Source organism: Osmerus eperlanus, chromosome 21, assembly GCF_963692335.1.
Source record: "Osmerus eperlanus chromosome 21, fOsmEpe2.1, whole genome shotgun sequence".
Taxonomy (NCBI): Eukaryota; Metazoa; Chordata; class Actinopteri; order Osmeriformes; family Osmeridae; genus Osmerus; species Osmerus eperlanus.
In genome coordinates, this window is record NC_085038.1 from 1,835,692 (window position 1) to 1,890,869 (window position 55,178).

General features: G+C 49.0%; 1 protein-coding gene across 1 annotated transcript; it reads left to right on the top strand.

The window, feature by feature from the left end:
- The first annotated feature begins 3,149 nt into the window (after positions 1-3,149).
- On the top strand, positions 3,150-19,805 carry LOC134007840 (MAM domain-containing glycosylphosphatidylinositol anchor protein 1-like). Its single transcript, XM_062447555.1, has 4 exons — positions 3,150-3,153; positions 3,703-3,833; positions 10,540-10,648; positions 15,079-19,805. The coding sequence occupies exons 1-4, from the start codon at positions 3,150-3,152 to the stop codon at positions 15,171-15,173; spliced, it is 339 nt and encodes a 112-aa protein (XP_062303539.1). The 3' UTR covers positions 15,174-19,805.
- The last annotated feature ends 35,373 nt before the right edge of the window (positions 19,806-55,178 follow it).

Consider the following 55,178-nt stretch of genomic DNA (forward strand, 5'->3'; position numbering starts at 1 on the left):
CCTGCCCCCCTGCAACCTGCCCCCCTATAACCTGCCCCCTACAACCTGCCCCCCTGCAACCTGCCCCCCTGCAACCTGCCCCCCTACTACATGCCCCTACAACCTGCCCCCCTATAACCTGCCCCCTACAACCTGCCCCCCTGCAACCTGCCCCCCTGCAACCTGCCCCCTGCAACCTGCCCCCCTGCAACATGCCCCCTGCAACATGCCCCCTATAACCTGCCCCCTACAACCTGCCCCCCTATAACCTGCCCCCTACAACCTGCCCCCCTGCAACCTGCCCCTACAACCTGCCCCCCTATAACCTGCCCCTACAACCTGCCCCCCCTGCAACCTAGCCCCCTACTACATGCCCCCTACAACCTGCACCCCCTACAACCTGCCCCCCTGCAACATGCCCCCCTGCAACCTGCCCCCTACTACATGCCCCCTACAACCTGCCCCTTACAACCTGCCCCCCTGCAACTGCCCCCCTGCAACCTGCCCCCTACTACATGCCCCCTACAACCTGCCCCCCTACAACCTGCCCCCCTGCAACATGCCCCCCTGCAACCTGCCCCCTACTACATGCCCCCTACAACCTGCCCCCCTACAACCTGCCCCCCTGCAACATGCCCCCCTGCAACCTGCCCCCTACTACATGCCCCCTACAACCTGCCCACCCTACAAACCTGCCCCCTACAACCTGGCCCCCCCTGCAACATGCCCCCCTGCAACATGCCCCCTACAACCTGCCCCCTACAACCTGCCCCCCTGCAACCTGCCCCCCTGAAACATGCCACCTACTACATGCCCCCTACAACCTGCCCCCCTATAACTTGCCCCCTACAACCTGCCCCCTACAACCTGCCCCCCTATAACTTGCCCCCTACAACCTGCCCCCCTATAACTTGCCCCTAAAACCTGCCCCCCTGAAACCTGCCCCCTGCAACATGCCCCCTACAACCTGCCCCCCTATAACCTGCCCCTTACACCTGCCCCCTACTACCTGCCCCCTGCAACCTGCCCCCTGTCCTCTTCCTCTCACTCACCTAGTCAGACCTACTCTGGATCGACTGCCTGGACTGATTCATTAGCCTGCTAGGTCATTTCCTGTGTAGCCAACAAAACCAATAATAACAACCAGACTCTTGAAACACACACACACATGCAGGCACATGTACTGACACACACACACCACACATGCAGGCACATGTACTGACACACACACACACACACACACACATGCAGGCACATGTACTGACACACACACACAAACACACACACACTTTCTTCTTTGCGTTACACAAGAACTCAACTGCAGTCACAGTGTGTGTGTGTGTGGTTGGTTTAAGAGGACTGGTGGTTGTTAATGCTCCAATTAAGAGCTCACAGAGGTGCATTAGGGAGACGAACGACCATGAGGAAGCCTCACGCTGCACAAGCGCTCCGAGATAAGCCTTTGTGTGCTTCAAGACAACAGAGTTTTATCAAGTCTTTTTTGTCTTTGGAGAGGGCTCGGCTGTTATCGATCTACAGTGTTCCAGAACGTGGAGCCCACTGGGTTTAAGAAGACGTAAACTTGTGAGCCTCTTGATGTTTGTCTGGTAGCTTCTCCTCCGAGCTTGCTCTGTCTGAACTGCTGACATGCTGAGCGAGCGGCTCAGGCTGAATGATCACACCTCGGCCCCTGGATCTGTCCCAAGACATGTCCTTCATACGTCTCCCTCATCACCTCGTTTGTCTCTCCCTCCCTCCATCCCTCTCTCACCTCCCTCCAGTCGCCTCTCTCTCTCTCCCCTCCCTCCATCCCTCTCTCTCCCCTCCCTCCATCCCTATCTCCCTCCCTCCATCCCTCTCTCTCACCTCCCTCCATCCCTCTCTCTCTCTCACCTCCCTCCATCCCTCTCATCTCTCTCTCCCCTCCCTCCATCCATCCCTCTCTCTCTCTCTCTCACCTCCCTCATCCCTCTCTCTCTCTCTCTCCCCTCCTCCATCCATCCATCCCTCTCTCTCTCTCACCTCCCTCCATCCCTCTCTCTCTCTCCCCTCCCTCCCCTCCATCCCTCTCTCTCTCTCTCTCTCTCCCATCCCTCCATCTCTCTCTCTCTCTCTCTCTCTCTCTCTCTCCCTCTCTCTCTCTCTTAGCCTGGCTCTTCCTCCCACTCTCTATGGGTGTGCGTGTGCACACGCGTGTGTGTGTGTGTACAAACATGCATGTGTACATGCATGGGGGGAGTCAGGTGGCTGAAGCGGTTAGGGAATCAGGCTAGTAATCAAAAAGGTTGCCGGTTCGATTCTTGGCTGTGCAAAAAATGTGCAAGACACTTCACCCTACTTGGCTCGGGGGAATGTCCCTTTACTTACTGTAAGTCGCTCTGGATAAGTCATAAAAATGACTAAATGTAAATGTACCCTCCACATTCAGAACCTGTCTCACTAGGGGTCGGCTAAGGGAACACGGGCATCCTTCTATCCCTCTATCTCTTCATCCTTCAATCATTCCATCCTTCCAGCCTTCGATTTCTCCCTCTCTTCATCCCTCCATCCTTTGATCCTTCGATCCCTCTGGCAGCCCATCTCTCCATCCATCATCCCTCCACCCTCCTTCACCCCTTCATCTTCACATCCCACCAGTGCCCTCACAGCATGAATCAATGAAACCCACATCAGAGGGAAGGAAGGAGGGATGGAGAGAATGATGGAGGGATAGAAGGAGGGATAGAGGGAAGGAGAGAATGATGGAGGGATGGAAGGAGGGATAGAGGGAAGGAGAGAATGATGGAGGGATAGAAGGAGGGATAGAGGGAAGGAGAGAATGATGGAGGGATGGAAGGAGGGATAGAGGGAAGGAGAGAATGATGGAGGGATGGAAGGAGGGATAGAGGGAAGGAAGGAGGGATGGAGAGATTGATGGAGGGATAGAAGGAGGAATAGAGGGAAGGAAGGAGGGATGGAGAGATTGATGGAGGGATAGAAGGAAGGAGAGAATGATGGAGGGATAGAGCGAAGGAAGGAAGGATGGAGAGATTGATGGAGGGATGGAAGGAGGGATAGAGCGAAGGAAGGAAGGATGGAGAGATTGATGGAGGGATAGAGGGAAGGAAGGAGGGAAGGAGAGAGGTTAATAGATGGACCCTAAGTGAGGATCTGGATTGTTCTAGGTCAACATGCGTACGCTGAAATTGATTTCTGACAGAAAATAAACGACATGATGTTAAAATGAACTATATTCCCGTACTCGTAGTTCCTTGTCCTGACACAACCTGCTCTGCTGCTCCCCTCATCCCTCTGAACAAGAAGCTTCCATGTCCAACGCCCAGAGCACAAATCTTTGTGTCTGCACCCGGCTGAGATTTGAGTCTAAATTATAGATTTGGTTTCTCTAAAGTACAAAGTCAGAGTAATAACTTAATTCCTGATTCAGGCAAGGCTGTGTCTAACCAGCCGCCCTGTTCCTCCCCTCTGCAGTACAGCATGTAGCGTTGACAGGATATGACACGCCCCCCCCTCCTTCCTCTGCAGTACAGCATGTAGCGTAGGCAGGATGTGACACGTCTCATACACAGCACAACAAATCAGGCCAGCTACACATGGTTCAAACCATACACTGTTCGGTCAATCCCAAGAGGGTCAAATACTATCTGTCTGTGTGTGCGTGTGTGTGTTACTGCATGTCTTCACCCTTGTTCCCGTGCGTGTGTGTCCGTGTGTGTGTGACAGGCACTCTGAACGCGCTGCTCCGTGTGAAGGGCATCGCGTCGGTGGACAGTGTGCTGTGGAGCCTGACTGGAGACCAGGGGGCAGACTGGAGACAGGCCAACATCATCATCAACCCCAGAGGACCCTTCCAGGTAACCACGGAGACAGGCCGCCGCACGGCAACCGTGGGGGGGGGGGGTTCTACTTCTGGATGAGGGGGGGGACGACGACGACAACTTTGTTTCTGACTTATTTCCATGGATCAGGTGTGTGTGTGTGTCCAGGGCTACATAGCTGACTCAGAGAGGGCTGAGTAGAGGTCTGTGTTTATTACCCCAGGTCTTCCTGCCTGTGCTGAGTTGACTAGGCTGCAGAGTGTGTGTGTGTGTGTGTGCCACTTTTCCCTCACCCTCCAAGGAATGATGTGTGAAAGAGAGGAGTGTGTGTGTGTGTGTCACAAAACTTCCCACAGTAAAAGCATTAAGCTCAACACTCTCAGCCCAGCAGCATGGAGGTGAGTCATGTGGGTCACACCCAGCCAGGGAGTCACACACGACTCTGACTCTGACTCCAGATGGGTCTCTCCACACAGGGTGAACTGTCTGTCTAGTGATCCACTCTCTCACTTAAGTGTGCGTGCTGTTAGCTGTGCTGTTAGCTGTGCTGTTAGCTGTGCTGTTAGCTGTGCTGTTAGCCTCGACCCGAGTCTGAACTGTAACTACAGTACACAATCTGCTGACATCCCTGTGATTCACTCTGAGTTTGACTCAGTGTGAACTGCAGGGTCCAACTAGCTTTCTCCCACACACACACACAGACACACACACACAGACACACACAGACACAGACAGACACACACACACAGACACACATGCACACACACACAGACACGCACGCAAACGCCTTCTGTTCTTGTTTATAGTTAATCCGAGTAACTGGCTAACCAAACGAGCGCCTGTCTTTCTATTGAAAAGAATGAAGTCTGCCCTACTTAAAGAAACTCAGACTAGTGTGAAATCCCAGGCAGTTCTCTCACCACAAACCCACCAGGGTTCCGGGAGCCCTCGGGGGCCGGGCACGCACCTGACGTCCAGGGGAGGAGCCCTCGGGGCCAGGCACGCACCTGACGTCCAGGGGAGGAGCCCTCGGGGCCAGGCACGCACCTGACGTCCAGGGGTTTCTGAGGAGATGATCCATGAGCAAGCTCCGTGAGAGGCTGTCCATGTGACCACAGAGATGTTTGTCAAAGGGTAGCTAGCAGCCTGGCTCGGTCTGGTCCGATGCTCTTCCATGTTTACTAATAGGAGCAGACCAGGGAGTCACACCATCAATCATGGAAAGACTGATAAATGATTGATGCTGTACACAGCCTCTGTAGCTCTTGGAACATGCTCGGCTGTGCTGCCTGGCTGCTGGATGAAAGGCTGCTGAACACAGACATGAAGAGGAGGTCGTGTCCCTCTCTCTCTGCCGCTCGGACGGGCAGGAAGTTCATGTTGACGGAGGGCCCGCTTGGGAACTCTCTCCCCCCGTTGTCTTCCAGCTCCGTATCTCACCCCTCACCTCTACCCCTGTCCCACTGCTCCTAACCCAGTTCTCTCTCTTTTTATTCTCCTCTCTTGTTCTCTCTCTCTCTCTCTCTCCCCTTTACATCTCTCCTTTGCCTCTTTTCCTCCTTCCTTATCCTCCAGCCCCTTCTTCCCCCCCCCCCCCCCTCCCAAACACACACACACACACCGGTCACCCATCCCTGCACGTGGAGCAGCCTCACACACAGGTGCTGGTGAGTTGAGAGGTTATGAATGGTGATAATAGAGTTAAGGAGACAGCTACAGAGACAGAGTCTCGAGTGCTCGTTAATAAAGCAGCACTTCCTTTCAGATCTCCTTAAATATTCATCCCTTTATCCCTTCACCCTGTCTTTTTGACAAAGGCGCGTGGCGGGGAGCGCCTGGGACACGGGCAGGGAGGAGGAGGGGCGCGTGGCGTCTCCCGCAGATTACTGTCGTCTTCTCCGGCACCACTCGCCTACTGGGTTGTCGTGGTTTCCCCCTCCTGCCCCTGTTTGAAATAGTTCTTAAACTGGCTCTGGTCCTCAGATCGCATTCAACTGGGCTCCACAGTACCTCTACTTCTCCTCTCTGTCCCATCCACACCCACTGAGGTGCAAATAGAGACTGAATAATGCAAAGACACAGCCTCAATCCCTGAAACAGCGAGTGGGGAAATGCTGATATGAACGGCTGAGTAATTGCTCACTCCGTCTACGTCTGTCTGTTCACTGTCTGGCGCGTATCAGACTCCCTGCAGATCACTGGACCTGGAGCCAAGGCAGGAAGGAGGGAGAGATTATCCTTCTCTCCATTCCTCCACCCTTCCTTCTCTCCATCTCTCCTTTGCTCCATCCTTCCTTCTCTTCTCCATCTCTCCTTTCCTTCATCCTTCCCTCTCTCCGTTCCTCCATCCGTCCTTCCCTCTCTCGCCCCCCTCTCCTTCTCTTGCCCGTCCTAGTCCTGTTTCCTCTCCGATCGATGTTGACGACGAGCCGGACCCTCCTTCACCCCATCACACTGACGCTGTCGTTTCCCTCCCTGCGCTCTCTCATTTGATTGGCCCTTCTCACTCCCTCCTTCCTCATCGATCCGTGTGTTCCGTGTACAGTAAGTGGACATGGTGTGAGTTAAGGGCTTGTTCCCACAACGGTCAAGTGGAGAGGTTTCAATTATATCCAGTGTTAGCCCAGGCTATGTATTGCACCATCAGCCTGTATTGAATTAGGCTGGGCTTAGACTGAGGGCTGTTAAACCAGCGGGATGTCTCAGAGACTCTGTGTGAGACACTGTCTGTCTCGAGTGAACTGTTACTGACAGCCCAGTAAAAGCCCTCGATTCTTCGATGAGAGGGAGGTAGGGAAAGAAAGATAGTGATTGGGAGAGAGAGATACTGATGGAGAGGTAGAAAGAGAGAGAGATACTGATGGAGAGGTAGAAAGAGAGAGAGATACTGATGGAGAGGTAGAAAGAGAGAGAGAGATACTGATGGAGAGAGGTAGAAAGAGAGAGAGATACTGATGGAGAGAGGTAGAAAGAGAGAGAGATACTGATGGAGAGAGGTAGAAAGAGAGAGAGATACTGATGGAGAGAGGTAGAAAGACAGAGAGATACTGATGGAGAGGTAGAAAGAGAGAGAGATACTGATGGAGAGCTAGAAAGAGAGAGAGATACTGATGGAGAGGTAGAAAGAGAGAGAGATACTGATGGAGAGAGGGAGAGAGAGGTAGAAAGAGAGAGAGATACTGATGGAGAGAGATGTAGAAAGAGAGAGAGATACTGATGGAGAGAGAGATAGAAAGAGAGAGAGATACTGATGGAGAGAGAGGTAGAAAGAGAGAGAGAGATACTGATGGAGAGAGAGAGGTAGAAAGAGAGAGAGATACTGATGGAGAGAGAGATAGAAAGAGAGAGGCTGAGAGCAAGACAGAACACTTGGGTTGATAGTCTCCAGTTCTCACATCCTCCGCACTTGAACCCCACAGTAAAAAGATCAAGGATTGCTTCAGATTTTCTAATCTTTTCCACCACTACAAGACGTGTGACTAAAAGCTTTTCCTAACCACGTCGAAGTACAGTGACTCCTTCTGTAGGTTTATTTTGTCTAATTTCCAGTCAAGTCGAAAATGTATATTGTTTTCAGCCGAGTAATCGCCTGGGCCTTCTTCAGCACCACCACAGGTCATCCTTGTTCGTGGAACAATTTAACATCAGCATATCTTTACTGCAGCAGAAAATTAGCACCAGCCAGGAACTAAACATGATCGTGCCTCTGTGCTACACAGATGCTTTCACACATTCCAGACGAACAACATTTTTTAACAGGTAAACTTGACCGCGTTCAGATGGTAACCATAGCGACGCGTGAAGATGCTGTGCGACACACCGACAGAGAGGTTGAAGCGAAAGATCAGGCCGGATGGGTTGCCAACGTTGTCGCGAACCCCCTACTGCCGCACCCAAAGGCCATCTGTGTTCCTCCTGGCTCTGCAGGGCCTGGGGGTTTGTTTGAAAACAGGGCAACCCACACTTCTCTCACACCACACACTGCATGTATTTCCCTCTCTCTCTTCCTCTCTCTTCCTCCCGCTCTCTCTCTCTCTTCCTCTCTCTCTTCCTCTCTCTGTTCCTCTCTCTCGTCCTCCCGCTCTCTCTCTCTCTTCCTCTCTCTCACTCTCTCTCTCTCTCTCTCTCTTCCTCCCTCTCTCTTCCTCCTGCTCTCTCTCTCTTCCTCTCTCTCTCTCTCTTCCTCTCTCTCTTCCTCCCGCTCTCTCTTCCTCCCGCTCTCTCTCCCTCTCTCTCTCTCTCTCTCTCTCTCTCTCTCTCTCTCTCTCTCTCTCTCTCTCTCTCTCTCTCTCTCTCTCCTCTCTCTTCCTCTCTCTCTCTTCCTCCCGCTCTCTCTCTCTTCCTCTCTCTCTTCCTCCCGCTCTCTCTTCCTCTCTCTCTCTCTCTCTCTCTCTCTCTCTCTCTCTCTCTCTCTCTCTCTCTCTCTTCCTCTCTCTCTTCCTCTCTCTCACTCTCTCTCTCTCACACACACACTTCAAAGGTGTTTCCCCTCTGGCATATTTTCTGCAGGTCTGCAGATCAATGCTTACATTAAAGGTTACAAGCCTTGGCAAAACACCATGTTAGCGACCTTCCTCACCACTGCTTTACACCCTGTCATACTGGAGCTGCCCTCATCTCAAATCACTTTCCAGAGAGAGAGTGTGTGTGTGTCAGGAGGGGGGGAGGTGTATGTGAAAATTGTGTGTGTGTGTGTGTGTCTATGTGCGCATGTGTGTTTGAGGCGGGGAGAGAGTGAAAGTGTGTGTGTTACTCAGAAAGTGAGATGTAGAGGGTATTTCTAACCGTACACAGTAGCCGGAGACCTGCTCATTTTCAAATCAAATAAAAATGTATTTGTATAGACCTTTTTACAAGCAATGTCACAGAGGGCTTCACATACGCCCATAGAACTGCCCCTCAGCCAACCTAAACCCTCAAGGAAGACAAGAAAAAACTCCCGTAAAAACTCACTAGAGGAGAAAAACCTAATCTTCATTCTGGCTGTGAGGTGGACCGAACGGCTCCTCTGTTCTGAACGCTGTTCCGGAGATTGCGTGTATGTCAGGCACTTCTCTTGATATCATCCGCTCAACTGATGCTGGCTGTGCCTCTCCTTGTCTCCACTCTCTGTGTGCAGACACTCTCACAGTTATTTTACCCTTGAATAATGGTGCAACACAATAATATACCAACCTCATTTGGTGCTTTGTCACGAATATAGATGGTCTATTTTATTCACCAGACCTTGGGACTCTGGTCTCGTTCTTTTGCTTGCCTTTATTGTGGGTCTTCCTTTGTGTTTGTGTGTGTGACTGCGTGTGTGTGTGTGTGACTGTGTGTGCGTGATTGTTCCTAGAAGTCAGACCTCCACAGTCCTCTTGTCGCCTTCCTGTTCATTCTCCTCACGGACTACAGGGCGCTCAGAATCAAACAAACCTCCACTAACAAACCAGCACACTTGTGAAGTCTATCCAGGCTCACCTCCCTCCATCCCTCCTTCCCTCTATTCCTCCCTCCATCCCTCTATCCCTCCATTCCTCCGTTGCTGTCAAGCCTCTCTTCTTCCCTTTATTTATTCAAACAAGTCCCTCGTTCGGGGATCAAATTAGTGAGCCGGAGAGGAGCACAAGCTCTGGTGTTTGTCTCTGCCTTTGTGTTTAATTGGAGAGAGAGATGAGGGAGAGCAGGCAGGGAGAGAGAGAGATAGAGAGAGAGAGGAGGGAATGAGAGTGTGAAGGACAGAAAGAGAGAAAGACCGAGAGAGAGGCAGAGAGAGACAGAGAGATGGACAGTCCTAGTTATCTGAGGTCAAACATAAACTGCTTTTTACTTAGGAACACCACACCTTGTGCTTCTCTAATTGGGACCCCTTGACCTGTGCCATCCCAATTCTGATATGCAATGAATATGTGATGGGATGAAGGCGCACACACAGGTACACACACACACACACAGGTACACACACATTCAACAGCTCAGGTGGTTAGATTGTTAGGTTCAGCATAGGAAAGACAACAACATATCCCACTGAATCCACTTAAAGACGGCATGGATTCAGCCAGGAAGTTGTTATCGTAAACTCTGTCTCTCCATTTAATTCATTTCCATTTCAATTAAGAATACATTAGCCTGTTGTCTGAGGCAACAGGAAAAAAGAAAGTGTGCTGCTGTTTCGGCTGGTTTGTTTGTGCGGCGAGTCGCTCCTTGGTAGAATGTGCTCTGTGCTTGATTAGCTCTGTGGGATGGGGCATGGGCTTCTCTTTCCTGGGTAATTAAGCTGTCAATCAAAAGCAAATGGTTTGGGGTAAAAAAAGGGAGAGTGGGACCCAGTTCACGCACACACACACACATACACACACACACACACACACACACACACACACACACACAGGTGGCTATTACATTCTGTGTCAAGCACTTCCCCACTCACTACTTTGAAAGAGTTTGTTTTGGTGACTTTTCAGCCAAACGCTTTGCTTAGAACGGCGAGAATCCACACAGTTGGACCCTGCGATGATGCCTGTAACATTTGTTAGTCTCAAGCCATGAAGTTGTTGCTTTTAGTCGTTGCCTGTGAGAGAATTCAGAGTGTTGGAGGGTATATTTTCTGTCTACCGCAGGCGGTGTTGGAGGGTATATTTCCTGTCTACCGCAGGCGGTGTTGGAGGGTATATTTCCTGTCTACCGCAGGTGGTGTTGGAGGGTATATTTCCTGTCTACCGCAGGTGGTGTTTGAGGGTATATTTCCTGTTTACCGCAGGTGGTGTTTGAGGGTATTCGGGGATCGGGCTACGAAGGGGACATCGCCATCGATGACGTGTCAGTCAGCAAAGGGAAGTGCAAACTGGAGAACCCTCTGGCTAACACAGGTATGTCCAGTATATGTGAGTGTGTGTGTGCTTGTGTTTGTGCGTGAGACGGGAATGTTCTGTACAGAATTTTTGTGTGGGGGCTAAGTTCTGGCGCTGGTTCCTCCCGGCTCAGAGACAGCTGAGGGCTGTATGCCAGCTCTGAGAGCGCCCGGGCCTCTGTCCAGATGCCCCCCCATCACCCCCCACCCCCACATCCTCCCCTCCACCCCCCACATCCTCCCCTCCACCCCAGCGGTATCAGAGTACTAAATCCCAGCATCTCTCCTACCACCATACCGGCCCTCTGTGCCAGCTTGCATCCCTCCTGTCGCCAGTAGGGGGTCCCCAGACCCCTGCCCCCAGCCCCCAGCCAAGCTGCCCCCCTTCCAACACCTTTGTAAGTCGCTCTGGATAAAATCGTCTGCTAAATGACTAAATGTAAAATGTAATGTAAATCGGGTGTCAGAGAATAACGTAAACAAGTATTTGAGCACACGAAAGCGCCAATGCCACAATGCTTTTACTGTGCGTCCTTCCTCATGCACAATCTGCTTTTCAAACTCTCTGAAGTCTGTCAGGCGTTTATGCGAGTCACGTTGTTCATTTGTAAATCTCGAACCTTTAAGGCAAATTGCTGTGCGGTGCTAACCTACATTATTAACTCGTAGCCCACAGTGCACAGAGCCCTGGTAGCTATCACCATCACTCATTCTCGTCAAAACGCAATGCAAAAATTCACCACAGAAAGGGAAAAAAACCCAACAACAAACTGCTAAATTATTAACAAGCAGTCTGTGTCTCCCAAACCAGCACGTTGAAGACACCAGAGAGACTGAGGAAGGCAGTGTGGGGGGGTGGGGGAGGCGGGCGTAGCTGGGTGGGAGCGAGACTCGGGCCGATGGCGGGGGAGAAGGCGGTGGATGGCTGGATGGGGGATCCTGGGCTAGATGATGAATAATGGATGAGGGTTGTAAACAGGAAGCAGAACGCTCTGCGCTGCTGGCAGGCTGCTCCGTAGGACAGCCGGAACAGATGGGTAATTACTGCCGGGTACGGCAGCGCAGGAGCCGAGGACAGTCACATCTGTCTGGCTGTGCCCAGCCGGGGCCGCACCCAGCCCGGGCCGCACCCAGCCCGGGCCGCACCCAGCCCGGGTCGCACCCAGCCGGGGCCGCACCCAGCCGGGGCCAAGCCAGCCCGGGCCGCACCCAGCCCGGGCCGCACCCAGCCCGGGCCGCACCCAGCCCGGGCCGCACCCAGCCGGGCGGAGGGGCCAGGGTGTTTTGTTAATCCCTGCTACTCTCATCCTCACCCCTCAGCCATTAATGGATGATGATGAGGGCCTAAGCGGAATGAGGGTACTCCTTCTGGAAGCCCTGCTGGCTGTGATGAGGGGAGACCTACAGTAGGGAGAGATTAGCCTGATGAAGAGGTTGGTTGTGCTGTTAGATGACGTGGGAGATGGTGGATGCCACACTGACAGGTTCAGGTTTAGTTGAATTCAGATGTACAACAGCGTACGTAGCACATGAAAGAAGCCGAATGAATGTATCCCCTGGAGGGTGTGTGTGTGTGTGTATGTGTTTTATGTGTGTGTGTGTGTATTTGTGTGTGTGTGTGCAAGCATGTGTGTCTGTGTGTGTGTGTAAATCTGTTTATTCACGTGCCAGCAAGCGTGTGCATCCTGTGGGTGGTCTGCCTTCCCATGAGCCTCTCTGCTTCCTGCTCCTCTCTCAGGATGGGATAGTGATCATGCCTAGTAGTATTACCAAGCTGATACATCACCTGTGCACACACACACACACACTTGCATGCACACATACATACACACATATACTCACATGCACACACACAAACTCGTATGCACACACACGCACACACACATCCTGAGGTAGGTTAGCTGTTTGGTAGCAGGGGACTGGGAGATCATGTGGCTTCCCTAAAATGAATGATGATTGGCTCTGACATGTTTTGTGAAACTCCACACTCATAAATCACTGGACTGACTGGAACCTGGCTCAGGGGCTGAAATGTTTGTGTGCGTGTGTGCATTGCATGTTAGTGTGTTTGTGTGTATGTTAGTGTGTGTGTCTATGTGTCTGTGGGTGTGTGTGTGTGTGCATGCGTGCCTGCTTCTACGAAGGTACTGTAGTTGTGTGACTTGTTTCTCAGCATGAACATGCCTCTCTCTCCCCTGGACTTCTCTCCATCTCCTTCCGCTGTTACTAGTTTGTCCTGCTACTATTCTGATAGCGTGCGTGAGAGAGTTAGAAAGCAAGAGTTGGAGAGAGAGAGAGAGAGGGAGAAATGGAGAACGAAAATGAAAGAGAGAAAGTAGTTAGATTGTTTGTGAGAGAGAGAGAGAGAGAGAGAGAGAGAGAGAGAGAGAGAGAGAGAGAGAGAGAGAGAGAGAGAGAGAGAGAGTGTACTACCCTGTGTGTGTATAGATTGGATGATTTTCCAATGGCCCCCTTCCAATTCCAGATCCACACACCCTGCATGTGCATCTCATATCCTCCCCCTCCTCTCCTCCGGACATCACAGGTACACAGCTGGCACTGCTGCTGAAGCTAATTCAGCCTGGACCCTGACTGGGAACAGCATCCAACCGCAATACACTTCCTCCTTCTCCTCCCCCCTGTCTCTCTCTCCACCCTCCACATGCACTCCTTCTCCACCTGCCAGCCAGCCACCCCCTCCACCTCCTCCACCTCCTCCTTCTCTACGTACCCCTCCTCCTTCTCTACGTACCCCTCCTCCTCCTCCACCTCCTCCTTCTCTACCTACCCCTCCTCCTCCTCCTCCACCTCCTCCTTCTCTACCTACCCCTCCTCCTCCACCTCCTCCTTCTCTACCTCCCCCTCCTCCTCCTCCTTCTCTACCTCCACCCCCTCCTCCTCCTTCTCTACCTCCACCCCCTCCTCCTCCTTCTCTACCTCCCCCTCCTCCTCCACCTCCTCCTTCTCTACGTACCCCTCCTCTTCCTCCACCTCCTCCTTCTCTACCTACCCCTCCTCCTCCTTCTCTACCTCCACCCCCTCCTCCTCCTCCACCTCCTCCTCCTAACAGCATGACAGACTCTTCATCCACAACTCCCACACAGCACAGAGCTCATTCCCAAACTTGCTCTCACCTCCTTCAGAAGACCTTGGGCATGGCCGATGCCAGGCACTTAACTACGGCTCCATACTAGGGCGGAGAATCAAAAGCTTTATTATGAATCTATTGATTTTCTGCCAGCAGTAGAAACCACTGTTATAAATTCATATTGATCTAATATATACAATACCTGCCCTTATTTATGAAACTCATTCCAGAGGCAGCTTGCATGCCTAATGTACTGTTGACTTTGTGAGATGCAAGTGAGTACAGGCATGGTGTGTGTGTGTGTGCACTCACGTGTGTGTGCATGTGTGCGTGTGTGTGTGTGTGACAGCACGCATCCTAAAACAATCTGAAACTACCAACAGTTCATTTGAGATGTTCACAAACCAGCAGCTCCCAGCCAGGGTTGTTCAACATGAAGGGCTGAAAAATGCTGTTTGGAGACACGCATGTTGTCCAGCCGAGCAGGCCGGCGGGCGCTTTGATGAACAGCCGGGCGGTTTGATGACGACATCAATCGGAGCGCACGCTCACAAGGAGACCTCCAGGTTCCTCTGCCATCCAGAACGCGTCCTCTGTGGAGCTGCCTCGGGGGGGATTCAAAGCTTCTCGCCCAAGTGACCCGAGAGCTTGTCACCATGTCATCTGAGTAGTGTGACCCGAGAGCTTGTCACCATGTCATCTGAGTAGTGTGACCCGAGAGCTTGTCACCATGTCATCTGAGTAGTGTGACCCGAGAGCTTGTCACCATGTCATCTGAGTAGTGTGACCCGAGAGCTTGTCACCATGTCATCTGAGTAGTGTGACCCGAGAGCTTGTCACCATGTCATCTGAGTAGTGTGACCCGAGAGCTTGTCACCATGTCATCTGAGTAGTGTGACCCGAGAGCTTGTCACCATGTCATCTGAGTAGTGTGACCCGAGAGCTTGTCACCATGTCATCTGAGTAGTGTGACCCGAGAGCTTGTCACCATGTCATCTGAGTAGTGTGACCCGAGAGCTTGTCACCATGTCATCTGAGTAGTGTGACGTAGCTCACAGCTGTTCCTCACAGCTGGAACCCTCAGTACACTGGTGTGTTACAGTACCAGAGGCTGCAGCTGCTTTCACATCTCAGAGGAGCGGATTGGACAGGCTCATTCGTATTCGGCGCACGTTCTGTATTTTATCCAGCACAAGCTTGCAAACATGGCGTATTTGCATAATTGTGTTGTGTTTGTATTAGAATCGACAGGGCTGTACGTGTGTGTGTTGCACTGCAAGACTGCCAAACTACCATTTTGTGAGCTCGAATTTGTGGGGCGCCATGACTGATCTCGTGTATTTTTTGTTGGTCTTCCACAGTTCTGATTGGTGGAGCCCCAGCGCAGCGCTGTCTCCCATTGGGCAGCATGTTGCTGCTGGTTCTCTGCTCCCGCCTCCTGCTGCTCTACAGATGATGAGCGTCTCCCTGAAGACTCCCTCAGTCTGCAGAGACACTGCCCCAACTCCACATCTGCTCTCCTCGCCCTTCCCTGGCTTCACCTTCCCTTCCCACACTTCCTCGTTTTCCCCGTCCAGCGCCATTTTGTTTTACTGCGACCCATCCCTCATGTATTCACGTCACTCCAACTGCAAGTATATCTGTGTCTGTTGCATGTGTATCGCTTGACTTATCTCGCCAGCGCTGCACATTTAACACAGTTAACTGTTTTCCTTCAGTCTTCATAACCAAGCAAGGGTTGACTTGACCTTGGTCATCCCACCACCATCCAGCATGTCACCCCCATCCTACTAACCCCAAACCATCCATCCCTGTACATCCCCCCTTCTCTCACACGCCCTATACTCTTCCTTCACCCCCCCCCCCTCATCTCCACTCACCATAACCCCCCCCCCCCCCCCCTTCACCCCAGGCACACCAAAGTGTCAAACTCTCTACCAAAGAAGACGCAAGAACCAGAGGAAGCGAGGATTGAGGGAGGATTGAGGAGGGGAAGGGGTGATGGAAAGAACCCCTTTTGTTCGTGGAAAGCCGCTCCATTTGGGCCAGGGAACTGCTGAACGACAGCAGAGATAAAGAAGGATGGAAATGATGGAGGGAAGATTTCGAGACAGAACAACGAGGCGGGAAAATGAGAAGGAGTTCCTTGTGGCCTCGCCTCTGACTGGGGCGACAGACGTCCTGTGTTGGGCTGGGCAATACATGTACATTTATCTATATATGATATATTACAAAGTTTAAACAAACACTTAGACACACAGTGACATCACAGGAAATGACTAAATGAAATTAAAGAAGCACAAGTTTATACAATCTCTCTTTTTACGGGGGGGTTTTCCTCTCTGTGTTGTGTTCAATTTTGTCCTGGGTTGAAAAATTCAAGGATTGATATAGCTCAGCAAAAGAGAACCGTGTTTATATTTATGGTTACTGTAGGTTGAGGTCGTATTTGGTGACTTAACCGCTACAGTGCGTCATGTCTCAACGGAAGACTTGTTGGAAAGGTGGCAGTGCTGTTCCATCCTGCCGCTACCCTCCCCCCACCACCAACTCGTGGGAATCGGTTACCCACCCACCTTCCCCACCCTTCACCACCACCCTCAACTGCCCTGCCTCCTCAGTCGATACACACCCACTGACGCGCTCTTCATGCGCTGCTACAGACAATCCCCTCTCCCTCTGGGGCTTGCTCCAGACAGTTCAGCAGGATGACCTTGAGAGAGAGCACACTTCCTGTTTACCCTCCCTCAGACAGGAAGGAAGTCGGGACAGGAGACCGGGATGAGACAGCCACGACTACGAGGACAGGAAGTGCCCTGCTGAGGTGCTGCAGGCTGAGGTGCTGCAGGCTGAGGTGCTGCAGGCTGAGGTGCTGCAGGCTGAGGTGCTGCAGGCTGAGGTGCTGCAGGCTGAGGTGCTGCAGGTTAGGAGCTGCAGGTGGACCAGGACATGGAGGGGTGGAGGAAGGAGGACGAGGAACGCTCCCGCTCCCGAGCGTCGAACGGAGGGATTCAACTCCAGAGGGTTTCTGAACATGAATGTTGTCTCTATTGTTTGACCTCTCAGTAGGATGGCTGGGCTGGGAGTGGAGGCTGCTCACCTGGGCTGGTGTACCGTGTGACAGGGTCAGATCATGTAGTTTGAATGTATGTCCCAGAACGTTCGTCTTACTGTTTCAACCCAGCACTGAGGTGTTCATTGACTCAATGCAATATAATACACAATCAAAGAACATCGTCACTAGCAAAGACACAATTGGCCTTAATCTCAAGATTAATACAACGCATCCATCGCTTGATCAAGCGTCTTAAAAAAAACTGCTGTATGCATGAGCGAGGGTTTGGTCAGTGATCCTCTGTGTAACTCCACTCTTGTCTAATCCAGTAAAGGGGGTGTACAGATCTCCATAACAGAGCCTGCAACTTGGAACTCTGCCTCTGCAGTTTAACTCGACCACTTTCACCCTCCAGTGAAAAAGCGGTTTCATCAACCAGTTCACGTGGTCTGAGCTCCTGCTTCGTCTGTGTGTGTTTGAAGACCAACTCCAACCTCGTTCACTCACCTTGGACCAGGAAGTGACCAGGATAGGCCCTGTGGGACCCTCATCCCCTCCTTGCTTGCGCCTGCTTGTAAACTTTGTTTGCTCATCGTGCTCCCATGATGTCACATGATGTCAAATGATGTCACAGGCATCCGCAATGAATGTCTGGTATGTTCCCCACCCAAATGTTCAGATGTCTGACAATCTGGGACACAGAGCAACCGAGTCCATTCCAATAAGTTCTTCTTAACGTAACGATGGCAAAGCTGCACTCGTGTAACCAACGCCTAACTGTCACCTGCATTCGTCCTATACACACACTCTGTGTGTGTGTGTGTGTGCCGTCTCCTGTCGCTCCCCTGCAGTGCTGTGTTGGTTATGCATTCAGTGAGTCAGTGTTCAGCGGTGATGACTGTGCTGTGCTAAGAACCACAACTCATACCTGTATACCCATATTTAGAGTGTAACCATGTTTAGATTTCATTATAGGCTGGAGAAATACTTAGTACCAATGCCTGACCTAGGACAGATTTAAGTTACAGTCAACGTGGCATGGGAAAATAGTATTCCACATATATATACACTTATATAAAAGACCAAAAACCGCTGCAATTGCTGCATTGTCAGTATATTTGATCACATCATGTTTGAGAGTTCGGACTGAATTAAGTGTAAACAGTACGACATGGAACAATGCACTTCTGTCCTACGTCAGGTACTGGAAAACAAATAAACATTGCCTTTTCCCTTTTTGTGAGTCATACCCATTTAAGATAGTTATGTAATAGCTAAGCATGTCCTTAGCAGTGTACATCTGACATACGATATAATTAGAACATTGAGGAGGCAAGCCGCCGGTTTAAGTGTCGTTTTTACTGGAGGAACCTAAATCAGAGAAGGCTGAAGCCTGTAAGGAAGTATACGCTACGTGTGAGATGACCTACATCTGTAGGGGAGTTAATCACTGCTAGCACTAATAACCGTCATGGACCTACCACCAAACACCCCTTAGTGGTGATTTAGTAGTATGACCCACTTTTCATAAAGTGCTCAGTGTATAATGATACAATGACAGCATGTCATGACATATGTCACAGGCACCTCTTAACACAGTGGAGTTGTCTCGTGAAAACCATTGGTTCTCACTGTTCCTTGATTGCCTTCCCTGAACTGATGGCTTACAAGGACAGTAAGACGTGGAAATGGTTTGCTAGTTAGTTAGTGCTAACGTTTGAAAGGGCATGACACGTGAGAGTTGTACAGTTGTATTGCTGTACGGTCAAAGGGCCTCTTTTTTGACCAAACCCAAGGTCTGAACAAAACAGACTAGTTCTCAATGTTTTTAAAACACCTGCGGTTCTCTTCTCACTCCAATATGATTGATTGGAAGAACTTAGCCTTGACAACATCCACATATTCAGAATGGCATCTGTATTCATCCACCAAATTAATTAAATGCCACAATGGTCTGATAGATTACACTCTCCAATGTATGCCAAGAAATGCCTAACATGTTTTTGTAATGACAAATCAGTACGTAGGTCTTTGGCCACTTTGAATCGATTCACTCCATGTACGTTGCAGACTGTGGCTATGCAGAAGGGTGTGGAATTATCAAACTCATGCATCTTCGCGTAAAATGATTGTACATCTCGTTGTCTGTACGCCGTTGAATTCCATTCCACTACTGCAACGCAATTTGTCTATACTTCATGGGTCTAAATCAAGTCATTAAGGAGTAGCTATTCTGTGTCGTTTCTGGGTTGAACATATGGCTCTTGAACTGTGTACAGTACGTCAATTCTTGAGATTCAGATCCTGTCGATGTTTCGTTGAATTGTCTCTGGAATGCCCACAGAAGGAATCCGTGTTGGTTTCACATGTCCTCAACTGCTCTGGACTCATCTAACATTCATCTCTGCAGGTCCTTGTCAGACAAGTTCAGGATATCCATCCAACGGCCAATATTCATCCACCTCAGCCCAGTTTCTCCTCAGTGAGGTACAGAGTCTAAACCCCTCTGCTGGGTATGCCAGTACTCACACATCATTACATGCAGTACATCTTCTCCAGGTTAGGTCCACACCAATCAGTCATGACACTCAGCCCTTCTCTGCTGTTACACAAATGCACACACCTACACACACGCACACACTAACCTAATACTGTACATGAAGTGGACTCACACACAAACTACATACATATTTATATACACGTACACACAAACACACACACTCGGTACACAAACTGGCATTTGTATGAAGGTTAACAGACACAGCGGATCTGACTGACTGACTGTTGAGTTTTGTACGGACTTGCCTACACCATCAGTCAAGCTGCTATGGAGGAGCGATGTGATCAGAAAGCAGTCAGTGCAGGTGTAGAACGTCCCCCACACCTGAGAGGGAGAGAGAGAAGGGGAGAGAGAGAGAGATGGAGAGAAGAGTATAAAGTTAGCAGTGCCGGCTGTTGTATATTCTGTCATGATGTAATGAAATATTTTAGAGGAAAAATATATTTGAAATATGACTCTGAAATGTATAAATAAATAATCATGAAAGGAATCAAAGTGAGTTCTCTTGTTTTTGTGTGTAATTTGTTTTGCTATTCTGCGTTGTATCTTACAACCACCGTGACACGATCAGTTACAAAGACGTGTATGGGGTGTAGTATGCAGAATTTAATGAACTTCCAACAAACCAGGATCCTCCAGCTATAGTGTTGCCTTGTGCTCTGAAATCAGAGCTCGCTCACACCAGGAGAAAAAAGAACCAAGTTGCACCTGGCACAGGAAACCGAAAACAATTACATTCTTTGAGCAATTAGCGAGAGCAAATCATTTTCTAAAAAGGCTCGTGTTCCACACAAATAGGACAAGGTTGGTTGAGGAAGTTGGCAACATAGTAGTCCACAGGAACAAAGCTAAATCACTTAAAGCACTGCTTTTACGTAACAGAGCAGAAACACAATGCGGTGCAGATGCAAATTACATTGTGATCCACTTTCCCTCAGCTGTCAGCAATGAGCCTACAGTATCTTGCTAACTCTAGTTTGTAGTTTGTCTAGTTTCTTGTTTTTATCTCTGGCGAGCATTGACCTTTGACCTCGACCATAACCCCCCCTCCCCCGAGAGAGAGAGAGGCACACAGAGCAATAGAGGGGTATGTTGATTGGCATCCTATTGTCATCCATCTTAAGGCAGGGCAAGGCAAGTTTATTTGTATAGCACATTTCACACACACTTTAAATTAGGAGTGTGGGATTACAGGCACAATAGCTGGGCTGATAGCCACCCTCCTCCTCCTGGGCCCTCCTGTGATCTGAAACCATAAGATGAAAGGATGGAGAGATGGGTGGATAGTGGATAGAAGGGTAATTAAGCTGCTCTTGTTCCAGCCCTGATTGTAAGCTCTGGATGCTGGGTAGCAGCAGGCGAGGCGAAACGCTTGTCTTGTGGAATGAAGGGTTTTCACTCTTTGAATACAAGCTAATCAAGAAACTGTGATTGCCATGGCTTGGGCTGGGTTTGGTTTCGGGTTGAAGCGATAGGAGTCTAATAGGCTCTTTAAAGTCATTACCATGACTTACCAACACCAAAAGATCAAAACTCACGAAACTCACAGGCTCGTGTACAGTATATTCTACTGTTGTATTCAGTGGTGGTTCTACACGGGGGCTTACAGGGGCCAGTTCCCCCTGTAAAAATGACCCTGCCCCCCCCCCCCCCCCCGTGCCCCCCCCCCCTGAGCTGACTGAATAAGAAAATGAAATAAATTGATCAAGTTATTACGATTTTATGCGCTAGCGCCAAAAGCGGAACTAATGTGCCCCTCTGATTAAACACTGGCCCCACCTTGGCCCCCCCCAGTTACATTTGTCTAGAACTGCCACTGGTTGTATTATTGTAGTGTTTGTGTAATATTACCACAGGGGGAAGGACCGTTAGGAACAGAGGACAGATGAAAAATACACCAACGTGATTCAATGTGAGGTTTACAGATGAAACATGAATTCTACCCCTTTGTAGACAGATAATCAACATTAATTGTTTATTCACAGCATATACAAGTGCCTAAAATATAAAGGGTGTGTTTCTTTCCTAATCGTATTCGATCGTTGAAGAGAGAATGATTAAGGCAAAACAGTAGGGACATCACAGTTTTGGTAGCACTTGTAGAAGTATTCCCTTAGCAACAGGCCCCTGGCGAAAGTATTTTATATTATAGCTCAAGAAGCTCCTCACGAACTGTTCAGCTCTGACAAAATATGTATGGCGCTAGCCGACTTGTATTGGATGAACCGTCCGCTTTTTATCGACTGCATGGCCTCAGCTCCACGTTGATAACAACAGCGAAACAGACGTTTGGAAAAAAAAGAGTTTGTGTGCGTGTGCGTGCGTGCACGGCCTAACCCCTGAATGTAAAATGAGATTATCCACGCGCGGGATGTGTGCCAGTGGAAGTAAAGTGGGAAGCCTGGAGATAGTGTAGGCTACATCCAAGTGTTCACCTTGAGCTCATTCGTGGTGGGTTATCAGAACTATATTCCCTCCTCCGTTTGTGCTTCGCATTATTCATTTTACACATGCTCTTTTGGTCCCTGCGATAGGATATCTCTAAATGGTTGAAAAGCCGCAGCAGAGCTTTAGAAGTAAAATATTGAAGGTGTATAAAAGTTTCAATATACATGTCTCACAGCCACAGTGAGGACTGTATGTCCTGAGCAGTACCAGTTATTGATGGTTCTTGACTCATTGAAATCATTAAATGTTTGGTGTTTTACACAGCTAGGGGAAGGTTCTTTAAGGAAGTCGGCATTTTTAAACCTGGGGGCCCTGGACAGGACATGGGTGAGCACTAGGACCTGGAGGCCCTGGCCAGGACATGGGTGAGCACTAGGACCTGGAGGCCCTGGCCAGGACATGGGTGAGCACTAGGACCTGGAGGCCCTGGCCAGGACATGGGTGAGCACTAGGACCTGGAGGCCCTGGCCAGGACATGGGTGAGCACTAGGACCTGGAGGCCCTGGCCAGGACATGGGTGAGCACTAGGACCTGGAGGCCCTGGCCAGGACATGGGTGAGCACTAGGACCTGGAGGCCCTGGCCAGGACATGGGTGAGCACTAGGATTTGGCCCATGGTTGTCTTGAGGTGGCTGATCACTGCTCCTGGCTGCCCTTGGAGGAAGGACAACAGGATGGGAGAAAAGCAGAGATGGAATTTCATCGATGACCACTTGTGCGTGTGTGTCTGTTGGTGCCGTCTCTCCCCTCAAGCTGTGTGTCACATCGCATGATCAATAAATATTTCTTCTTCTTCTTAGTCAGCATTGGAGATACAGCTCCACTGTTGATCGGCTTGTTGGGTCTGGAGGGAGCCTGTTTATCAATTCGGTTTTTCTCCCCCGAGGCCTCTCTTTACAATCATGGAGGTGGGATGGTGGGTCTGCAATGGGGAAGAAACAACATTGATCCATCAACCACTGGTCAGTCTCATCACTCTCCTGTCAGGAGGATTTGCAGGCGTGTTGTGTGTGGGACCGGTCAGGATACAGCAGACGAGGCATGTCTCAAGAGGACAGGCCAGTTATATATAGTTCTTAAATTGGGAAGGTGAAATACGAGAAAAGGAGAGACAGAGAAAGACAGAGAGACAGAAGGAGAAAACATCTGAAGGAGATAAAAACGATCGAGGTGTTCGACCCCTCCTTATAAATAATGATGCACTCCAGCTGCTCTTTGAATTAGGAGTGATCTGCTGTGAGGTGATCTGCTGTGAGGTGATCTGCTGTGAGGTGATCTGCTGTGTGGTGATCTGCTGTGAGGTGATCTGCTGTGTGGTGATCTACTGTGTGGTGATCTGCTGTGTGGTGATCTGATGTGTGGTGATCTGCTGTGAGGTGATCTGCTGTGAGGTGATCTGCTGTGTGGTGATCTGCTGTGTGGTGATCTGCTGTGAGGTGATCTGCTGTGTGGTGATCTACTGTGTGGTGATCTGCTGTGTGGCGATCTGATGTGTGGTGATCTGCTGTGAGGTGATCTACTGTGTGGTGATCTGCTGTGAGGTGATCTGCTGTGTGGTGATCTGCTGTGAGGTGATCTGCTGTGAGGTGATCTGCTGTGTGGTGATCTGCTGTGTGGTGATCTGCTGTGTGGTGATCTGCTGTGAGGTGATCTGCTGTGAGGTGATCTGCTGTGTGGTGATCTGCTGTGTGGTGATCTCCTGTGTGGTAATCTGCTGTGTGGTGATCTGCTGTGTGGTGATCCCGGCGTCTGATTGGCGGTTGTTGCTTGACGACAGACGAGGTTGGACAGGAAGTCTCGAGGAACAACAGAACCACTACACAGAGACTGCAGAGACCTCACCATGACCATCATGTCATCACATGTTGGACTGTACCGGGACGGCAGAGACCTCCCAAGGGGAACCGTAATCACACATGTTCCTACACACTGTGCAGAACCAGCCATCCGTCCATTCCCAACCATCAAACACATCACCCACACGTTACACATACACATGTCTAGTACACAGGCTCATGTACACACATTGACGGGTATGTGAACGCACAAAACACACACACACACCAACACACACACACACCAACACGCACACACCATTACCTAACAAGGCACCCCAGGAGGCTTGATAATATTTTGTCTCCTAATCTGTAGCATAATATCACACTTTAAAAAAAACTGCTAGTCTGCTTCTAAGAGCTTGTTTGCATGTATACATGGTAATTTCTCTTAATGAAACAGTTGGGTTCGGTTGGGGAGAAGGAGGTTTGGAGAAAAGGCTTGGTAAGAAATCCGTCTGACACTACACCCTGAGGGGTCTTTAATGAGAATCTCTTTGATAAAACCCTTTTTTCTCTCTTAAATAAAGCGCTATGAAACCGGGGTGGACTATATAACACCACATAAATCTGGGTCTCTGTGTGGAAATAAATGTTGCATGCTTTACCCTATTTTCATCCCCGCTTCATACACATGCTCTGTCTCTCTCCCCTCTCTCTTTCTTTCCTTCGCTCTCTCCCCTCTCTCTCTTTCTTTCCTTCTCTCTCTCCCTCTCTTTTTCTTTCCTTCTCTCTCTCCCTCTCTCTTTCTTTCCTTCTCTCTCTCCCTCTCTCTTTCTTTCCTTCTCTCTCTCCCTCTCTCTTTTTCTTTCCTTCTCTCTCTCCCTCTCTCTTTCTTTCCTTCTCTCTCTCCCCTCTCTCTTTCCTTCTCTCTCTCCCTCTCTCTTTCTTTCCTTCTCTCTCTCCCCTCTCTCTTTCTTTCCTTCTCTCTCTCCCCTCTCTCTTTCTTTCCTTATCTCTCTCCCCTCTCTCTTTCTTTCCTTCTCTCTCTCCCCTCTCCTTTTTCTCTCCAACTCACTCTCTCTCATCATTTCTTTTTTCCCCCGCCCTCTTTCTCTCCCTTCTCTCTCGCCCTCCTACCTCTCTCTCTTTCTTCTCCTCCTCTTTCATCCAAACACTGCTTTTTTACACACCGGAGACTATCAGCTGAAAACACTCTAATTGAAAACGTATTATTGCAAGAGCATAGCAGATTATACCTTGGACTCTTAGAAATCGTATTAGGATCAACAAAAGTATCTATTGCAGGTGCAGGAACTTCTGGAGAGAAAAAAAGAAGAAACAAATAGTTGATTCTACTGGTCATATGAGAATGGGATAGTGTAATGTTGAATCGGCAATACTCAATGGATTTCTGTATTCTTAACGCACCATGAAAAAGCTAAGCTTCTGTGTCACTGTCCTGCAATTTACCAGTAATTAATGCAACAGGAAGGAGGTATTTGACTCAATAATATAACAGCTTAGGCTGACCTTGTGTGCCTTTACTTGACTTCTCTGATCTTTGCTACTGCAGAATGACTGTCCATGTAATTAGCCAGCAGATTTCATTTTGTTATCACCCGATTATTTTCATATCGCTCTCTTTAAGTCTCCCTTCCTACCAGGCTATGTTTAGTTGTTTACACATTCAGGACAAACTAAACCGGGCTAATCGGCGCTGGGCAGATAAAGGACACAGCGCTAAGTATGTTTGCTCTCCAGGGGTGGTGTTTGATAGATAGCGGTTAGCACAATCCAAAACGTGTCTATCTGGGTACATCACACTGCTGTCATTGACCTCATGGTCGAACGAGGAGAGTAACGTAACCTCGAAGAGAACCCTGTTTCCAAAGTTCTCGTCTCAAAGACCAAAGCTCTTCCTTGACTCTGACACCTTCCCGCTGCGCATCAGTTGTCTCCTCTTCGCTAAGGGGGGGTGGGCAGCTACCCGGCGTGTAACTAGGCCGACGCAGCCTCTCCTTGGCCCCCACCCTTCTCGCCTCTCCCAGAACTTTATTAACACAGATTTACTCTGGCGGGGCGCTAGCGGACCTGACTTGCATCTCAAGTGGCACAGAAGCCTCCCAAGGCCTCCTGCTAAACGGACGAGTGAAACCGTCTTTGCAGCTCAATTCCAGCAACAAATTCCACTAAAGGGGCCTGGTTATGGAGACTCTGGTGAGTTGAAGGCCTTAAATTGAAGAGGAATTGGGTTTCTAACAAGACTCCAGAGCTTGGGTTAGAATTGACAAGCTGCAAAAAAAAAAAAAAAAACGTTAGGCTACCATTAAAACGTCTTCGTGACCAAGATAAGCAGTGAAAGCACTTTGGCTGTCAGAGAAGAAATCAAGAGTATGCAAGAGGCATAATTGGCCAAGTGTTGCATTTTGTGGGTTTAAGGTTCATGTGCTGTGGCAGATGTAAAATATATCATTATGTTCCTTATAAAAGAACCAGACTTCAAAATATTATCTAATGGACATTAGATGATTACGATGAATCACACTCATACAAGGCCGGTGTGTAAAGCATGTTTATGCATGGTGATAAAGTAGGCTAATTATTCCAGTGCTTCTCTAGAACCTCTGCTCACTCCAGATATTCACATGGGGGTAGGTTAAGAGCAGTTCGGTTACATAAGGTTTGTGCTATGTTGAATTATGTGGTGTGCATGATATTTAACTTAAAACCCTCAACCGTACCCACGTTTGCATGCAAAAATTCCTATTTGTCTATGCCAGGATACACATAAACGCACTATTTATTCAATGCCTCTGGTTGTCAGTTGTCACTTTGGTCGCCATGGAAGTGAAAAGGCTTAATCACACACCTGGCTGTCCTATTCAACCCCTAGTGCTGAAAAGTTATTACCTGCATTCCTGTTGACGGACTTCACTTTCCGACCATAGCCATATTTAGCCAGGCCTAGCTTTCAACCCAATGACAACCGTTTGACGAAGCACCCAGCTACAAACTGTGCAGTCCAGATTAAGCGGTCACATGTTATGACCATGGTTCCTTTGCTGGGGAGAAAAGAATGTGGAAAACATGTACCAGAGTCAGATTCCCTTGACTGGAGAGGCGGAGACGGCCGGGGAAACACGCTATATGAGCGAGGCAGAGATAAAGTCACGTTCGTTCCCTGGCTGAAGTGTGGACGAGCATTGCAAAATACATACCCTCCACTTTAATTTGCAGGCCCTCTAAAACAAGTGTGGCTTAATGAATTGGAAATGGTATTATTCACTAGAGAACAAGAGAGTAAATACGAGCGAAGCTCGGGGAGAGCGCGACGTGAAAATTACTTTTATCTCGAAGATGACAAGACCTGTCGATAGAGTGTAAATGAGATATGAAACGTGTATTGTTTAAAATCGCTCCCGGAGAAAAGCAGGGGGCTGTTAGCTGTTGAACAGTGGGGGATTTTGGTGCATATTTAGGAATGGGAGCAGGGTGGGGAAACGACTTAAGTATTTTTCCAAATCAGTGACATTCAGTGTTAGAATTCCTTTCTCAATTACAGTGGAGATGTAATGGGCTTTCTCTTGTATAATTCAGATCGATGTGAATGGCTTCTCTGATTTCTAAGGCACCCCACAGAAAGCGGTATTATTACTAAGAATAAAGTAGGCCTACAGCCTACAGAATGCTTCTGATGCTTACAGAGCTAGGTGCTAAGGCAGCAGGTACTAGACATCACATCTCCAAAGTTACTAAAGTAAAGTCTTTTTAAACATGAGTATCTGTACTACTTTTTCCATCTCTGCTAGAGCTTTTCTTGGAAACAGGCTTTTCTTGGAAACTTAAAAGTTGTGGCTAAAAAACAGTAAATTGTAAACTATTACTTTTGAAATCTGTTGTAAGTGAACTGACTGTGTCCCAATATCGCATTTGTTACTAGCCAATGTGAAAAAAGGGTGTTTACCTTCCGTAAAGGTACGCAAAAGCATGAGCCTCCCAAGCCTCCATGAGCGAGAGAGACAGAGAGATAAGGAGAGGGAGAGAGAAGGAGAGAGAGAGGGATCTATGATCCGGCTGCTCCTGGTTCGACCCGGTAGCACCAGTGCGCTAACCTCAGCACTCAGATCATTTATTAATGGAGCCGGCAGAGGAAGTGAAACGGTCCAATTAAAGCAGGCAGACGGGGTGAGGCAGAAGGTCCGTGAAGGGCTGGCTTTCCCCATTAGCACAACCCCCACAGACACTCTCATTGTCCAGGAGAGAGGAAAGGGACGGAAGGAGGGAGGGAGTGGACTTGGTGGTGCTTGTGGGCTGCTAACCTTTCACTCTACTCCTCAAATGTCAGCCCTTTTTTAAATCGAAATAATTCTAGCTGTGGACCCATAACTAGGATGGGGGATGGGGGATGGGGGAAGGGGGGACGGGGGGGGGGAGGGGTTGCTGTTTTTCTCCTCCACCGTAGTGGCATCGTGGGCTGGGTTCTCTGTTTGTTTTGCCTGATGCTGGCAGTTTGCTGGCTGAGCGTGGTGCAATGCAGCTCTGTGTGTTGGTTTTTCGCTCCATACAACAACCTATGGAACCTGAGCTGATCTGGTGAAGATGTACTGTTACTGGAGGACACAGTGACCCTGGGAATTGGGGGGAGGGGATGCAGGTGGCCCCAACACAGGTGGGATCACAGTAGGGTCAGGGAGGAAGACAGCCGTGGGGGGGGGGGGGTGGGGGGGCACAAGGTCCCTGACAGGAAACTGGACACACCTGGACTCACAGGTGTGTCTACACTCTCATTTTTGCCACCCACCAGCAAACTGTGAACCTAAAATTGCCTTTGGGAGATGTACTAGTTAATGAAGCTACTGCTTTAAACCATTGTACACTGAGGTCAGGTGGAGTGGTTGGGAGAGGGTGAGCGAGCTGTCTGTGTTTATGTGTAATGTATGTTATTTACATTTTTAGTCATTTAGCAGACGCTCTTATCCAGAGCGACTTACAGTAATTACAGGGACATTCTACCCGAGGCAAGTAGGGTGAAGTGCCTTGCCCAAGGACACAATGTCATTTTGCACGGCCGGAAATCGAACCAACAACCTTCTGATTTATAGCCCGACTCGCTAACCGCTCAGCCATCTGACCCCTATGTAATACTGTTTTGTCTGAATGTATACTATCATTTTGTAATTGTGTCAATAGGACCCCTTGAAAATGACATGCTATGTTTCAAGGGGCTATTCTTTCAATAAATTCACATTTTGACAATTGGGCCTTAAAACTGTGTACCAAAGCATTAGCCTGTATTGGCATATACTGCAAAGTATCCAGTAGTAGAGTATTTCCTGTTTCTAGAGTTCCATATTATATTTAGAAGTGCGAACTCTAACAATATCCTCTATTATTGGGTACTGCTGCAGTCCATTGTGAGTCCACCAGATCTATATCTAAAGCAGTCATTACATCCGTTATGGAAATACAAAAACACAAATCAACAAACAAAAAGTAAATGAACTCACAAATGGGAGAAGCACCCAAGGTGCAGTGTTGCCACAAACAGATTGTAATTTCATTTGAGCAATAAGCACAAGAAAAAGAGAAGTGGAAAGTAATCAAATGAGTAAGGAAAAGGGAACCTGTGTAGCACACACACACACACATCTCTGTCTCAACCCCACTCCCTATCCCAGCATGCATCTCCTGAGCCGCAGCCAATCAGACTTGGCTGATGGAGGAATGGAATCTCACGCTGTCACATCAGGCCTGTCATCTGCTACGGCCGGCCACCGTGGAGCGGGGCATGATGGGGGCTGGGCGGTCTCACTCAGGTCCAGTTCTCCTGGACGTGAGGAGAGGGAGCAGGTCTCTATTAGCCTGACAGAGCTGTCACTGATGAAGAAGAGCTGCAGGATGAGCATGTCCCTTCTCCCTGCACCCAGACGCTCATAACCTGATGGGGAGGGAGGGAGACTTTCTTCTGACTATTTTCAAGTTAATTCTCTACACTTCAATACATTATGAGACTGTGTGGCAGCAGTGGACAATAATTGGGGTCTGCTTGCCTTCTGCGAGTACAAACCATTGTTCTCTCACATATATATTCTTTCTTCTTATTTTTTTATTTTCCCACCCCTAAGGATCCCTCAATATTTGGACCACATAGACAACGTCGGTGTCGAAAGGTTCGTCTTGTTAGCGATTGCGTTGCTTCTATTGGGATTTACATTCAGTTTCACGGTTTAGGAGGTTACAACGTTTTGTGGCAACAACTTTGTAGTCGGAGCCAGGTGGCTGAGCGGTTAGGGAATCAGGCTAGTAATCTGAAGGTTGCCAGTTTGATTCCCAGCCATGCAAAAATGATGTTGTGTCATTGGGAAAGGCACTTCACCCTACTTGCCTCGGGGGAATGTCCCTGTACTTACTGTAACAGCGTCTGCTAAATGACTAAATGTAAAAAGTGCCTTGTGTGCACCAAGGGACCTCAGTGCTAGCCTAACGTCACAACGTCAAACGTCAGCACACGTTAGCAATGACGCATAGATACGCCGTTCTAGACAGCGATATCAGCGAGCCCTCAGCATTATTACCGTAGCTAAAAGTCTAAATTGAGGCTACTTCTCGCTAGGTGCCTACGAACATGTCTTAATCTGCTAGACAAGTGGGTTCCCCTTTGTTCTTTTAGTGAGCTGTCTCACAAGCCCTACTTACCCGGTGTCATGGAGCCAACCAGCTATATACTTATTTAGCACTAGTGTTGCTACCTGCATATACCTACAGCTGGCAGCCTTGCTTTGTTTTGCTCCTAGATTCAGACCTAGCCCCGGTAAATTGTAGAGCTAGCTACCTACACCACTTCTGTTGTGTGGGAATTGCAGTAGTCAAAGGGCGTTCAAAAATACAGGAGCATACCCCACAATTTCCCCAGAAATTTCATAGACTCATTTGCAAGGATGGATTTGCATGCCTTTCATACTCTTTCCAGAGCCTTTCCTTTCCCTCTCTTTCCCTATCTCCCCCTCACTTTCCCCTTCTCCTTCCTCTCTCCTTCCTAGCCACTGTTCTGTTCCAGCCACATGATTGGCTAATCAGTGTAATCTCACTTTTAATTCCCTTCCCATTAACCTCGTGCTATCATTTGTTTTACTATTACCCTACACTTTAATTGCTTTCTCAACTAAATTGGAGTTTATTTCCAAATCATAACGGAGATATCCTGTGTTAATTAGAGGGTTGGAAATCTGTCTGTCGCAGAAAGCAGGGACAGTTTTATATACTAATGCGGCTGGACAACCAAGACCATGGAGGAGAGATTAGGAAGGAGTAACCGTCAGCGAGAAACATTTGACAGATAATGGGGATAATATCTATGGTTGACTTATCAGTATACTGTAGGCCCTAAATGGGATCTACTCAAGTTATGAGCGAAAGTGTTATGTGTGTGTGTGTGTGTTTTGTTGCTGTGTTTGCAGGATCCATGTGCCTCCAGCATGTCTGCGTCCCTGCCCTTCACCAGACATCACTCAGTAGCTTCACCTGTTCCCTGATGTCTCTGTGCCACGCTTGTCTCGTCTGGGTCTCTGTTCTCTGCCAGATCGTACCAGATGTTACCTGAGTAGCACTGGGCGTCTTCGTTTGCCTGTTATTGTTTTGTTACTAACCCAGGACCTGTTCTAGGCTGATTTCCCCCCTGTGTTTTAGAGTTGATGTTTGTATTTCAGAGTTAAGAGACTAGTATTGAATTCTTGTTTACTATCCTGTAAAGACATCAGAGGAACCCAACGGAACACAAAACCAAGACAAAGTTAGAACTTTTCTTTTTAAATGTCCCAGATTGTAAGTAAACCCTGTTCCCGGTGACCTCCGAAGCCGACATAAACAGTGAAAATCCCATTGGAATCAGACAGAGATACTTTAAATCCAGCAAAACAAGCAAAGCCTATTGATTATCCATTTCCACCTCTGGCTGCTCCAACAGGCCATGGTACGGGGCTTTACTTAATCAATACATCTCCCCAATTTACCCCCCAGTTTACCCCTCAGTCATATCTGAATGAGAAATTTAGAGTATTAATAGAAAAATAAAACTGGTCCTATTTGTGTCAACTTTTTAATAAGGGTTTTATAGGTGTATGAATCATGCATTGATCTTTCAGGCCATGGCTCAGAAGCAATCGGTTTGCTCACAGAGAGTATTGACGAGAGCTTCCTGCTGCCTCCATGTCACTTCCTGTGAGTGGTGTTGGCCTTTATGCTGCTCAGCAGGATCTGAAGGTGGCAGGGAAAACACTGCTACTGGTACAACTGTGTCTGTTTACCAGAACATAGACTTCATATCTGTCTGGGGACTCACGACCGAGCGGCAGAGTCACAATCCACTTATCAAGGTCACCTGCCAAGGTGCTCTGTTTCTCATTCTTTCTATCCTTTCCCTAGTCCATCCTTCACTTCTTTGTAATACCACACAAAGGTTGGAATAACCTCACATAATGATGAGTCGTGGTAGTGGAGCCACATTAACGATACGGAGAGAATGTATTTCAGGTTGGACAGGCGTACAGTGGGCGTGAAGAAGAGCGGTGTGTTTTAATCATTCACAGTCTCATGATTACAAATGAGGTCTTTCACAGCGGAGAAGGCGGGAGGGTTAATGCAGTGTGTAGAGGTGTGTGCGGACGTCTGTGGTGTGTGTGTGAGCGTGGCGGGGGAGAGGGGGGGAGGGATGGAGGGGGCATGCATGAGAAGCAGAACAAAACAGATGAAGTCTGTGGGAGTGAGAGAAGCAGATGATTTCCCTCAGTCGTTACACCTGGGCATGTCTGCTACTCAGAGCAGCGCTAAGTGTTCCCCAGGTTGGAGCGTGGCTTGCACGCAGAGAGTAGGACGTAGTCACTATGGAGACGGAACACGGTGGTTGCCGTCCGTGAGAGTGTTAATGCACCGAGGTGCTTCAGCAAAGAGCATCCTTCGCCGCACAAAGACAATGGATTCGCGAGATTCGAAAATGACTCTAGTTTTGTAGTTTTGCTACGTTATCACTTTGCATACAAAAGCACATAATATTCAGTTGATCCATCTCTCTCTCACTCTCTTCCTCTCTCTCCCTATATATATTATATACACATATATATATAGTGTATACATATATACAGAATATTATGGATACATGCACATTTTTATTTTACTAAATGTCTCTAAATATACAGTATAGGTCAGTAAGGTCCATAAATCCGAGACCACATTTATTGGGAAGATCAAAGAATGAGAAAGCCAAGCATTCTGTGACTTTCCGTCAAGAATTCTCACTGTTTGTCTTCACACCAGCCTTAACCACTGAAACGGACCTGCATTCCCCACTGCAGCCCTTTCGGCTGGACTCTCATGCTGTGGACTAAAGCTGTCTGGTGGAGACAATGTGGAAGATGTGAAGAGAAGACATCACACAGTGTAGTCTGAACAGTGTCAACATTAGAGGAACAGTAAGAGAGAGAGAGAGAGAGAGAGAGAGAGAGAGAGAGAGAGAGAGAGAGAGAGAGAGAGAGAGAGAGAGAGAGAGGGGGGGGGGCACTTCATTAAACCGGAACTCTCTTGAAGACTCAATGGACTGTGACAATTTGAAGTTTTAAAAGGAACAGAGACAACAGTGAACATGGCGAGAAATTAGGTAACAGTACATTATCACTGCTTGTCCAGTAGGGTGGAACAATATGGTTGAGACACATTTGAAGGTGACTGTCATCAGTCATTTAGATTTAGATGTATGCTACCGCTCTTGATGAAGTATCCTACTGTATGTCGCTAACAGGGGATGCTTTGAAACATAGGAAAAGATGGGTGGTGTCACTTACTTATTACTGACCTGTCAAAGCAATTAACAGAATCTGATGAGGAACACGAGATACTCCAAGACAGATGGATGCATGACTTGGCGGATCATCAAGGGAATCTGATGAAGAGAAATATCCCTTCTCTTCAGAAGCTCTGCTTTCTAATGTGTGGAGATTGTTAGCAATACTACCAACCTTGTTAGACGATAAAATACTGCAGTTTCACGGCAAGCGTCTGTTTGACAAGTGTCAATCGGGGGAAGAATCTTGGCTGTTGTTGTGCACCGATAGTGAATGGAAAGTATTGTCTACTTGACAGTGAAACAAAACCGATCGAACATAACCGAAAAACGATCAAACCTCAGCTTGACCACATCAAGTCAGGGAAGTTCCCACTCCACGTCAAGAACCAGCCGTGTGTGACCCTCAGGTCATAGGTTCTCACCACGTCAAGAACCAGCCGTGTGTGACCCTCGGGTCATAGGTTCTCACCACGTCAAGAACCAGCCCTGTGTGACCCTCGGGTCATAGGTTCTCACCACGTCAAGAACCAGCCGTGTGTGACCCTCAGGTCACAGGTTCTCACCACGTCAAGAACCAGCCCTGTGTGACCCTCGGGTCATAGGTTCTCACCACGTCAAGAACCAGCCCTGTGTGACCCTCAGGTCACAGGTTCTCACCACGTCAAGAACCAGCCCTGTGTGACCCTCGGGTCATAGGTTCTCACCACGTCAAGAACCAGCCCTGTGTGACCCTCGGTTCATAGGTTCTCACCACGTCAAGAACCAGCCCTGTGTGACCCTCAGGTCACAGGTTCTCACCACGTCAAGAACCAGCCCTGTGTGACCCTCGGGTCATAGGTTCTCACCACGTCAAGAACCAGCCCTGTGTGACCCTCGGGTCATAGGTTCTCACCACGTCAAGAACCAGCCCTGTGTGACCCTGGGGTCATAGGTTCTCACCACGTCAAGAACCAGCCCTGTGTGACCCTCAGGTCACAGGTTCTCACCACGTCAAGAACCAGCCGTGTGTGACCCTCAGGTCACAGGTTCTCACCACGTCAAGAACCAGCCCTGTGTGACCCTCGGGTCACAGGTTCTCACCACGTCAAGAACCAGCCCTGTGTGACCCTCAGGTCACAGGTTCTCACCACGTCAAGAACCAGCCCTGTGTGACCCTCGGGTCATAGGTTGTCACCATGTCAAGAACCAGCCGTGTGTGACCCTCGGGTCATAGGTTGTCACCTCCCCTCAGTCGCACTCTGCTACTGGTAGATACCCTCAGGGGCGGTCAGCTGATCCTTAAAGACCAACCACAGAAGAAGTACCAACACATATGCACACGTTTGACGTCAATGACACAGGAAGTTGGCTTCTTCTGGTATTAAGGACACTGAATAAAAAATGTCCAGGTTGTTTGTGTTATCTGTGAGATGAGAGAGCCACTAAAACCCTACCAGAACTGTACCTAATGATTAAAGCTCTTGTTTGCTGTGTGTGTTTAGGTGCGATAAGGACGATCTATCTGTCCAGCGAAAACACACTAAAGGATATCTCTCAGCAGTCAGGATTAGATCTTTATCTCCCACACTTCCATCGCATAGATAGAGGACCACATCTACGTTTACTTGTATGATGGAGAATTAATAAATACCGCACGAGGCAATGATTTGTGAGTCACACATCCAAGGAAAGATTTTTATATGGAATAATAGATCCAAAATGTTTGATTTTTCCTTGACAGGTTTCATGGGGCCAACTCTCTCTGAAAGTCAAATAAAACGTGGAAAGTCGACATTTAAGTGATTCCCATGTTTCTCCCTCCATGTCTCCACAAACTACAATTCAATACAATACAAGCTCCAGTAACAGTAATGTTTGATAGATGGGAGTTTGTTTCAGCCACTTTAAAGCTCACAAGCGGAAGTTTCCGTTACATTGCGAATAAGGCATGCAAACAGTTACAGTCTGCAGTCTTAACAGAGGTATCCAGGGTAGACAGAGGACTGAAACCTAATTAACCTGGCTGTGTAACTAGGGAGAACGTTCTAGAACTCTTTCCTCCAGTGGGGTCTCCGTCTGAAGGTCAGAGCTGGTCCTCCGAGGCGTTCGTCTCGGGGGCTGTAGTCCTTCCCTCCTCCGAAGTTGACGTTGCTAATTTCCTGGGGTCCTGCAGCTCCCTGCAGCTCCCTGATTGGTTCAGTCAGGAGATCCCTGGAGATTCCATTGGTTCTGAGCTGCAGCTCTCAGGAAACCCAAGACACGATTGGCTGAAGCCAGCCGGCCAGCCGGCAACAGTAATTAGAAGGTTTATCAAAGCTTCCAGGAGAAGCCTGCATTGTGCTGTATCCAAGAGAGTCCTGCTCTTGTTGTGTTTGTCACTGAATGTTTGAGTGTGTGTGTGGGCCTTATGTATATGATCGCGTGGTGTTCGCAGGCCTTTCTTTGTAGACACAGGCGTGTATGCACACACACACACACAAGCACTATACACACTGCAGTCCCTTCAACTTTGTGCATCCCTCAAACTGCAATATCCGACCATTAGCTCTCCTGAAACTTTTATTTAAGCGGAGGGCAGTAACGCACACATAAGAGGAAGCGTGCCAGGAACTTTAGAAAGATGCCAACAGAGAGCACAAGCCTGAGCCCCACCGGAAGCCTTTTCCAATATTTTTTTAACGTGCCTTTTTCTGTAGAGTCAGCGATTCCTCAGAGGCAAGGGGATACGGCAAAGAGTCAATAACAGATGCATATTTTATTTGACCATACAACACACATACTTGTATATTGCAAGGTACCCCATTCGCCGGGAAACTGGAAAAGCAACGATATTCTCTCGGGGAGCCATTAGGCGAGCGTACCTAATAGGGCTTCCAGAGTTCAGTCTGGGACTGCAATCTGAAGATGAAGGCTAAGGTATCCCGTGGGTTAATTCACCAATACCCTGTTCTGTTCCACTCTGTAGAAACCTTATGTAATTAGGGTTCTGGTTACGTGCAGGGCGGATGACAGGCAGGTTTATCAACCCCATATGCGATGAGACACCAGCTCCATCTTTCACGGTTATGCGATGTTAACCCTTTCACCCAGGCATTAATCCTGTGTCAAAGCCATCACACCACTGACAAGTGTACCCTTCTCACCTTGGCAGCGAGGGAAAAGGCCCTCTTCGTTCCTCCTCCAATAACAAAAGGGAGGAAAATTCGTCAATGGAAGGGGACAAGGAATTTAATTGGCCTGGCTGATGGTGGAGCACAAGTTGGAAGCATACGAGGCAAAGATCCGATGTCGAGCGGATTCCCAGGTGAGAATACAACTAGAAGCTTTTAAGTCTCAGAGCAATTTACTGTGAATGGAGCGAGTGTAGATAACGGATGACTTACTGCCTCCTTCTCCGGCACCTATTAGCTTGCATCCCGCCCTCCCCTCCCCCCACACCAACCCACCCCCTGACTATGGCAGCATGTGCTAGGTTGGGATAATTAGACCACACAGTGAGAGAGACACAATCCCTTCAGACACGTCCCCCCAATAACGTCTGGGTTTGTCTCTCCCTCTCCCTCTCTCTCTCCTCTCTCTAGAAGACCAGAAGAAACTCCCATCGTTTTTATATTTATATTTGGAGTGTGAGATTCACCCTGTCAGGATTTATGGACTGTCAGTTCCCAATCGTTCATCAAGGTCTGGCAGCGAGGTATTCCATACTCTGCCTCATGGAAATGTGTTTGTGCTGGGGTTAGCCCCTGGCAGGGCCACACTGATAGAAGATTGTATTTGTGTTGTGGCTAACCATAGGCAAGGAATAAAAATTCGCTATCCAGTTGCCTGGTGGCTATTTTCATTCGTTCATTTTTCAAGAGCAGTCGGAAAAATCGGATCCATCCCAGCGAATGAGGGATGGACCTGTAGCTTGGTTTGTAGCTTTTGTTTCTGCTCTGAGGAATGTGTGAGTTCAGTCAAACATGAAGCAGAAAAACTAAGTAGATTTCCTTTATTCACTAAACAGGTGGAGAAATTCCTTGGCGGGACAGCAGTGAATCCTCACAAGATAACGTTGCCTGAATATGGTTAACTTCATTACATTTACATTTAGTCATTTAGCAGACGCTCTTATCCAGAGCGACTTACAGTAAGTACAGGGACATTCCCCCCGAGGCAAGTAGGGTGAAGTGCCTTGCCCAAGGACACAGCGTCATTTGACACGGCCAGGAATCGAACTGGCAACCTTCAGATTACTAGCCCGATTCCCTAACCGCTCAGCCACCTGACTCACAGTCATGGTACAATACATGACCTTAAACAACGGCTTTGCTTTGATTCCTGCCCAAAAAAGTGAAATGAAAACGGGAAGAAAATTTGAAGAAAAAAGTATTGAGCAGCGTAACAGAAAGACTTATCTTGCCAAACCTTCTAGTCCCACGGTCTCCAACTGACTTTCCCCCTTCTAGTCCCACGGTCTCCAACTGACTTTCCCCCTTCTAGTCCCACGGTCTCCAACTGACTTTCCCCCTTCTAGTCCCACGGTCTCCAACTGACTTTCCCCCTTCTAGTCCCACGGTCTCCAACTGACTTTCCCCCTTCTAGTCCCACGGTCTCCAACTGACTTTCCCCCTTTCATCCTCGTATAGGTTTGTCAGTAGCCATCTGTAGCTAACAAGGCCAAGATAGCGACAGTGGAGGAATTACTAGAGAACATTTAAATTGATATGAAACAAATAAGCATTTAACAGCTAAAAGGTTTTTTTCCAAAATAAATTTGTGAGGTTAAATGCTACCTGCTGGCTTATGGCAAGTTTCACAAAGAGATGAAACTTCACCCAAGGAAGGTGACCTTTGCAGAATGAAAGGAAGACATTTGGTACATGAGAAGTGTAGACCACGCTGTGTTGTTTCGTCCCCAAAGGAAGAGGAAGTCTGAAAGAATAAAAATTCTAATCAGAACATCACTTTTTTTTCACACAAGGTGTGTCAGTCCCTGCAGGTGTGTCAGTCCCTGCAGGTGTGTCAGTCTCTGCAGGTGTGTCAGTATCTGCAGGTGTGTCAGACTCTGCAGGTGTGTCAGTCTCTGCAGGTGTGTCAGTCTCTGCAGGTGTGTCAGTCCCTGCAGGTGTGTCAGTTTCTGCAGGTGTGTCAGTCTCTGCAGGTGTGTCAGTCTCTGCAGGTGTGTCAGTCTCTGCAGGTGTGTCAGACTCTGCAGGTGTGTCAGACTCTGCAGGTGTGTCAGTCTCTGCAGCTGTGTCAGTCCCTGCAGGTGTGTCAGACTCTGCAGGTGTGTCAGACTCTGCAGGTGTGTCAGTCTCTGCAGGTGTGTCAGACTCTGCAGGTGTGTCAGTCTCTGCAGATGTGTCAGACTCTGCAGGTGTGTCAGACTCTGCAGGTGTGTCAGTCTCTGCAGGTGTGTCTTATCCAGCTGAGAAGGACCAGACATGCACCGTCTCAACGTAAGAGGGAAACAGTGTGTGTGTGTGTTTAGTTATGTGCCCTGTAAAATATATTTGTAAAAGAGAGATAGGGCAATGCAATGTCATCCCTGAACACACACACACACACACACACAAACACTCACAAACATATTCCTCTGTTTGACATAATTGCTTCATTGAGCTTTTACTGTCTGGCAGTCTTCACTGGTGATAATTACTCCACTTGGCGGGCCAACCCAACAGTGAGACGTCTCCTTGGTTTCCCTCTGATGTTCTGAGGTAATTTAGTAATTTCTAAATTGCCTTTACGCTCAGTGCCAAGACATATTAATCCATTTGTCTCTAGTATTCACTCCCAGCCCCCAGTGGTGAGAACATTACTGTGAACTATTTTTTCTCTGTTTAAACCACCTCTCTCTACCTCTTATCTCTCTCTTTACCTCAAGAGGGACGATGACATAACACATAGCTATAAGGATATACTGTAGTTCACACGATGATTCCCAGGCAAGCAGAAACCTACAAGGAGTAGTGTTTTGTGTCGCTTGTTAATATGAGGGAACATTGTTACATGTTAAAAGACACAATCAGCCCTGTCCTGAAATGCACCCCCCATGTCATTTCTGTTCTGTATATCCCAGGGATGTGTGTGTGTTTGTGTGTGTGTGTGTGTGGGGGGGGGGTCGGACTGGTTGGAAAGCGATCTTTGAGACAGTTGCATTGTGTCCGCACCCCCGAAAGCAAGACAAAGCTCTCTGTCACTACCATCAGTTCATGTCTGTTGTGAGTACCATCAGTTCATGTCTGTTCACTCATTTTCACCTACACCAATGCCTATTTAACCTACACACGATTAATACTGCACAGCTAGCTCTGGCACAATCTTCCTTACCTTGAGGCAGTAAATAATTGATTATGCTCCCTTTGTTTTTGAGTTTTCTTCGGGTGTTAGTGAAACCAGAGAACAGGAAGGGCTACTACATTTCCAGGATTCAGTGTTCCCCAGGGGTCTCCGTGCATCACATCAATAGCGTGTGATATCTGAACCGAGGAAGTGCTTCTGCAAGGTTCCTTCAGACACAAGCCTCTTAAACACGCTTGCACCACCGGTTGCTTGGTTACTATAACTTTATCCAAGGAAGCTCTTTTTCACTTTATCTGTTAGTAAAGATTCAGAGTTTGTGGAACAGATCTGTGAACAGGATTTTGACAAGTGACCGTTGAATTAATACACTGAATAATGAATGGGCCGGTGCCAGTCAGGGTTATAATGACATTACTCTTTGAAGTAAAAGCGCTGTATAAGAGTGAACGAATGTCACTAAAGCAAATAATTATAATCCTCACTGGCCACTTGTAGTGTTATGAAGCACCGTTGAAGCTCTCAGATAACAACCTCAGTCTTTGGGTGAGGTATCCTTCGCTGTTTAAACACCTGCCTTGTGAGTGCATTACTAAAAGGTTAACCTTGAAAGTACCAAAGGAGTGAGGCAGCAATGTGTTAGTGGCGCGTGTTGCTGTGTTTGTATGGCCAGGGGGCTGGGAGACCAGGAGAAGTGAGGTATGAGGCAAGAGGGCAAGGGAGGGTGTACTGTGTGTGTGTGTGTGTGAGTGTGTGTGTGTGTGTGTGTGTGTGTGTGAGGCCCCAGGAGGGAGATTAATAAGACTGAAAGAGGGGGGGGGGCAGTGCTCTCCCTGTGAGCTGTTTCTGTTTTCCCCCAAAAAACAACCTGCGGCCTTAATTAACAACGACTCTGCTAACCTGGTCAGGTGGCTGAGCGGTGAGGGAATCAGGCTAGTAATTCGAAGGTTGCCAGTTCGATTCCCGGTCATGCCAACTGACGTTGTGTCCTTGGGCAAGGCACTTCACCCTACTTGCCTCGGGGGGAATGTCCCTGTACTTACTGTAAGTCGCTCTGGATAAGAGCGTCTGCTAAATGACTAAATGTAAATGATTGAAATGAAAGATTTTTCTCATCTGTTTGGCCTCCGCATTGCATCTCACTGCTTCTGCACAGCGAGCCACCTTTGTTTATGAAGCTTCTCTGGAAACACTTCAATGATAATGAGGATTTCATGTTATTATTATTTTTCTTCCATTCTAGACAGCCTTAATAAAATGCCAGCCATATCGCAAACCAAATTAGATCAGATTGAGGTAATATGCCATTTTTATTTCCAACTGGTAGCTAAGTGTTGTTTATTCCACTCTATCGCAGTCGTTGTTTTTTATTGAGTTGGTATCTACTGCACCTCTCAAAACAGACACCCAGCCAGCCAGCTTTGTGAGGAGAAGAAAAAGTCTAATCACATTCTCATTCCTGCTTCTCTTCAAACAAATAACGTAGTTATCCAAAGTATCGTGGCTCACTTTTGACATTAAAAGAAAAACAACAATCTGTATCCATATTAATCATCTCCCTGTCGTCAACAAAACTGTTTTTTTTTTTACTTGTATTTGACACTTAGTAAGTACGGGGGCTGGTAATATTACAGCTTCAAATTCAAATCCATATTGGTGTCCAAAAGGAGGCAACACCACAATGCTGATTCTCTACCCCCCACAGTTGTTTTTCTGCGTTTGTACTGTACATGTATGAATTCAGAATACACATATTTGATGTAAGACCTTGTCTTTATAATTCATGAACATTAGCAAACGTAAAAATTTAAAATTGGCATACAACCTGCTATTTCTCTAACACAGGTGAGCACACCCTCTCTCACACACACACATAAACACACACGCTCTCTCTCTCTCTCGCTCTCTCTCTGACATAAACACACACACTTTCTCTCCCTCTCTCTCACACACACACACACACACACACACACACTTCATTGTTTAGAAATAAATCCACAACAAACAATTTTCCACATGGCTGCTTCCTGGTTTTGTTGTGCATGGACTAACAGATCTGAGATAGTGGCTTCTCAGTCCCATCACCATGGTGACTGACAGGCCAAGATTAGCAGGCCTTATTTGACAGTGGTAAACAATGTTGTAAATACGCAAGGCTGTTCAATCAATCAGTATCCTTCAGCTCCAACCTGTTCTAATAAAGCCTTGGGAAAAATGGAGCTGTGTGTGTGTGTGTGTGGGCACTCATAGCCTCCACCTCAATCCATTTTAATGCCATATCTCCATTGTTAACTGTTCTTTAATGGGTTGTGCTACATTTACAGTTTTAACCAAAGAGCAGGATATGAAGACAAGGCCTCACTGCTGGTTGAGTACTGAGTGGTTTTCCCGCTCCTAGCCTCACTCCCCTTTCGTAAAGAGGTCATGGGTGATGCACTGAATATACACAAGCCGTGTTCCTCTGTGGATATGTACAATCCTCGTCTCCACAGCCAGAAATGTGATGACAGAATAGTGATGTGAAAATGTACGGTTATATTTGTAAATACGATGATCGAATGTCATGCTGTAATCGCATTCTACATGACATTAAAGTTGTTTGTGCAATTTATTCGAAAATGTAACTTGAATATAACGCAGTGTCATGATAGCTGTCTGTGATGAGTCTCTAAACAGCCACATGCTGACTCCCAAGTTTGACAGACCTCTTCCCAGGTTAATTGCATACTTGACACCATTAATTGCAAGCAGGTGCTCGCAACTGAGCTCCTAAGCATCCCCTTCCTGACATGCATGGTGTGTGTAGAATACATCACAGCTCACGGCTGAGCGCCTGGGAGAAGGGTGGTAACCTTCTGCATCTGGGAGTCAGGTGGCTGAGCGGTTAGGGAATTGGGCTAGTGATCTGAAGGTTGCCGGTGTGATTCCCGGCAGTGAAAATGCCATTGTGTCCTTGGGCAAGGCACTTCACCCTACTTGCCTCGGGGGGAATGTCCCTGTACTTACTGTAAGTCGCTCTGGATAAGAGCGTCTGCTAAATATGTAAATGTAAATCTAGTCTGTCATGCACGCCCGGAGCAGAGTCGCGTTGCTCGGAAAACACGTATAGAGTTCACGCAATGGACGTGAGCTTGTTAGAGAGACATCGAACGGCGAAGCTCGTAGCATCAAACATGGAAACAAGCTGCGTGTTGTTTGTCTATAGGGATGGACAATTTTAAGCGTGTGGTACTATGATGCTCGATGTGCGTATCTTTACCACCTGGTTGTCACTGGAATCTGTAAAGAGAAGGCTCCACTTGTAATTACCTCTAACAGAGATGACAAATACATTTGCACGTCCTCCGTTTTATAGACGGCGACATGATAACATGTCTTCACACCCTTCTACCGGGCAGATAATCAGAATGATTAATTTGGTTTGCATGTGTGTGTGTACAAGTGATTTAGAGGAGGAAATAGTAAGTGGTAGAGAAAGAGAGAGAGGTAGAGAGATATAGGAACACACAGCCTCACTGTCACCTGGCCCGTTAATATCCCTTTGAAACAGCACAGTGAATTAACTCTCAACAGCGACATAATACACTGTCTGGTCTCTCATATTGGTCATAACCAGTCAGGAACGCAGCAGTTAAAGAAGTACTCATTTAAAGTATCTCCACAAAGACAACAGTGTCGGCAGACTAAGTACAGTGCATCAGGGGAGGCATGTTGAAACTTTGTAATAGCTCTGTGTCTTCTCAAAGTGTATGCCAATAAATCTCCACAAACAGCGATAATGGCACATATTCTTTACCATTACCCATAAATAATTCATAATTAACGACATGCAAGACATTCCTGCCTGAGTTACAGTGTGTCTTGTTCTGCATGAAATATGTGAGATTTACGACAGACGAAAAGAAATTAATATAAAAGGCAAGCCAAGCGTTTGACAGGTGAAGACAGTTGTTGCAATAAAAAGACAAGTAAGTGCAAAGAACTATAGGAGTTCTACAAACCGCAGTGGAAATAGAGGCTTGTTAGCTTAACGACCCAAAAGCTCCCTGTTCCTGCCTCAGATGAAGGTGAATTGTATATAACAGGGAAAACAACACTATTGTGGTCTTATAACTTCTTCTTGATGTGAGGTATTATTGTATTTGATATAAATACAACTAAATATAGCTTTTAATGGACAGCATCCACCTGTCAAGTGTGTTCTCAAGAAAGTGTGACAGAAACATGTGAACAAAATGGGTGATTATGAGGTGAGCTGGGGGGTGTGTATGTTTCTGAGTGTCTGCGTAAGGGGGGAAGGGGTATAGTATATTAACCATATTCATGACCGGGAATTTGCCGTTTATATGTCTGTCAGCGTCACGTCTTGGGATTGCTAATTATTTATTTTTTATTGCGGCTTAATCGGAGCGCACCGTTTCACCGACCGAAAGTGCTAAAGTCGCTTCTTCTATTTTAATTACATTTTGTATGCTAATACCGGAATAGAAACCAAATATTTACCATGAGGGGCACCTCTTCATTTCACGCTGTGGTGCTTTCCTACTGTTTATCAAGTGGGTGGTGTACCTCCGAGTGCTTAAAACACCGATGATGTGTGTCTTTTAGTGTTGGCGCTTAATTAGCGAACCTGTGAGCTGCGGGTTGACGACAGGAAATCATGTCAGTGCCAGAGAAGTGACAAGAAACGTTTCTGGGCCTAACCAATGGAAGGAGACAGTGGGGGAACATGTATTTAAAGTGTGAAGTAGCTAGAAGTAGCAGTGATATGACCCACTAACTGAACAGCGCGGCGATATCCAGGCTCTTCATGCATTGTACCAAATCCCACATGCTTATGGCCATATGGTACAGAATTCTATAGCAGATGAAATAGAGGCCGGTGAGAACACTTCAGATTTCAGTTCTTCAGCGCTCCGAAGTTAATTGCCGGCAATTCACACTTCAGCTGCTAAATTAAGTAAAGACACTGTTTAGCAACTTGTCTCGCCAGCTGAATATTATTGATGGAATTAGTCTCTCTCCCATCAACGAGGATGTAAGTGAAGGACTCCCAAATCCAATCCAGACCATTATGGGAAACAGATGTGACAATTATCACCTCTACGCCTTCATCATATGACAGCTTAATGACATAGGAGTTGTTTTTCAAGCATTGAGATAAGTTGTTTTTGAAGTTGTTTTCCAGTGACGTGAACTATTTCGATTGTTTAAAACATGTTTGATGTATCGCACGTTTAAAAGCTCTGAGTTCTACATTGAACGATTAAATAGAGAGCATTTTACAAAGAGGACAGACAAGCCTGGTGATTAATAACGTTAAACAGAACTGCTGAAGGTGGGCCAAAATATCTAGGCCTACTTTTTCAGGTTTTTCTTCTTTATTCATATGCTCTTAAATCGGCCAGTGAACCACCTCTCTCCGTCTTTCTGAAGGCGATAATTCACCCAGAGACTTAGAATGAGGTTCTTCAATCAATAAACTACTCTGGCAAACAGCAGAAGATCCTTAATGAAGACCTTTATAAAACACTGATGTGATTGCAAGGGTCCCATTTAACTTAATTAATTAATTAACCTTGCATCACTTAAACTGACCTCAAAAGATCACGTTGAAGCTGTTCAGTAGAAGAAAAAAAGAATTAAATTAGCTTTAAAAGCAGGAGCTGGCAGTTTGAGGGGGCAGGAAGGCAGTTTGCGGTGATTGCTGGGGGCCAAATGTTTTTTACACAACCAAATCTTCCTCCACACGTACACAAATATTTAACTACCGGTACATATGTGTTTCCACCGATGACATGATAGCATTATACAATAAAATTAATATACATTTTAATAATATTATGCAGAGGGGAAAACTGTCATGCAGATTTGATGAAACACCATCAGATAAATCAGCTCCAATGTGTCTACGAGAGGAATGATCCTGTATGTATTTCTGCCACACGGATATTTCCAGCCAAACCCCCCACGCTTGGTTCCAGATGGTCCTGGAGTTGGCATTTGCCTCGACTGACTTCACATATCTGCTTTATCCCCTCTGCTCATACTACAGGTCTGGCCTTTAACTGTGTGCTTGTGACAGTGGTGTGATTGATACTGTGCGTGTGTGTGTACACTCTCGTGGGAGAGTCCAGCCAGCCTAAGATATACATCTGTAACTGTGTGTCTCATCTTTGTTGTTTGTAGAGATCATTGTGTGAGTGACATTTGCCCATTTCACTTTTGTGTGAATATTGGGATAGCTATCTGAACTGATAAGAGAGCATCATTTTTGGAGCTCTTTCCAGACTTCTGTTTTGCATTTTCCCCGTAACGTCCCCGGACAGTAACATGGCATCTGAGACTGGAAAAGGTTATAGACAATGTTGCTGTCCGTCGAATTGTTCTTCTTTTTTTCATTTCTGCTATGTTGTACGCCAGTGAAAGTCCTGGTTATTTCTGAGGGAAAATGCAGCAGACTGCAATCACAAGCCTTCTGTGTCCTTACAACAGAGCAAACAGGACCATGGATAGTTCTCATTCAAACTAACTCATGAACACAGTCATCGAACCTGCAATTGAAAAAACATCTTTCATTCAATGAGGGAATTACTTGGTTTAAGGCAGAAACACAGATTCTGAGTCGGGACTAGGGTCATTGAATGTTCCTTCCTGAAAACAAAAATGTTTAAGTGTATTAAGTATAGAGTGTATTATTTCATTTTTCTTTTCTTTTTGTCCTCTTGAGGGCCAGGCTCCAGTTTTAATTAAGCGACGTCTCCGCCAAAGCCTTGTGATTTTCGCTGTCGGTTTCCTCCAAAATACATCCCAGCTCTCATGACAAATACCAGGTAAATCAGCTTGATATCACAAACCTCAAGAAGACACCTTCTCTCACAGACAGCAGCTGCAATACACCGATAACTACACAAGTTGTACTTCAGTGGCGAGGATACTGCTAAATCCTTTGACTTCCTGTCCAAATTCGACACCTTGTCACAGAGAGGAGAAGCACAACGTATGCTCCTGTCATCTTGACTTTGTGGGAGAAACACAGAGCGTCTTTGGGATAAGGACGTGTTGAAGTTTTGAAAAAACCTAAACTCACCTCATGCACCTCTGCGGTATCACAGGCAATCCCACTCTCAGACAGACAACTGCAACCCCCCCTTCTCTCCTCAAGCAGCACCTGGCCTTGGTGTCTCAAATCACTCCTTACTCAGGCTTTGATGTGGTTGTCAGGGTAGTGCATACTATACTGCACAACCATGGAAAACCACACACGTTACACTAATACAAGTTCACACATACTGCATGCAATCGGAATGTTGCTTTGCAGGTTTTTCCCGCAAAACTTGTCCTGCAAACCAAATTCGTGGGCGTTCGCTACTTTGGAAAGTTCGGTTTCGGGCCTCCTGAACATTAATCACAGCTGCTTTCACTGGGTCCATCTGCTGTGATGCATTCATCAGTGTGTATTTTCTCCTGGTGTGTTTACCTCTGTGTTTCAGCTCTGCCTCGGAGCCCCAGCTCTCTGGTGGGGCTGGATCGGGGACACAGCCCACTCGGAGCGGGCTCTCTGCCCTGCTTGTTCTCCGTGGCAGTGATGGATGCTCCGCAGAACTGGACCCCTGGATTTACCTCTGGGGGCCGCCCCATAGGTAAATCACACTGTCCACACACACACACAAACTCAAGCTGACACCTCAACATATGGGCAGGAGCATTTGCTCGTGCACTCACACACACACACACGCGTGTGTAAGCAAACACACACACACATCCTGCATACAGGCACAGTCTCACACACATTCAGCTTAGAGATCGAGAGCCAGGTTTGCATCCACTCTACATGTTCATACTGTAGTGTTCAAGGAAAGCGTTCAAACGTGTGAAAAAGATGGGCGAGACCAGCTGCTCCGGAGACGCCTCCATCACCGCCCTCTGACATCTCGCCTCCGACGCCGAGGCCGGACGAGTCGAACGCAACACCTAGTTACCACCTTGTTAAAATCCCACCTCCGCCCCTGCAGATCTGCACCTCCACCTCCGCTCCATCCCTCCATCCATTCCTGCGTGTCTTCCTCTGACAGGCCGGCCAGTGGGCAGGGAGGCGTGCTGGGGGCAGGGAGGGGAGGTGTGCTGGAGGCAGGGAGGGGAGGTGTGCTGGGGCAGGGAGGGGAGGGGTGCTGGGGGCAGGGAGGGGAGGTGTGCTGGGGGCAGGGAGGGGAGGTGTGCTGGGGGCAGGGAGGTGTGCTGGGGGCAGGGAGGGGAGGTGTGCTGGGGCAGGGAGGGGAGGGGTGCTGGGGGCAGGGAGGGGAGGTGTGCTGGGGGCAGGGAGGGGAGGCGTGCTGGGGGCAGGGAGGTGTGCTGGGGGCAGGGAGGGGAGGTGTGCTGGGGCAGGGAGGGGAGGGGTGCTGGGGGCAGGGAGGGGAGGTGTGCTGGGGGCAGGGAGGGGAGGCGTGCTGGGGGCAGGGAGGGGAGGTGTGCTGGGGGCAGGGAGGGGAGGCGTGCTGGGGGCAGGGAGGGGAGGTGTGCTGGGGGCAGGGAGGGGAGGGGTGCTGGGGCAGGGAGGGGAGGCGTGCTGGGGGCAGGGAGGGGAGGTGTGCTGGGGGCAGGGAGGGGAGGTGTGCTGGGGGCAGGGAGGGGAGGCGTGCTGGGGGCAGGGAGGGGTGCTGGGGGCAGGGAGGGGAGGTGTGCTGGGGGCAGGGAGGGGAGGTGTGCTGGGGGCAGGGAGGGGAGGGGTGCTGGGGGCAGGGAGGGGAGGGGTGCTGGGGGCAGGGAGGGGAGGCGTGCTGGGGGCAGGGAGTGGAGGTGTGCTGGGGGCAGGGAGGGGAGGCGTGCTGGGGGCAGGGAGGGGAGGCGTGCTGGGGGCAGGGAGGGGAGGCGTGCTGGGGGCAGGGAGGGGAGGTGTGCTGGGGGCAGGGAGGGGAGGCGTGCTGGGGGCAGGGAGGGGAGGCGTGCTGGGGGCAGGGAGGGGAGGCGTGCTGGGGGCAGGGAGGGGAGGGGTGCTGGGGGCAGGGAGTGGAGGTGTGCTGGGGGAAGGGAGTGGAGGCGTGCTGGGGGCAGGGAGGGGAGGTGTGCTGGGGGCAGGGAGGGGAGGCGTGCTGGGGGCAGGGAGGGGAGGTGTGCTGGGGGCAGGGAGGGGAGGTGTGCTGGGGGAAGGGAGTGGAGGCGTGCTGGAGGCAGGGAGGGGAGGTGTGCTGGGGGCAGGGAGGGGAGGTGTGCTGGGGGCAGGGAGTGGAGGTGTGCTGGGGGCAGGGAGGGGAGGGGTGCTGGGGGCAGGGAGGGGAGGTGTGCTGGGGCAGGGAGGGGAGGGGTGCTGGGGGCAGGGAGGGGAGGTGTGCTGGGGGCAGGGAGGGGAGGTGTGCTGGGGGCAGGGAGGGGAGGTGTGCTGGGGGCAGGGAGGGGAGGCGTGCTGGGGGCAGGGAGGGGTGCTGGGGGCAGGGAGGGGAGGTGTGCTGGGGGCAGGGAGGGGAGGTGTGCTGGGGGCAGGGAGGGGAGGTGTGCTGGGGGCAGGGAGGGGAGGGATGCTGGGGGCAGGGAGGGGAGGTGTGCTGGGGGCAGGGAGGGGAGGCGTGCTGGGGGCAGGGAGGGGTGCTGGGGGCAGGGAGGGGAGGTGTGCTGGGGGCAGGGAGGGGAGGTGTGCTGGGGGCAGGGAGGGGAGGTGTGCTGGGGGCAGGGAGGGGAGGCGTGCTGGGGGCAGGGAGGGGTGCTGGGGGCAGGGAGGGGAGGTGTGCTGGGGGCAGGGAGGGGAGGTGTGCTGGGGGCAGGGAGGGGAGGGATGCTGGGGGCAGGGAGGGGAGGTGTGCTGGGGGCAGGGAGGGGAGGTGTGCTGGGGGCAGGGAGGGGAGGTGTGCTGGGGGCAGGGAGGGGAGGGATGCTGGGGGCAGGGAGGGGAGGTGTGCTGGGGGCAGGGAGGGGAGGGATGCTGGGGGCAGGGAGGGGAGGTGTGCTGGGGGCAGGGAGGGGAGGCGTGCTGGGGGCAGGGAGGGGAGGTGTGCTGGGGGCAGGGAGGGGAGGTGTGCTGGGGGCAGGGAGGGGAGGGGTGCTGGGGGCAGGGAGGGGTGCTGGGGGCAGGGAGGGGAGGTGTGCTGGGGGCAGGGAGGGGAGGTGTGCTGGGGGCAGGGAGGGGAGGCGTGCTGGGGGCAGGGAGGGGAGGCGTGCTGGAGGCAGGGAGGGGAGGTGTGCTGGGGGCAGGGAGGGGAGGTGTGCTGGGGCAGGGAGGGGAGGGGTGCTGGGGGCAGGGAGGGGAGGGGTGCTGGGGGCAGGGAGGGGAGGTGTGCTGGGGGCAGGGAGGGGAGGGGTGCTGGGGGCAGGGAGGGGAGGCGTGCTGGGGGCAGGGAGGGGAGGGGTGCTGGGGGCAGGGAGGGGAGGGGTGCTGGGGGCAGGGAGGGGAGGTGTGCTGGGGGCAGGGAGGGGAGGTGTGCTGGGGGCAGGGAGGGGAGGTGTGCTGGGGGCAGGGAGGGGAGGCGTGCTGGGGGCAGGGAGGGGAGGTGTGCTGGGGGCAGGGAGGGGAGGGGTGCTGGGGGCAGGGAGGGGAGGTGTGCTGGGGGCAGGGAGGGGTGCTGGGGGCAGGGAGGGGAGGTGTGCTGGGGGCAGGGAGGGGAGGTGTGCTGGGGGCAGGGAGAGGAGGCGTGCTGGGGGAAGGGAGGGGAGGTGTGCTGGGGGCAGGGAGGGGAGGTGTGCTGGGGGCAGGGAGGGGAGGGGTGCTGGGGCAGGGAGGGGAGGCGTGCTGGGGGCAGGGAGGGGAGGGGTGCTGGGGGCAGGGAGGGGAGGGGTGCTGGGGGCAGGGAGGGGAGGTGTGCTGGGGGCAGGGAGGGGAGGTGTGCTGGGGGCAGGGAGGGGAGGCGTGCTGGAGGCAGGGAGGGGAGGGGTGCTGGGGGAAGGGAGGGGAGGGGTGCTGGGGGAAGGGAGGGGAGGGGTGCTGGGGGCAGGGAGGGGAGGTGTGCTGGGGGCAGGGAGGGGAGGGGTGCTGGGGGCAGGGAGGGGAGGGGTGCTGGGCCTTGACTGGCAAGCACAGACAGAAGCCCCCTGTGGTGATGCGAGGAAGCTTGTGGCGAAGGGAGGGGAGATGGATGGACTGACCATTGATTTCCACAGACCACTGATCACAACCTGCCTGTCAGAGTCTGGGGGAAGCCCCCACAGAGCTGTTGGGTTGCCAGGTTGGCACACATGACACCTCCAACTCGGGGGCCACTCTGGTCTTGTGTGGATGAGGATGCACACCACATTGTGTTTGAGACGGGTAGAATGGATTCTCATGATCTCAACTCGCATCTCAACTCTTGATCATGTACAGACGACAGCATACTTAGGTGTAAGAACATTTCAGGAAGTGACAAGCGACATTCACAATACTGAGCCATCATACCCACAACCGTGGGTACAGGAGCCATTCTATTGTGTGGGGCGATGATTTGAGTGACACAAACTGTTGAAAATGCAGCTAATATCCTGTCGTGATGATATGCAAATGTTTTCCAGCATATTCGTTCAAAATCAACAGCTGTTCACAAATTATGCAAAAAATGAGCTTGGGAATGATACAAGTTTTTCTCTCATACATATTAAACATTCTCCAGAACAAACCCAATGTAAAATATATACGAGTGCATGAAAACAGGAAATTATAAAAAGTATACGCGTTCGGTAGCACTGTATAGTGAGGTTCACGTATAAGCTTTTCGGAACCGATTCATAGATGGTGAACTACTAATTAACTCTTTTCTATTCAAGTTTTACATGAGAAGAAATGTTCTAATTCTTGAGCAATGTTCCTGCCCCATTCTTCTCTGGCAGGTTTGGTTTCCAAACTCAGCTTGAGTTTCTCAGAGCTAGCAGGAGGTGGATATGTTAATTTACCATGGGAATGAATGCTAAACACCCCATGTAACTTTCAAAGCCTCTTACACTTTGTACATACTCAAATGTCATCTTATCCTAAATAAAGTGTACTAATTAAACCCTGTAAGATATCAGTGAGTTTTGTTATAAAGACCTTTCAAGTCAGGACAAGCAGTGCAAATACAATATTTGGGTGGAAGCCAGGAATCTTCTCCCTTTTCCCCTTGTCTCCTTTCAGCCCTTCCTCCATAGAGCGTAACCTTCTTTTAAAGCACACACGGGCGTTTTAAAAGTTTAATTTTCATGCGCTGGCACAGTGTGCATCGACTGTCAGCGTTAATCAAAGGAAGTTTCCGGTGTGTGTGTACGTGTGTGTGTGTGTTCCCATCCACCCAACCCTTGTCCTTCTCATCTTACTGAGTGGAAATACAGAGTGAACTTCCTGCTTAATTATCTGGAAGGTCAGGTGGGTAGGTGAGAGGTGGATAAAATGTTGATCTGATATGATACATAAGATATCTTTCTTGAAATGCCTTGCCGCTTTGAAAGATAAATGCCAGCTTTAGGATTCGGAGGAGAAAACATGTTTGTATGTGTTGGTTTTTATAGCATTACTGAACCTACTTATAAAACAAGTCAATACAAACTATTAAATATGAACAATAACAATGTTCAGAAATGCTATTCCTGTATGCATAATAGTTCAAGCATGAACTACTAGCTAATGAGAGTCATGATATATTACTAGTTCTGTTGATAATAAAACTAAACCTTTTTAATTGAACTGATTTAATGAGTACTGTATTTTATGTCATAACAAATTCAAATGTAATTCAAAAGCAGTCATTGCATTGTATAATACATATTAATATATATGCTTTCATGCACAGCATTGTGGAAAGTTCTTCATGAATAGAAAAAAAAGGATTGGAAAAAAAGATTTATTCGCAGAAACAGGAACTTCTTCTTGGTTGACAAAGACAAATTCCTCTGACGGCTCTTTTATCCCCAGTCTATAATTTGAATCCAAAACCCATTGTTCCAAAGTTCCACTGCAAGTATCCTATCTTCAGAACTAGGTTAGTAGTCCTTATGGATTGTGTCCAAGTCCACAATATTGTACTTGTATGTATGCCAGTACAGTCCGCTGAATATACATTCAACCCGACTAGCTAGCTAGCTTTCTCCCAGTAAGTCTGGTTACAGTTTCATGCTCTGAACCCCCACAGGAGAGGAAGTCAAGCACTCCAGCCAGACTGAAGACTTCCCAGCCACTACGAGTTCCGCCCTGAGGTCATGGGTTCACATTTATGTACGTGGGGATGCATAATGCATGTGGCGTGTCGGTTTACTTTAGGGAGTCCCTGAACCGCACACAGGATTCTACTCTCTATCTCCTCCAGGAGGTCAGAGGTCAGATAGCCTCGCTGAGGGTCAGTCCTCCTGATACACCTCAGATCCACATCTCTGAACCAACAAGGAAGGAAGCGGGAGACTTCAGGAGAGATAGACAATCGTCTTTGTTTGTTCACAGGGAGTGTTTACTTGAGGTTTTTTCTCTCGCTAAGCCGCATAAGACGACTACGCAAACACGACTGTCTGGAGGACGAATCATTTGAACGTTGAATGATTCCAATATGACCACTAGTGACGTATTCAGAAGAAGAAAATGTAGTCAGTGACAGTAACAATAATACTTAGCTGACTTATGGATGGTTACTGGTTGTCACTGGCGTTCTGCAGTGTCGCCAGCAGGACTTGGATGCTCGTTATTGGTCATATGGATGGATCAGAGGTGCAGCTTTGCGTGTGACAGTGCAACATGAGGTCCCAGACCCTTTACTCAGTAGGTGTGTGTGTGCGTGTGGTAATTCAGTATATACAGTATGTGTGTGTGTAGTCTGTGAGCATGTGTGTCGACATGGTTGTGTGTGTATTGGGGACAGGGATGGGGGGGGGGGAAGGGGGCTGGATTCCCGCTGATGAAGAAATCAAGTAGTAGAGCCCCCGTGCAGACACAAGCTGCCCCTCTAAAGGGGGCCGGGGGGCCCGGAGCCAGACTGCTGAGGTGCAGGGTGGCCACTGCCTAGAGAGCCTTCTGGGAAATATGTTTCTTCTCATGCAAAACCTGGCACCCCTCAGGACTGCAAAGAGAAAGTGAGAGAGAGAGAGAGAGACAGAGGGAGAGAGAGAGAGAGAGAGAGAGAGAGAGAGAGAGAGAGAGAGAGGGGGAAAGAGATGAGAGAGAGAGAGAGAGAGAGAGAGAGAGAGAGAGAGAGAGAGAGAGAGAGAGAGAGAGAGAGAGAGAGAGAGGGAAAGAGAAAGAGAGGGAAAGAGAAAGAGGGAGAGAGACAGAGACAGAGACAGAGAGAGAGAGAGAGAGAGAGAGAGAGAGAGAGAGAGTATACACCCTAAGAGAAGCCTCCAGTGAAGGCGGCTCACAGAAATATTTTCATTTCGGTCTTTCCCCCCACAAAATCATACCTCGATGCCAAAGTCCACGACAGGAGTATAAACCCTGAATCATTTTGCCATGGCAGTTTTAATTGTGGTTTGCCGCATCGCTAACACATCCCTGGGGTTTTAGAAGACTTCTACAGCGTTGACGCCAACACTTTTGCCTCTGGTGCCGGACATCTAGTTTGCGAAGCCTGAACAGGAGTAAAAAGCGGATGGAACTCAAAGTGAAAGTGTCTGGCTGGTGCAACACTGAAATGATTCCCCCCGCCCTGCTTAATTACATTGTGCAGCGCAACGTGAAAAGGTGTCAGAAGACCATAGAAGCGGATCTGTCCTAATGAATGAAAACAGATGGGCAAGACCGTGAGCTGAGCGGCTGCCAAGAGATCTGGGGAGGCAAGGAGGAAAAGAGGGAACTAGAGAATAAAGACACAGCAAGAGATGGAAAGAGAGAGAGAGGGAGAGATAGAGATAGAGAGAGGGAGAGATAGAGAGAGAAAGAAAGAAATAAAGAAAGAGAGAGAGAGAGAGAGAGAGAGAGAGAGAGAGAGAGAGAGAGAGATGGAGAGAGAGAGGGAGAGAGAGAGAGACAGAGCGAGTGGGAGAGAAAGAAATACAGAGACAGAGAAATACAGAGAGAGAAAGAGAGAGTAACAGAGAGAGAAAGGCTAGACACTGGAACTAGGAATGTTCTTAAGCAGGGAAAGGCTATTCCATAGTGAGTTAGAACACATGACAGGCCTCCGGGCCGCTGTCCGCCTGCCAGGCAGCCTGCCAGGCAGCCTGCCTGCCTGCCAGGCTGCCTGCCTGCCTGCCTGCCAGGCTGCCTGCCTGTGTGTGTGGGGCCAGGAGCATCCCACTGCCCGCAGGAAGACAAAATCCCCGAGCATGATGAATTAGGTTTAGTTGAGTGAGTGCAGGGATTATCCAAGGGTTGAAATAGAGTTGGTGTTTAGACAGGGTTGCACTATTTACACACAGGGATTTCTCTGCCAGGCCTCCTCACTTCACCACCACACACACACACACACATTCTGTCATACACACATACGTGTTCTGTCAGACACACACACACACACACACATAAGCATTGACTTTGGATTTTCTGTCAGGTGTAAATGGTTGACATTGGTTGGCTTTCTTCTTTTCAGGAACTTAACTTACAGTACTCATGTAAACACACACACACAAACACACACACACAAACACAAACACACACAAAAAGTGTC

Excerpts from the sequence above, each read along its gene's own strand:
- LOC134007840 (XM_062447555.1), top strand. Across the intron at positions 3,834-10,539 it reads ACCCCAGAGGACCCTTCCAG|GTGGTGTTTGAGGGTATTCG; the intron begins GTAACCACGGAG and ends TGTTTACCGCAG. Across the intron at positions 10,649-15,078 it reads GAACCCTCTGGCTAACACAG|TTCTGATTGGTGGAGCCCCA; the intron begins GTATGTCCAGTA and ends GGTCTTCCACAG.